Here is a 60,460-nt window from a genome sequence, read left to right on the forward strand (position 1 = left end):
TCATACTCAAAATAATTACTAAATAGGCTCAAAATTAAGAAAATACGTCAATTTTTTTAAGATTTTCAAACTTTTCTACTTTTTTAAAAAGGCTTGCATATTTCAAGGATGTGTTATTCTACGCAAACATTAGTCTATATAAGAGCTTTCTTTTCTTCTAATACACCATCTTGATTGGACCATGATTTCTCATTGTTACGACTTTGTCCGGTATTGGGTGCTGTCCGGCACTGGGGGATCTCCCCCTATACACGCTTCAAGGAAATTAACGAAAATATTAAGGTAGGTTTTTCCTCATTTGCAAGCCTTCGTCCAAGGCAATGCAAGCTTCTATCCAATTCAGGAACACATAATGTTTGTGTGTGCACAACACACGAAAATATTAACCTAATCTTACATAGTTTGAAAAGAATCAATTTATCAAAGGATATTAAAATGTTAACTGGTAGTCTTTTGTGTGAAAATACAACATCAAATTGCTATCTACGATCTTGTTCGGATTGTCCAGATTCTTCATCATTGGAAAATACTTTATTCGCTGAGTTTGAAGAAAATTATATTGATCAGTTATCATTTGAGCAATGGGTGACCACGGATAGGTGTGACCTAGAAACTATTGTAAAACCTGTAGATGAGTTTGTGTCATTGTTTTGCTTGAAATTAGAAAGTTTAATTCCTCACGACTTTATTAAAACAGAGCAATCCCGTTTTTTAAAAAAATACGAAAGATGGTGAATTTTTAGTCATTAGTGATTTTTCTGAAAACTATAGCTTTGTATTGCAAGATGAAGTGCAGTCCCATCACTGGAACGTACAACAAGCTACAATTCATCCATTCGTTATTTATTTCAATGGAAGTACGCAAATTGAACATTTTAGTTTTATTGTAATTTCCGAAGATTTAAGACACGACTAAGTATCTGTAAATTTGTTCATTGCCAAAATGATTAACTTTTTACGCGTTGATAAGGATAAAGAAATCAGAAAGATATATTTCATGTCTGATGGAGCAGCATCGCAGTACAAAAACCGTAAGAATTTTTCGAGCCTATGTCAATTTAAATCAAAGTACGGAATTGATGCAGAATGGCATTTCTTTGCTACGTCACATGGCAAAGGTCCTTGTGATGCTATTGGAGGAACCATAAAGCGCATGGCCACAAGAGCAAGTTTAGCCAAAGAACGTGAGCATCCAATTAAAATTGCAAAAGAACTATTTGATTGGGCGAATAGCAGAAAAGAAGAAGATTTAACAAAATTATCATTTTGTTTTACTACTACTGAAGAGTACGAATTAACGGCATCAGAGCTCAGCGAGCAATATAATAACGCGAAAACGATCCAAGGAACCCAAAAATTTCACTGTTTCATTCCATTGTCAGAAAATAAAATTAAAGCAAAACTATACTCGAACTGTACTGATAATGATGCAAAAGTGTTCAATATTGTAAAAAAATTGAATAACAATAAATAAATAAATAAGTATTAATAAAATGTTTTCATGATCTCATAACGCATACCCAAATCCAAAACTTTTAAAGTTTATATATAACATTTAGAAACTCATCGATCATACTCTAAAAAAAAATATCCTGGCAAAAAAAAAAATTATTTTCGTGTAATCTGTTAATTCATTTTAATTTATACATATATACATATACATATATTATTTATACATATACATAATATTTATACATATAATATACATAATACTAATGAATACATGAAAACTACTTGTTTAATTCACGCAAGGCCCTTAACAATAAAATCAGCAACAAACTGCGGTTCCCGTAATAATTTACACCGAAAAAAAATTTTTTTTTCTACTAAATGTGAAAATTGTGACATGTTTGAAATGTCATAACTTTTTTGTTTATTGGTTTACCATCACCAAATTTTTATGGCAGATAGCTAATATAATGGACCGTTTTCCCTCAAAAAATTAAGTTGGTATTCCGATAGGGTTTAGAGATATTTGAGTTTTTGTGTCAAAAATTATGTTTTTTATTGCAAAAAAAAGTTTTTTCACTGTGTGTATTTTTTTGGAATCTTCATTTAGTTGTCTAACTTTGTTTCTTTAGTTGTCTAACAATCGAACGAACCGTTTTTGCTGTGCAGCTTTTTAAATATTTTTGAACCATTTTCACATACACCCTTTTGAAAAGTTAGTCGTGACTCAACTTGAAGATTTGATATCGGAAAATAACGATTTAGATGGAACTGGAAAACTGTGCAAAGTTTCAGTTCAATAGAAAAAAATTAATTAAAAAAATTACCAAATTTTGGTGCTGTTGCTTGGAATCACTCTACACTCGATAACGCAGATTTCTTCGTCACATTCAGTGGCGATTCCCTAACCTCAAATCTACCTAATTCTTGAATTTCAGCAACAAATTTGCATGTAATGAATAGAGATTTGTTAGAAAGGACGATTTCAAAAATGAACTGTTTAATTTATAATCTAATTTTGACGAAATAGTCATTTTTAAGGTTGTAAAACAGGTAGAAAGTGAGGTTACGAGTCGCCACTGGTCACATTATTAATTACCTGTACGAAATCGTACTCATTACCAACTTGCGTTGACAACAATCAAATAGAAGGAATTAAAAATTATCGAGGTTCTATTTTGAAACAAAAATCACAACACACTTCGACAGCTAATTTAAGTGTTTTTGCATCACGCTGTTATCACTTCTCCAGCCTCAATGCAACCTTTAACACAGCTTTTATTCAGACAAGTCAATAAGTTATTCCTTTGCTGTTATTCCCACGATGTGGGGAATTTACCCAGTGAACCACGTATCGTTGGTCAATAGAGGATGACGTTCTAAAAGTAACCAGACAATTATCACGTGGTTCATTAGCGATATCCGTTACATCCATCCAAGTTTTATCAAAGCTTTTTTTTTTGAAGCTATCACAGTCATTCTCAATGTCACGGAATTCTTCCAGACATATTGTTTAGTTACGGATCGCATTGTTTTTCAGAGTATACACACTAATCTTCAGGTTTCTTTCATGCCCCGATCAAGGTTCTCTGTTTGCTAATTCAATTAAAAGAATTCGGATACCTATTAGTAAAATAAAAACAAAACAAACAAGCATTTTGATCGAATCATCTGTATATATTTTCCCAATTTCAATTTGCAATATTTGTGAAATGAATGTTTTGTTCTTCAACGCTACGCTCGAGCTTTGAGAGTTTCGACAAAATCCATCGTTTGGAATCATGCCTTTCTTTTGTTTGATTCACTGGTAAAAGTAACTCCCCGTTTGAGCATAGCCTTGTCGCACTTAATACTAGGATCATACTCTCCTTTGAAAGTTGAATGGCTTCATTTTTGTGTAGGTATATTGCTATTGATATCATGAGTATCGATTTCGACTAGATAAAAGGACAACTCGATCTCACCCACTGTGATCAGGTCGTGCTTTTGATTGTCGCGTTCAATAAGTAGTTCACAAACTGCATTTCGAATTGGGATCGATTTAAAATGAGAACAAGTAGTTAAAAGTTGCCTAAAGTCCACAGTCGCTTACGTAAGTCGTTTTTCTCATCAAACTAATTTGTCTGCGTAATTTGGTTTTTAATGACTAGAATGCCTCAATCTAGCTATTACGACGTTTAAAGTTCGTTCTTACACCTAAAACGTTTTTATTGCATGTGTCGACGATCTTGCACCGATCTGTGTGTGTGTACAAAACTTAAAATCAAAATCGCAGAAGTAACATAAATCTAATAAAATATGTAAAATAATCGTCTTGAGCTGGTGATCCACCGCCAGGGCAGATGCGTGCCATTTTAGTTGGACTTTTTGGCGTCCTTGGACTCCTCCTTGGCCTGTCCGCGGCCGAGGATCTTGGCCAAGCTGTCCCAGATACCGCCGAAGAACAGCGCACAGCTCAGGTTTTCGAATGGCACGAATGGATCGTGAATGCCGAGAAGGATCGACGACAGCTTGAAGTACACCAAGAAGATCACGATGCCGAAGTAGACGAGGGCGTGCGGGGCCGAGATCAGGTCAGTCTTCTTGTCCAACACGAAGATGATGGATGCAATCAGCGAGGCCTTGGTGTAGCTGTAAACAAGGGCAAAGGAGTTACGACCACGTGTCTAGTTAGAAACACTAAACGGACACTTACAAGCTTGGCTGCAAGAATTCCATGGCAGTTGGAGTCCAGACACCACGGATCAATCGCTCCAGCAACTTGGTGAATCCAGCTCCGTTGCCCTTCAGGGTACCGATGATGATCATGATGATGAAGGCGTTAGGGTACAACTTGGCAGCATGGGTCACACCATCGTGGATCTGAAGAAGGAACATGTCTTCGAATCAATAGATCGTATGGGATAACATCACCAGCTTCACAAACCTTCTTTGCGCGGTAGATTTCTTTCATGGCGCTGGCCACCAGCTTCACAGGCAAGAACTTGGCAACCTTGTAACCAATGTCGAACGGAGTGTAGAAAACAATGTACCAGCAAGCAGTGGCCACGAGCAACTGTGGGGTGTTCTTCAACGGGGCGAGGATCGGTTCTCCCAGCAGTCCGTTGGCGACCATTCCACCGGCGAAAACGACCAACATCGTTGACAGCCAGCAGGCAAGCGGGTGCTTCCGGGAGAAGGCTTGCGCTCCGGCTCCGAGATCTTCCTTAACCGACAGGGCACACAACAGGCTGTGTGCGATGTCAAAGTACGGGAACATCTTGAGCTTTATCACCTGGTTGGCGATATCGAGGAATGCTTCCGGATCCATGGTTGCTGTCGCGGTGGTTGCCAATCGAGTTCGAGTTCACAAGCACTAGTCTGGAAGGAGAAGAATGGGATCATTACTTCAAGGGAAGTTGAACACCAGCCACAAGCTTTGCAGATTTCCGAAACCCACTCAACACTGAAAAAGGCTTAATATCTATAGCTAATCAAGTGTGAAAGCGTCATATAGTGATAGAGAACTGCAAGATCGCCCACTTCATGTAGGAGTATGTTTTTATTTCAGTTGATTGAAAGCTTCGTGTTGCACAGAATTATAATCCCAAATTCTATTTAATATTTTTTCTTAAATTTTCTAATATTTCCAAATCGTATGCTTTCAAAATTTACTCAAAGCATTAAGTCGAAAAATTCTTCAAGCAATTCATGCCGAATTTTTTTTCATAGATGTTATAATTTCCAGTTGACGCAGAAAATTTTACATAAACTCCACTTCTCGAAGGTTTTCTCAAAGAATTTCTTGTATTTTTTTGTAAAACTAAAGCAATTACTCTTTTTGTTTTTCTTCCGGCTTACTGTTAAACAGAATTTCTGTAGAAAATAGCCAAGGCATTCTTAACGGTCCCTGGGGAATTAGACCCTAAACTCTGCTGATATCACCAGAAAATTTTTCGGCGGATACTCTCAACTTTTTCAAGATTTCTAGAAGGTTATCCAGGACTTATCTGCAAAAACTATATCGAAACATTTTTTCAGGAATCTTTCAAACTATTGGCAATATTTCAAACTATTGGCAATATTAAATTCTGGGAATTCTGGAACAAATTAAAAAAACGGTAGGAATTTCTTTAACCCATTGTTTTCCATGATGCTCCAGAGCTCCATGAAAATTCGAGAAACATGAGACAAATCGAGTCAGATAAATACTATACAGTAGTTACTACTTAGAATATGATTACATACTCATCATATTAATCCAAAATTCAACTACAGTGATGAATTTTCAACACCTTTTCTGAGACATTCGCACTCAGTGACGAGTCTGCTTAAGTCTACCCGTAGTTAAACAACTAATAGAAACCATTGCTTTACTGATGTTGTACATTTTGCTTGCAGGAAACTTACATTCAAATCTCGCGTGTGCAGTGATCGATTTCTCTTCATCTATTTTCTCTTTAGCTATTTAATTGGCATTGAGAATGTTTTCGACTAATATTTTTGGTTCAATGGAAAATCATCGTCTTCGTCATACTGTATCGTAAAATGTTCCATAAATCGATTGAATTCACAGTACTAATCCAAAGAGAAAATCAATGAAGTGAAATCGATCACTTCAGATACGCCTGTATGATACTAAGCGTGAGAAATGCTTTTCAGTCCAAGTGGCCACCAAAGTGCGGCCCGCGGGCCGCATGCGGGCCTCAAGAAGGTTTTGTGCGGCCCGCAAACGAATTTTGAATTTTATTATAATGTGGCCCGCATGATTTTAATAGAAAGTTGGTTGTTAAAATCATAGCTGATTTGTTTGAATATTTTCGATGTTGAACATTTGAATAACTATCAAAAAATACTGAAAAATAGATTGTTTCAATCAACTATGGAAAGAACAGAACATCCTCTAAAAATCTCAATTGTATTGTAAATTCAAGACTGATCCAACGCGTGAATAGGTTTCTGTAGTTCTGTGTTCTGTTTTTTTATATGAACCTCGTAAAAATAGTTTTCTGTACTATTTGGACCATGATATTATCCTGGAGAGAGCTTTGCTAAGGATAGATTTTTTTCAATTTAATGTGGAGTCATTAATATTAATCATTAGGCTGATACAAATACTAACTTTCTTTGATGTCAACCACCCCCTTTCCTTTTGAAAAATCGAGAATTTCGAAGGGAATAAAAAAACAGATCCATATTTTCTTGAACACTCTATTTCAAGATTTTGAAGTAAAATACAGCTTAAATGATGATTCAGAAGACGATTAAAAAAGGGCAAAGATAAATTTTTAAAATAAAAACTTAAGAAATTCCTTATTTTTTGGCTTAATATTTTCTTATTTATATTTATCCCTCTTTTTGTACCCTGTCCTTTGGTTCAGAAAGGGGTATGGGCGCGTTCTGCCAACTCGGTCGAGGCAGATTTCTTGTGTGAACAAGTTACAACATGGACGTTCTAAAGTGCCAGAATGAAGTGTTGTGCTTGTGGGGAGCACTTGAAGATGGGATGAAAGGTCATTACCAGAGCCGTAGCGTAGCCTTACGGCGCCCTTGGCAAACCTCGCTTTGGGCGCCCCTAGGTCAATTATGTTTTCATCATAAAGTATGTATGTGACTAAAGTTTTCGAAAAACGTCCCAAGTAACCATATGCTGTTCAAGCTATAATTTATGTATATAAGCGGTGTACAAAAAGCTAACATTACTGTATAACAACAGTTCAGCTTTAGCAGCATAGTTACTTGGGATACTAGCAGAAACTGGCTGGAAGATATTTTTTTAAATACTAGAAAAAATCAAAACTATCATGTTGAGACTTAAATATCCATTAATTAAAGTACAATTAAAAATTTGTAAAATCGAATAAAAGGTGCAAGAGATAGTTTTTCTCGAAAAAGTCGGAAAAAAATGTTATAAAATTTGTGTTTTGGATTTGAGTCTAGAGGTTCAATTCCCAAATAGAAACATGAAAAAAAACCTTACAGAAGAGGTTAATACAGTTCAGTTCTTGATTAAAAAGAAAGTAGCTGACGGAGCCTCTCAATGTTAGATAGGTCCTTTTGAAAAATTAGAATTGTTTCATTATTTAACAAAAAGCGCTTGAAAAAAATCAGAATTTGCTACGAATGTTTAAGCACTGCTTACTCAATAGCTTTTTTCAGTAATACTAGTGTGAGTAATTTACTAAAAGGAGATTGCAATTGTTCTAGAAGCCCCAGAAGAACACTTTCTTTTCTTGGAGTTAGAAATGATATTGTAAAGTGGTCTTAAATTGAATTGTGCTAAATCATGTCCACTAAGTCGAACATTTGAATAAAAAAAATACACAAACTATTGTCAATCAGAGTAGAATATGTTTCTTCTTCTTCTTTTCTGGCGTTACGTCCCCACTGGGACAGAGCCTGCTTCTCAGCTTAGTGTTCTTATGAGCACTTACACAGTTATTAACTGAGAGCTTACTATGCCAATGACCATTTTTGCATGCGTATATCGTGTGGCAGGTACGAAGATACTCTATACCCTGGGAAGTCGAGAAAATTTCCAACCCGAAAAGATCCTCGACCGGTGGGATTCGAACCCACGACCCTCAGCTTGGTCTTGCTGAATAGCTGCGCGTTTACCGCTACGGCTATTTGGGCCCCCAGTAGAATATGTTTATACTAGGTAAAAAATAATTTTGTTCGTTCTATGTCATGATTGCTCTTCACTGACATGACACTATTTGAAAACGTTGTTCAGGATTCTGGTAGAATTTTTCCCTGGTTGAGATCTTTTGAATATTCTGCCCAGTTGTGAAGAAGTTTACAGAAAAAAATCACCTTGCATCGTATGAAACGTGTGTGTTCAGAATTTTGAATTCTGTGAGTCTCTTTTAGGATTTTGTGGAAATTCAACCAATGATTTAGTGTGATTGTGTTCGAAAGAAAATGTGATATGCAATAACTCTCGTTCACGCTCAATAGAACTTTTGTTTCGTGTTTTCAAAATGTCTTCATAAGGATTAGAAGCTCATAAGAATATTTCCTCATTACTTCTCAATACGCACCTCCAATTGAACACTACAAACTTGATTTATGCTCAAACCAATTTTATTGGCTATTAAAATACGACGAAAATCACTTAAACTCCAATGTTAAATTTTAAAATTATTGTGTGGGAATCACCCAAAACATCAAATAATCTTCGAAACCAATTCAGGAATTCTCGAAGACTTATTCAAACAGACTCAAGTCAGAAAAGTCAACAAACTTACTTTATCAATCCTACGTGCTTCGCAGACAAAATTCTACGCGTTCCGCTCTAAACCAACTCGATTTTTCACTTCTAGAACGTTTAATATCCGAATTTACAAAACAACGAAAGTAAGATTCTCCACTTTCGTAACCTAACCGCTACTTTCGCCGCTCCGTTGTATGGGAGACGAAGTGACTTAACTACGAATCAAAACAAAACACTACATGAATCGATTTTACACTGGTACAAAAACGTCGTAAGTAACCAATTGAAACGGCTTATCATTTTGTCATACAATTTTTGTGGGAAGTGATAGAAACTACCTTGAGTTTTAACGCGAGCTGATTGCATGCAAAATTTAAGCGATGTACATGGTAAAAAATGTTAAAAGGGGATTCATGTTAAAACAGTTTTAGAAGAGAGGTTGTGATTCATCTTAATTAATTTTCTCAAAACCGTATGGAAGTTACTTACGTCGATTTGAATAAGTAATCAAGAATTATTGAAATTTTCCATTATCACTTTGAGAAATTCATTATGAAATTGTGACTAAACAAGTGCTCTTATTTTACAAATTCTTTTTCAAAATTGACCAAATGTGTGATGCATTTTGGCGCCCCCCAAAGGCTGGCGCCCTTGGCGGGTGCCAACCTGGCCAACCGCACGCTACGGCACTGGTCATTACTTCGCGTTCGTGCTTTACTCCTGCTTATCTTAAAAGTTATATACAATACCTGACCCTAAGTTTAACTATCGAAATTAACAGTTGCAAATACAATAATCGTTCTGAGTTCATTAACATATCGTCGCGTTAATTTTATCATAATGATCTTCTATCTACATCCGTCGAACCATTCTGAATGGCCGTTGTGAGAATATCACCAAGAACTTCTCACATGCATTAAAGCTGAATTGTCCTACATTGGAACATTGAGGTTTTCGCTCTTTTGGATTCATTTTTTGTTGTTCGTCCTCAGTATTGTTGAGATGTCCTGAATGCCGCACATGGCGTGCAGTGATCATTGCCATGGAGTTTCTCGTAAGCTGCATGGGGATTGTTATCATGGGAATCCAAAGAGCGAATTTTCTATGATTTCATTGCAGGCCAATACAGCAATAAAGCATGTAATAATCACTAACATTTCTTCTCTCTTTATTCTTGTTTTCATATCTAACCCGCCATTACAACGAGGAAAAATCCATTGGAGAGGAAAGACATGGCAGCGTATTGGCCGAGAAAAGTTAAGTATCATGTTTTTGTAAATATTCTTATTACTGATTGCAAGGTGAATCAGATTAACTAATTTTTAACTAATAACAAACTTGTTCCACAGAGCTATTTACAAAACACCACCCAAAATCCCTCCTTTCCCATATCCTTAGGCAAAACACTTCACTACCGCTATACAGTGCCCGAAATTCCTATAAGCGCATGACCATTTTTCACCGGCACATGTAGTATGAAAGTCCAATACTTCAATAAATCATCTCTGCTTTTAGGTATTCGGATAATATGATATTTCTACCAACTACTAAGACTTTTCTTTCAAACAGTTTGGAATGAAGAGGAAAAAACGGGATTTGAGTATGGAAATTCTTATAAGCGCACCTTTATTTTCAGATCATAAAAAATCATATCACAAGAACACAACAACTTTAGTACTTGGTTTGTTTACCATTTTTCAGAATTGTTTCATAAATTCGTTTCGGCATTGAATCGACGAGGTTCTGCAGCATTGTCAAAGGAATTTTACGCCACTCTTCTCTAACAGCTGCTTCCAGCTCTCGAACTGATCCGAACTGCCGTCCTCCACTGTAAACCCGTCTTGCGAGGATTCCCCAAAGATTTTCGATTGGGTTTAGGTCCGGACTCCGCGCTGGCCAATCCATAACTGGGATGTCCCGCTCCAAAAACCATTGTTTGGAGGCCTTGCTGACATGGATCGCAGCGTTATCTTGTTGAAAAACAAATTCGTTTTCCATCACATCCTCCTTAAATGGGATCAAAGCACTGTCCAGAAGCTCAACATAGTTTTCGGACTTCATTCTGGTAGTAATTGTTGCAATCGGGGTTTTACCTCTACGTGAAAATGCAGCCCAGACCATCAAACTTCCTCCACCGAAATTTCTGCTCAGCTTCACTTGCGGATCCTTCCGAAGATCGTGCCAATAATACGCGCAGCAGTCAGGACCATCAAGATTAAACTTCTTCTCGTCGGAAAAAATCACGTTGTTCCATTCCCGCTTCCAAGACATATGGTTTCTGGCAAAATCCAGTCTTGCCTGAACATGCCTCGGAGTAAGGTTGGGTTTTTTGGCCTTTTTCGTGTACACCATGTGTCCAGATCCACGTAGTATTTGAGATACTCGCCTTGTTGTGATGGAAAGACCCAATTCCTTCTTAATACCGGATGAATCCAGCTCCCCGGCTTCACCAAGCTGGATAATTCGGTTCCTCTCACGGTTGGTGATCTTGGAGTTGCCCTTGTTTTTCTTCCGGATGCCGTAATTCTCACCTTTCTTCAGGAAATTTCGCACGACCGTCTCTCCTCTACCGATCCTCTTGGCGATTGCACGGTTACTTTGGCCAACATCCTTCAATTCAAGGATTAATCTTCGCTCCGTTTCGTCCAAGAACTTTCCTTTCGGCATCTTGAAAACTGTCAACAAACAACACTGTGCACGAATCGCAAAACTTTCCGCACGCATCCGTTTACATCGGCAGCAAAAGAAAATGACAAGTTTTTGTAGTGTGAGTGAAGCAAACACAAATGGCGTTAGCTTGGACACTGTGCGCTTATAGGAATTTCCTGGCCAAAAAATGATATTTTTATTTCACAAAATCGAAAAATTATTAATTTTGACTGTCTTTCATACAACCAAGTGGAAATATAGTAAATATCATTTTAGTAACAGATCGTCAATGTTTTATGTAATAACTAGTCGCAAATGTTGAAAAATGCTTGTGCGCTTATAGGAATTTCGGCCACTGTATGTATGACTGATTCATGTTCTTTTGACCTTGCATCATTCATACGTGTATTGGAAGTCAAGAGTAGAAGCAAAACTTAAAGAACCTTCTGGTCAAAGATGTTGCGTTGCCTACTTCCCAAACTCCAAAACCCCCCGGTGTATTATGGACGGTGTGAGTTTTCAAACTTATGCTGGAGACTTGGCCCCTGACCCCCTTGTACATCAATAAAATAAAATAAAATATATTTATCCCTCTTTTCGTACCTTCCAAGTGGTTTCGGACATTTACCCCTCTACCAGCAGCTTCATTTTTTACCGAAAAAACCATTCATCAAAATCGACACACATTCTCAGACTAGAAGAGTTTTTTGAGAACTTGTCAAAATATGGTGCAAAAATATCGAGAAACAAGAAAGTTATCGCGATATGAATATCTATTTTGCGGTAAAAAATGAGCTGCTAGTGAAGGAGTTAAAATAATAATATTTTTTATCGACCTAACTTATCTTGCGGCCCGCGCTATGATTTGAAAGCATTGAGTTGGCCCGAATAGTCCGTTAGGCTGAGGACCACTGAAGTAGATTGTTTATAGTTGTTATGGATCTCGGAATGACCTTTCCAGAACATATTGCCCGAGGGTCTATGATTGACTAAAAGCGCCTATTAGGACAACATTAGCAATATGGGTATCGAACATCAAATTATATTAGAAGTTTATTTATGGACTAAAGTTCCAAAAATGGCCTTATCGTCATGTGGTCGGACCAGGCTTTGGAAAATTTTAACGATCATTGACACACGAGCGAAAATTTCAACCCATTTATCCGCCAGCATTCACACAACACGCATGACATTTATCGTTCGTGGAATATAACAAGCCACGAAAGGAAAAAGACAGACACACACCACCCACTGCTTGGCGCCGATCACTATGTGTCACCACGTGATACATTCGTTTACATACTCTCATTCTGATTATGAAACAGAGATGTATATTTTCCATTTTCTGTGCTATGTTTGCAATCAAAGTGGTGTTCGATGATCCAATAGATTATAATTGTGTTGGTAAGGTTCCATTACCAGAAAATATGAAAGTTATAACTAATTTTATGCAAAACATAAATCACTCGAATGGCTCGATACCGTTGAAGTCTGTGAGTGTAACTGCTATTGCACGCTCTCTCGCCACGTACCAACGAGAGAGTGAATATCAACATTCATTGGGCTTTCCGATTGCAATGTGCCACGAACTGTTATGGTTCATGAACTGAACTCTCTGAATATGATTCGATCGGCTTATTCGGAGTATTCAGAATATGATTTCAATTATTCCTCGAGAGATACCTGTTCTATGAGAAACCAAATTGTTGTTTTTTTTTTAATAAATCGTTCAAGAAATTACCTAGTATTTTTTTTTATTTCTCTTTAGATATTTCCAGGAACTTCTCCATGGAATTTTACATGCACACTTTCAGCGATCCTTCTTGGAAATTCTTCATAACTATTCCTGGAAATCAATCATAGATTTATCCATTTCATAGAGGGAAATGGTCGCTGTGGCATTCTGACAGAACTTCATCTGTCTAATGTTTGAAATCAACCAGGTATTGCTCCCAAGTGCCATGTGCTCCATATATTGCAGATGGTATGACAAAAATCTCCCAATTGGCGGGGAACGTGCCTCTGGAGTGGGCCTTCTGATACACTCAGTGGTCCTCTCGAAAATTTCCTATTATTTTCAATGTTTTTCTTACTCGTATGCGAATCATGAACTAATCGTTTCAAATATTTCAAAAATCTCATAATGAAATCTTTCTCTGATTCTTGCAAGGACTATTCTACGAACTCTCATGAAATGTTCTTCAATGATGCTTTAAATATTATTAAAGAAAAAATCGTCTGAATTCCATAACTAATTTCTGCACAAAAATTAAATTATTTTTCGTAATTCTAGCAGTTTAATAATTCTCTCTGTATTTCTTCCTGAAAGATACCTAGTAAAATTCTTTGATTATGAGCATTTCATTTTCACATAATCCTAAATGGGGTTTTGATAGCCTACTTTTGTCCTGACATCCTGGACGATCTTTTGACGGAATTCTAGGCACAATCTTCACGGACTTCGTGGCATAATTATCAATCTCTGAACAGTAAAGTTAGAACATTCTATTCTATTCTATTCTAAGTGCTTGCACAGCCAATATTGAAAAACATTCTGGAAATACCGGAATTTATTCGATTATTTTCTTGTCAGCATTAATAATTGCAGCATATCGAAGATTTGCCATTAATATTAAAATGGCCAGGCCCACTGTGCAGACTTGGGTTGGAAGATAACTCAAAATGTTACGGCGATCAAATTATCCACGTATGAATAACATGGTAAAAGCAAAAATCTGAATTTTTAATAGTAGAAACAGGGACAACCGTAATAACCGTTGGGATTGGTATTGCTAAAAATGTCAATGCACACTCCATTTGTTGCTTCTCCTTCTCTTGGAATAGGACAGAGGGGTTTCTCCCTTGTGCCCTGGCTCAAGAGCCTTGGCTTAAGCGCCTTTCCTCGCTTTCTGAAAAGAGATGAAACCCCTCCAGCTACGCAATAATTGTAGATAAGTAATGAAAATTGATTAACTCCTGTCCTCGATTACAAAACAAACAAACAGACAAGTAAATATATTGGAACAAACTCACCGAATTCTTCAAGTTAACTTTGCTATCCAATAATATAGAAATGATTTCCATTTTCATTTTGGAAACTGTTTAAGTTTCACTACTTCTTCCAGGAATATTATATCATTGATGTTCACGTTCAAAACGATTATGATTTGAATTTTGTTTTTCACTTTCATCATCCGAATTGATATTCCACGATTCCACCGTGCAATTCAAAAAATTGTTTTCATCAATCACTTTTCGACCATATTATCCCTCTAATACCCAACCCCGCCTTTAGACGGGGTACACTTTGGAATTTTATGCATTTTTTCGTAGCTCGTATATCAAAATGATTTTGTTTTTGGCTTAAACCTTAACTCATAACACGCATATAAGAAAAGTTTTTTATGACTTTTGAAACTTGTTTGTATTTTTGAAAATTGTTCGAAAAATTGTATTCTTATATGATCTACAAATGCACGGGGGTTCATTTAACGTGTAATATGAAAAAATGTACCTTTTATATTTTTCTACTATCAACTTATCACAGAAGAAGAGCCTGGTGGTATTAAAATAATTTCAATCCTGTGTTTCCGTTAATTACACGGAAAACAAAAATATTTCCAGAAAAATATTAAAAATTTAATATTTTTTGAATACTGTTAAAACTTGAATTTTTATAATTGCCAAAAATCAGTAACAAGAAGAGGCTTCAAGAAAAAATGAAAAATGATAGGGATGTTCAAAAATAAAAATTATAAAAATCAAAAACCAAAATTCATAGATTTGCGAATAAAAACAAACCATTGCCCAAAACGTGTTTAGAACGATTTTATATAACGAAAAATGATATTTAGATCGAAAATAAAAATTTGGGTATTAGAGGGTTAATAAAATCGGAACTGCAGTGTTAGGTATAATTGTAAAAAAATAGTTATCTCCGTTAAAACGTTGTTCTTGCATCAGCCAATTTACAAATTCACAAGCCGAATTGAAATTATACGCAGAGATGAGAAAAATCGTGAGAGCTGGATTGAAACACTTCCGCTCGCCTCAACAGTGAAGTTAGAACATTTCAAAAGCAATATTTTTTTCAGAAATCGTTCATTTTTTTCATTTTTTCTGTTTCTGAGATTTGGCCTGCTGTTTTTTTATGTCGTTAATTTTTTTTAAGAACTGTTGATGTTTTGGATTTGATTAGACATTCATGATCATTGGTGGTTATGAATATTTGTAATTGAGATCAACAACAGTGTTAAAAAAAATAATTTTGCTGTATAGCATGGAAATTTAAAATGTTGTTTATATCTGTGAAAATAATCAGTACGTTATTTGTTTGCAAATTCAGCTAAACTGACTTCTATAAATTATCTTTATGATATATCGCCCATTGGATTATCTAACCTCAAATCTATCTGTTCTACGTATAGAAATTCATGAATTGTCATAACTAATGCTCATCGGCTCAGTAGGGAATGGTTTGAATAGTTGATTTCTATCATTTATTATTTACATTGCATTGGATTGTGTCGTAGAATAGGTAAAAAATGAGGTTACGAGTCGCCCCTGATTACACCATACCTATAATGAGAATTAATCATTATTTCGTAAAATCAACATCATTTGACATGAAATCATCAAGAATTTCACAGTGTTCTGGCTACAATGAGATCTATTGTTGTTTTTACAATCCAGGATTGGGGATCCTGGGGCCTGGTGTAGTGGTTAGAACTCATACCTCTCACGTCGAGTTTCGGGGGGGCCGGGTCAGATCTCATAAACATCAGCAAGTTGTGGAATTCCACAAATTGAATTAGAGTTTTGACATTTAAGTGACATTTTCAATTGTTAACAGAACTGCCCATAACTGAATATTTGTAATATTCGACAAGGCATTGAGTAAATGGAGTATCAAGTATGCATTTTTCGCTACTATGGGAACAAACATTAATTTTTGAAAGTTACGAAAGCTCAAAAACACTTATTTCAAGTTGAAAATAGATAGAATATAAACCTGATAGAAATTTCCTTATTATTAAACTATGAAGGCCCAAAAGTATACATGATTTGATAACGTTTCACGGTATTAACTCGAAATCGTCAAAAATGTCAAATATATAAACATTGAAAAATTCAACTGTTTTGAAGCTTTTCAATCATATTTTTAGGTGAATCCGTTCAATAGGAAAAATAAAACAATTCGTAGGAAATTGGCTCGTTTTTTGGTTTCCATATAATTTGTATGGAGTGAAAAATTGCCGAAAATCTTCAAAACAGTTTTCTCCAAAACTCCTTTTGGTTCTCTTTACTACAAGTTTCCAGTTTGTCTCTGGTTGAAAAAAAGCATTTAAAGTAATGGCAAGAATAAAGTACACAAAGGCTGATTTTCATACAAAATGGTCAAGTTTGGAGACCTGCATCTCTGCTTCTAGCTAACCGATTGACCTGAAATTTGAACTGTATGTTGTAAATAACTTCAATTTAGACCTGTGAATAAATCATTAAATTCTATGCAAAAGTGTCTAGGTTCTTAAAATTCGCCCATTTTGACAAAAATGTCCAAATTTTGTTACTAAGATTTGTTGAAAACATACAGTTTACGATAAGTATAATCTTCTACAAAATTTTGCATTTCATCTATGTGAACAAATTTTCCGAAGCATGCCTACTTCTAAACATTCACAAAAAAATATTGCAATTTAAAATTTTTAGCATTTTTCTCGAAATAGTTTGTTTATATGTATCTTCCAAACACGAATATAATTTTATTGGTTTTGCATCAATTTCAAGTTATTGATGAGATGTTATTCCAATTTCGAGTAAATCTTTTCGTTAGAAGCTGCTATACAATTCCCTTTGAATATTTTGTATGAAAACCGACCTTAATGTACTTTTTTCTAACCAATACTGTATATACTATGGATTATATTCAAAGCTTAGCCTTTACTGAAGCAAAGCTTAGGCTTTACTGAATTCAAAAAAAACTTCATCAACTATGGCATACAAAATAGAAGAGTATTTAGAAATACTGACTACTGCGTCACAAAAGAATTTCCCTTTCACTTCAAGTTTCTGATAGAATTGCAAATATAATTAAATTTTTAAGTTCTGGTGGGAATCCAATAAACTCTTACAATTATATTTTCTTGTAATACATTGTAGAATAAGCTTTGACCAAACCATACTGTGAGATTCAGATATAGAGTGAAGAGAAACAATTAATCAAATTTTGGAAACTTGACTCAAACGTTTGAATTATATGTACGTCTTAAGAAAAATTATTGGAAGGTATTTCAAAATGTTTTTTGTTCTTAATTTTGGTTCCTCAGGGGGCCCCTTAATTGGGGAGCCCGGGGCATTTGCCCCCTTGGCACCCCCCCAAATCCGGGCCTGGCCGAGGACCTAGGATCGAATTTGAAGTAACTGCGACGATCTACAGGCATTTTTGGAGGTTTCAAGATCGCCGTCGCGAGAATTTATCGCGCAATGCTAAGTATTTTTTAGAAATAACAAGACCATTCGCGACGCTGTCAAAAGAAACTATATTCTATTCTATTAACTATATTTTTGTTGTTTCATTTTCTTTGGGTTTGTCTTTTTTTTTATTCATTTATATAAACAAATCAAGTAATGATTATTAGACAATTTAAGATTGGATAAAAATTTAATATAAACCATTTGAGAATTGTTGTCGTGGCCAATTATTTTTCTTCTTCTTCGTTCTCACTAGGACAGAGCCTGCTTCTCAGCACTTCCACAGTTATTAACTGAGAGCTTTCTTTGTCAAAGTTGTCATTTTCGCATTCGTCTGTCGTGTGGCAGGGGCACGATGAAACTCTGTGCCGCGTGAAGTTAATGAAATTTCCACAATGAAAAGATCCTGGATCCATCGGAAATCTGACCCAAACACATCAAGCATGGCGTTGCTTTGTAGCCGCGGACTTTACCACTAGGCTAAGGAAAGCCCATCTAGCTATGGTTATTAAATTGAATAAAATATACGATCCCGTTGCCGATGCGTTCCTACAAGTAAAAAAATCAGAAAAAAAGCACTTTTGTGGAAAAATCGTTCAGAGGAAATGAAATGACCTTCCTTAATCGACTGATTATAGTCCACGGTTACAAAACAAAAGCCATGCTGAAGGTGTCTGAGTTCGGTTCCCTGTCGGTTCAGGATCTTTTCGTAATGAAAATATCCTAAAATTCCATTTGCAAAAGAGTCATAAGAGTATCAACGAACCTGCCGCATGATATACGAATGCGAAAATGGCAACTTTTGCGAAGAAAGCTCTCATTAATTAATACATTTCATTTCAGCCATTTTGCAAAGAGTTTTAAAAGACAAAAGTAATAAGAGAGTCGAAGACACAAGTAGTAACCGGAAGATTTTTTATTTAATTTATGAACAGTAAGATGTAGGTGGTTGATTTTTCGGGAAAAGTTATTCACCTTCAGAAGCTAGGCAAATTTGCAGAACACACCAACTACTCACAACTGAATGTTTCCGAATTAAAAAAAATCGTCGTTTACTTACTTTTGTCTTTGGAAAACCTTCTGAAACTCTTTGAAAAATAAATGCAGAGTAATGAATTCACTGCAAACAACATTTCAGGTCATCTGTAGTTTGTCTTTTAAACTAGAACCAATCCAAGTCACTTAAAGCTGAGATAGAGAGCCCCATATTTTACTAACCCCTGTTTACTAACTTTTGTCACTGATTGTAGGTACCTATAATTTATTTGTTATGAAGTCCTTTTGAAACGTAATCTCATTCTCAGAGTATGGTTCAAGAAACCAGTATTATCAGAAACAAAAACATTATTTTTTAATTTATATTTATATTTATCATTGTTATTTTAAAAATATTCGTTCCTACTTTCTTCTAAGGGATGTTATACGAATTATGTCACGCTAAATTTCAACTGTTTTGCCCCCCCCCCCTTTGTCACACATTTTGTATGAAGCCTTCGAATTTTTTGTAAGACTTGTCACGCTTGGCTCGACCCCCTCCCCCACCCCCTTGGAGCGTGACATAATTTGTGCATGACCCCTAATATTTGGTTTGTAGTATCAAAAAGAATATCTGTGTAGTTGTAACCTAAACATATTATGAATATTTCAAATAATTTCAAACAAAAATCGACAATTGAAAACAATAGTTCTTATTCTTGTTTGCTAACAGTTTGCTGTAACTCAATTTGATAATGTTGTGCAAGATTTGACAAAAAAGTTGTATCAGAAATTTCTAATTGTTAATCTATATTGGTAACTCCTGATAATAAATTGCAAGTTATTAAGTGATTGATTGCCAAATAATCAGTATAAGTAATTGATTCATTGGCTGTATCATACTTCACCAAAATATGACTAAGATTTTTACTTGAATTTGAATGATAGTATCACATTGATATCAATTTGCGAAACTCTAACCAATACATGTTTGCGTATCAATACGTTTTGATAGCATTGTTATCATCCAACAGGTATTTTCACTACTGATTATGCTAGAGTATACAAAATATTGCAAAGTCAGGCAAAATTTTTGGTTGGGAAAAGGCAGCGTATTAAATTTTAAAACTGTAACAGAACATTGACTGAATAACGTGTTGCAACCACACTCCACGGTTCAGCATAACATACTGGATGGTCCTGATAGATATTTAAATAATCATCAAGATCTAAAATAACACCGTCTCAATCCACATTGTAATGTCGGCTTATCAAGAACATTCTTAAGTATATTACATTTGCAGAACGCCACAACAACTGTGTCACTCAAATCGATGAAAGTACATGTCCCACGACTATACGTAACACGAGCAAACACATTATTTCTTCATTAGCATTCTATTTTTCACTTCACCATCGGGGGAAAAGAGCGATCGACCAGTAGCACTTTTCACAAACCCACGCTTGCTTGAGCGGGTTATGATGATCCTCTAAGTACACACAGACAGAGACCTGGCCGTGAAAATTGTTCACCTCACACTTGACTTTCCGCGAGGACGATGTGACAGGGAAATTCTTCTTCCCTCCCAACACCACGCTTTTCTTTTCTAGGGGGGTCCCAGGCAAATCGATCACGCTTGATTCGGATTCCGATAGTGTTCTCTATAGGTGGTCAATACTTGTCCAGATCTTCACCGGTTTCACCATAGCACATACACACACACTAATAGCAATTTCGTTTTCCCCAGTAGATCTAAACTTATCCTGCTGATGAAGCCCAGCAGATCGCAGAATTCAGTGGCACATTACCGTAGCACACGTCCACACAGGCCGAGCTCCAGGGGCGAAAAGAGTCAGAACTCGTCACGAGTTCACGCACGATCCCCTGCCAGACGCAGACCACCACCAGATAGATTGCACGCGTTTGGCCTGCCTTGCGCCCGATGCAACTTTCTAATACTTTGAGAAAATGTGCATTCGATGTGCAGAATAAAGTAATGCAAAAAGAAAGGAAACCTTACTTCTCTGGATTTGAAGGAGGAAACCGCTCGAGAAGGAGAAGAATGTTCCTGCTGCCGCTTGCTAGACGAATTTTTCGAACACTGCCCGCAGCATACAGACGCACTCGCGGTACGCACTCCGCGGTGAGCGCAATCCGGGCGCGGCGGCTGCGGCGCTTTTCAGAAGATTCTATATTTAGCAATCGCCAAGAGGTACCTCACATACCTACTATCCAATCCATCTCCCATTTCAGAGCGAGAGATTCGTTCGGCAAGAAAATCGCTGTTAGTGCACGCGCACTGTCTTTCGTTTGAGAGAACATCGCGCGTCGTGACGCCATTATCTGTAGGTTTTTACTTAAGTTTGGCATCTACTCACTCTCACGGATCAAGTGTTTTCGTTTAGAGAAATTAGAGATACTTAAGATGTTTAGGGTTCAGTTGGCAATATTTGATGCCTCTAAATGACAAAGATAAAATGAACATTGAAAAATCTAAACGCGAAAAGTTCCAGAGAAATGGGGTTTTTAAAATTTTGCATTCAATAAATGTTCTAAGACCCTCTTGGGATAAAGATCATAAAATCCCCCAAGCATAATTGTATCATCTTTTCAACAATTAGGGGCTCATATTGTCGTATCGGTAATCGTGCAGCAATTCACCAAGATCCAAGGTATCCTTGTAACTCTGCCTTACGCACGCAATAATGGTCAATTGGCAATCACGAAATCTCCCCAGTTAGTAACTGTGGAAGTGCTCATAAGAAAAATAGACTGAGAAGCAGACTAAGTCCTAGCAAGGACATAATTCCAGAAATAATAAGAAGAAAAATAATTTAACATTTATGAATACCGTGCAATCACCATCCTAAACGCCGCCTATAAAGTGCTATCCCAGATTCTCTTTCGTCGTCTATCACCTATAGCAAACGAGTTCGTGGGAAGTTATCAAGCAGGTTTCATCGACGGCCGCTCGACAACGGACCAGATCTTTTCCGTGCGGCAAATCCTCCAGAAATGCCGTGAGTACCAGGTCCCTACGCACCATTTGTTCATCGATTTCAAGGCGGCATACGATAGTATCGACCGCATAGAACTATGGAAAATCATGGACGAGAACAGCTTTCCCGGGAAGCTCACAAGATTGATCAGAGCAACGATGGACGGTGTGCAAAACTGCGTGAAGATCTCGGGCGAACACTCCAGTTCGTTCGAGTCTCGGCGGGGACTACGACAGGGCGACGGACTTTCTTGCCTGTTGTTCAATATTGCGCTTGAAGGTGTCATGCGGAGAGCCGGACTTAACAGTCGAGGCACGATTTTTACGAGATCCGGACAATTTGTTTGCTTCGCGGACGACATGGATATTATTGGGAGAAAATTTGAAACGGTGGCAGATTTGTTCACCCGCCTGAAACGCGAAGCAACAAGAGTCGGGCTAATGGTGAATGCGTCGAAAACAAAGTACATGCTGGTTGGCGGAACTGAGCGCGACAGGGCCCGCCTAGGAAGCAGTGCTACGATAGACGGGGATACCTTCGAGGTGGTGGACGAGTTCGTCTACCTTGGATCCTTGCTGACGGCTGACAACAATGTTAGTCGGGAAATACGAAGGCGCATCATCAGCGGAAGTCGTGCCTACTATGGGCTCCAGAAGAAACTGCGGTCAAGAAAGATTCACCCCCGCACCAAATGCACGATGTACAAAACGCTCATAAGACCGGTAGTCCTCTATGGGCATGAGGCGTGGACTATGCTCGAGGAGGACTTGCAAGCTCTTGGGGTTTTCGAACGCCGAGTGCTAAGGACGATCTTCGGCGGCGTGCAGGAGAACGGCGTGTGGCGGCGAAGGATGAACCACGAGCTCGCTCAACTCTACGGCGAACCCAGTATCGTGAAGGTAGCTAAAGCTGGAAGGATACGCTGGGCAGGGCATGTTGCAAGAATGCCGGACAACAACCCTGTAAAGATGGTGTTCGCCACGAATCCGGTCGGAACAAGAAGGCGTGGGGCGCAGCGAGCTAGGTGGATGGACCAGGTACACCAGGACCTGGAGAGCGTGGGTCACAGTCGAGGATGGAGAGAAGCGGCCATGAACCGAGGGAATTGGCGAAATATTGTTGGCGAGGCTTTATCAAGATAATTGATGTAAAGCCAAATAACGAACGAACGAATACCGTACAGCCGCGAGCCGAAATGTGTAGGGATAAGGACGGAAGCATCTTGACGGACGGACGTGACGGTGATTGAAAGGTGGAAGCAGCACTACGATGAACACCTGAATGGCACGGAGAACACAGGTGACGAGGGTCACGACAGCGGAGGAAGTGTCTACGTCAGCACGGCGGATGAAGGAAACCAACCTGCCCCCACATTGAGGGAAGTTAAAGATGCCATCAGCCAGCTCAAGAATAATAAGGCCGCTGGTAAAGATGGTATTGGAGCTGAACTCATCAAAATGGGCCCGGAGAGGTTGGCCGCCTGTCTGCACCGGCTAATTGTCAGAATCTGGGAAATGGAACAGCTGCCGGAGGAGTGGAAGCAAGGGGTCATATGCCCCATCTACAAGAAGGGCGACAAACTGGAATGTGAAAACTATCGTGCGATCACTATCCTGAATGCCGCCTACAAAGTGCTATCCCAGATTATCTTCCGTCGTCTATCACTAATAACAAATGAGTTTGTGGGAAGTTATCAAGCTGGTTTCATCAACGGCCGCTCGACAACGGACCAAATCTTCACTGTACGGCAAATCCTCCAGAAATGCCGTGAATACCAAGTCCCAACGCATCACCTGTTCATGGATTTCAAAGCGGCTTATGATAGCATCGACCGCGAAGAGCTATGGAAAATCATGGACGAGTACAGCTTTCCCGGGAAGCTCACAAGACTAATAAGAGCAACGATGGACGGTGTGCAGAATAGTGTGAAGATTTCGGGCGAACATTCCAGTTCGTTCGAATCCCGCCGGGGACTTCGACAGGGTGATGGACTTTCGTGCCTGCTGTTCAACATCGCGCTAGAAGGTGTCATGCGGAGAGCCGGGTTCAATAACCGAGGTACGATTTTCACAAGATCCAGCCAATTTGTTTGCTTCGCGGATGATATGGATATTGTCGGCAGAACATTTGGAACGGTGGCAGACCTCTACACCCGCCTGAAACGTGAAGCAACAAAAGTCGGCCTGGTGGTGAACAGTGTTGATAGACTCACACTCAAAATCTCAATCAATACGCTCTCCCGTGAGAGCAAACTCATTAGAGATCTGCTTCGTAAATCTCACGCTTGAGATTTTGATGCAAAATCAACTCAATCAACTCAAACCGTAAAAAATGATTCAGTCGCAAAACTCGGCAAAAACTCGTGAAATCTGAATGTTGTTGTTTACGTTAGAAAGGATTACTATATTTTTACCAGACTAACCAGAAATTATTGCCGTGTGTGAGTAAACTGTGGAAATACGAGACAATGAGTCGAAAAGGTGAGCCAACTCATCCATGATTTTTTGACTGCTGAGTTGCATGATTGACAACTCACGCATGAAAAATCTCAAGCGTGAGTTGTGAGAAATTGAGTTTTTCACAACACTGGTGGTGAATGCGTCAAAAACAAAGTACATGCTGATAGGCGGAACCGAGCGCGACAGAGCCCGCCTGGGAAGCAGTGTTACGATAGACGGGGATACTTTTGAGGTGGTTGATGAGTTCGTCTACCTCGGATCCTTGTTAACGGCTGATAACAACGTTAGTCGTGAAATACGGAGACGCATCATCAGTGGAAGTCGCGCCTACTATGGGCTCCAGAAGAAGCTGCGGTCGAGAAAGATTCACCCCCGCACCAAATGTACCATGTACAAAACGCTTATAAGACCGGTAGTCCTCTATGGACATGAAGCATGGACCATGCTGGAAGAGGACCTGCAAGCACTTGGAGTGTTCGAACGAAGGGTGCTTAGGACGATCTTTGGCGGAGTGCAGGAGAACGGTGTGTGGCGGCGGAGAATGAACCACGAGCTCGCTAGGCTCTACGGCGAACCAAGTATCCAGAAGATTGCGAAAGCCGGAAGGGTGCGCTAGGCAGGGCATGTTGCAAGACTACCGGACAACAATCCTGCAAAGATGGTGTTCGCGTCGAATCCGGTTGGCACAAGAAGGCGGGGAGCACAGCGAGCGAGGTGCAACAAGATCTGGAGAACGTGGGCCAAAATCGAGGTTGGAGAGACACAGCCTTGGACCGAGTAAATTGGCGTAACATCGTTAACGAGGTTTTATCAAATTAATTGATGTAACACCAACTAAATAAATAAATAGAATACCGTACATGCAAAGACATGTTCAAAGAAATAAACTGTTTAATGAAACAGAAGTTCTAGTTTATCTAAAAACTTCTGGAAAGATAGGTCTTGATCTACAAGCGTTAGCAATGACTGTTAGTTGTTTTTTTTTAAAGTAGCATAGAGTTGTACTGGATACTGGATAGGTAGTAGAGTTTCGTACGCTTTTTGAATAGTGCCCAAACCGTTGATCTTAGCGATATAGTTTGTTCGGAGAAGTTTCATGGTATCCAATCCAATTGTCTGCGTAGTAGTGCATTGTTGAGAATTTTTTTTTTTGAATGCTGTGAGAAATGTTACACCATTGCTTTTGTTTGCTGTGATAAACACGCTAACTTTAAAGTACCCATTTAATGGGTTTCTAGTACCCATTTTTTTTGTTAGTACTGAGGTGTCAGAAAAAGGATATTATTTTTTGACATTAAAAAGGGTACAATTTACTCTTCTTGAGGAATGTGCTCCGTCAACAATAATGGGTAAAAAAGCCACTTGTCGTTACTTGGAGCAAAACATTGAAATTTTTTGAAGTGAATTTATCAATTGAAAAAGATAATGGTAAGTAGCTATTTTTTGCACATATCATGTATATCTTAGACTAACTTAACTTTTATTTACAGCGCAATCCTCGAAAAATCATGAAACGCGGCAATTTAGAAGCGATTATTCATCCGACGCTGGAGCAGGAAGATACGGAGCAAGTTACGAATACAGGTCTGCATCTAAAGAGAAATTCAACGTTTCCATTGGTATGATTCAATAAAATTATTTCTTATTAGACCGTATGTGTTGTGTCCTTGATTTATTTTAAAACTCCATTTTAAACCGTTTTTCGTAAGTGCTGGCAAGAGGGGGGTACTTTTTACCCATTTTTGCGAAATCCATGAGGGGTAAATTTTACCCATCTTTTGAAGTTTGGTGCAAATACTCTTTAATGAGTAAACGGCTAATACCCATTAAATGAGTTAAACCACTTTTCTTTGAAATGGGTACGAAAGTACCCATTAATGGGTACTTCAAAGTTAGCGTGAAGTAAACATAAACCGAATTGCTGACGAGCATTCACTTTCTTGTTAGACTGACGTTGACCGAAAGCTCAAATGACGTCTAACAAACATCGAAACGGCACTTTGCTTGTAGACCTCCATTGAAACGCATCTTTTGATGAAAAAGGTTTTCTGATCAAGCCATCTAGCAGTAAGATAGAAAACCTATTTTTCCATACCAAAGTTATAGAAGTGGCAATTTGATATAACTTTGTCGAAGACGCAATTTTCTACCCTGTCACTCTATGCCGTTGTATGTGAAACACCCATATAAAAAAAAAACTTTTTTTTCAAGATTTTTCACATTTTTTGTATTTTTAACAAAATTTTTATGTCAAAACTTGTGAACATATCACGCTATCTTTTAAAATAATGAATTCATCCATTTTTTTAATTTTTTATTAGTATAATTACAAACATATTAATTTATTATATCTAGGTGTTCTGTGTTAGAAAACACTCCCATCCTAATTTGGTAAAACTAAATTCGATGTTATTCATAACTCACTCTTTTCCAAGGGATAATTTAGGCCCCAAAACTTGCTTCCGGCGCAAAATGGCGCAGACAACCATTACATATTATATAAGTAACTTCATCTTCCCTTTCGGCAGGTGATAAAAACTTTTGTCTATCAAAGTCTGCAATGCATTTTTACTATCAAACAAAAAAGCCTTCTGAAACCGAAATCGATCGATAACTTTGTTACTTTAAGAGATAGAGAGTTACGATGTTTAGTGTAGAACTAGCCCTCGTGTGTTAAAATACACTCTAATAAAGATTTAAAAAAAAAAAAAAAAAAAAAGTTACGATGTTCAGCAAAAACACGAATTTTAAGATATCTAACAACTTTGTCGAAGACATGGAACGTGTTAAAAATCTTAGTAAAAAGATATGAACAAAAATGATTTCAAACGAGTTTTTTCATCAAATTTTGTGCACATTTTGATAAAAATTCCATATTCTTTTACAAGATTTAAAACATTTTTCATTTTTTCTACAAAGTTGTTAGATATCTTAAAAGGCGATCAAAAGATATTTGGGACATTTTTGACTATCCGAAAGTTCCTAGCAGATTCCTGAAAAATCGTTTTAACAATTCCTGAAGTCAATATCGGATAATTTATGAGAAAATCAATTACAGTAGTATTTTTCTCGGATTTCTTCTAAAATCTAGGACCATTTGCAAAAATCTACCGGATTGCCGGTTCAAAAATTTTATCGTCATTTTTGTCGGAGTCATCGGTTTATCCTTCATGGATTTCTGGGATGACTACCGCTAATCAAAATGTTTTGAGCCCATAACAAGTTCTTTTTTTTAATAAGCTTCTAGAGCAGTGATTCCCAAAGTGGGCAAATTCCCCTGGGGGCGATTTTCAGGCTCAAGGGGGCGAAAATTTGTAAAATAGAATTTGGGGGGCGAAATATTCAGATAGTGGGCGAAAAGGCTAACACGGGAATATTTGAAAATAATTACTCAAACCCTTTGGAGGACACACAAATCAATTCAAATTTAACTAATTCCAGGAACATTTTACCATATATCGTTATTTCACTAGTCATGGTCATTTTAAAATTATGATAGGCAACACGTGATAATTTTCAAACACAAAATGCTTGTGTTATGTATTCCGGATCTGAGAATTTTTAGTTCTTTTTTTTTTGCAAATGCCCAATATTTTATCTAAGTTTATTTTTGTGGGAACTTTGAGGTGAGGAAGCGAATATTGCTTTTATTGGCATCCTGCCTTTTACAGAACAAAATCTACAGCACCCATTTTGATGTTTCGGTTGCACTCATTATTATCATTTCTTATGGCAAAAATAATTTTTAGAGAAAAAATTTTAAAAATTTAGCAGACAGAAATCGAGTTCCATTGATCAAATCGATTGATGCCGGTGACGAATAACACTCTATTCAAAAATAAATTTGAAGAAATATCAGAGATGCGTCGGATTTGAACCTTCAAGACGTCAGAGAAAATCTGAGTTTTTCTTGGTGTTAGAAAAAATACGTCAAATCATTTTCTATACTCAATTTCTGAAAATAATTGCAGTAATTTAAGAATTAAAATCACAATTTTAGTATGAAATCACAATTAAAGAATCATATTTCATATAAGCGCCAACTGGTGATGTATTGGGAAGGTCATTCGAGACTATTTAAAAACGTACAATTGCGAACAAAATCAATGTAGTTCCCTTTGAGTTTGCTCGAAAAACATTGCATTTGATTCAATCTTGGAGGGTTTCGCCCCCAATTTTGTCACAAGTTGGCACCTAGGCATACATTACATTCAAATAGTTTAAACTGGGCCGAACTTGTATCGAATACTGATTCTGTAGCATGCAATACACGCAGAATATTGTCAAAGTTTCTATTTCAAATTGCAGTCCAGTTGATCATTCCTAATAATTGTGGGTTATCGATATTTAAGAAAATATTTTTAAATATACATAATAGTTATTATATTATGGTTCTATGGATATGTGAGTCGAAGACATTTTTTTTTTTGAAAATCAATTCATGCACACAATGCAAGTAATGTCACGTTAGCACGTTTCAACTGATTGAATATAAAGCATTGAAAAACGCATGAAAATTAATATTTAGCGCATAGAAAACTGTGGCCCTTTTTCCATGTTTGTCAGGAAAGATCGAAAGTACACAACAAAAGAAAACTTGCGGTTTTCTCCAAGCCTGCCTTGATTGTTGTTGGCAAGCTGGAGTTATCTTGCAGTTCAAACAAACTTTGTTCTTTATTTCGTGTGTAGTATCGGTGCCTCCCTCCCAGGTAAATTCCATTGATATTTTCCTGGGTTGCTCGGGGTTCAGTAACGAATTGTCAATGAAATGATTAGCAAACGAAATTTCTTATTAGGTTTCACGCAAAATCCTCATGTTTGGACAAGATATCTACTCGTTTTCCTGGTAAATATTTGGTGAATTGATTTTAGAATTTTTTGGCAGATATCTTGTGGGACTCTTGTAGGGATGTGCGGCATCTGTCCCCATATCTAATGTACGGCAATCTCACGAGAAGCAAACAATATCACTGTAAATCAAGCGTGTGCTAGAATAAGGGCGTAAGTCGCATGATCGATTTCTCTTCATCGATCCTCTCTTCTGTGAATAAAGGTGACAAGATGCTGGTTTGTTAGCATTTTTTCACTTTAGGACGCTAGGCAGCGATGCAATCTTGCGTCCTGAGGTGAAAAAATGCTGTCAAACCCGCGTCATGTCACCTTTATTCACAGAAGAGAGGATCAACGAAGAGAAATCGATCATGCGACTTACGCCCTTATTCTAGCACACGCTTGAAATGTCCGCGTAATAAAGAAGATCAAACGTATGTTCGTAGTTTACCACTGTTTAACGCGACTATCGAAGGTTACCCGGATTAATTCTCTGTTTTTCGCCGGTAGTGTTTGTTTTATATCTACGTGCGTTATGATTGACACTTTGAAATTTTTGTATGCAGTACATGTTCAATAGCGTAAGCCACAATTATATGAAAAACTTAAGGTGAAACTCCGTTGAATCCACAAATATTTATGTAAATGTAGTGGTAGGCACAACCTTATTCTCTTATTTCCGGGTAGTAGTGAAATATGAAGCAAATGTACATCGTTGCCAGTGATCGTTGTTTATATTATGTTTGTAGACAGCATTTTTTTTCAATTCGTGCATAACATTCAACGATACTGACAACACTGCAACAGCAAAAGTGGACAAAAAATAGAAAAATAAAAAAAGTGAAATATTGTGATAGCGTGATCGTTTTGACCACGGTTTTGCGAAGTTTTGTGAAATTTCTACCAGAAACTTACTGTTACGTGTTCTAAAATCTACTATAAGTGGAAGTAAATCGTGTTGGACGTCCTACGTTTATCAAGAACTGGAAAATCAAGTGATAAGTGTCCTGTATTTGCCGGTGGATTAATGAAAACAAGAACCAAAATACTCATCATACGTGTTGAAAATGACCACGAATCGTCAGATTTCGGGCATTTTCAGTAGAGAAAACTATTAAGATGGAAAAGTAATCCTATTTTTATGGCATGTTAGCAATTTGGCTGTAATTTATTGCAGGTAAGTAGCATAACCCAAGGAACAATTGGTAGCTTTTAAGATACTTACGTGTTTAATACAAGCTGCATAGCAGCAACCATTGCTGAACAAATTTTTAGTTGAATCATTAATTGAATAAAATTAATTACCGCTTATAAAAAAGCTGTTATTCCACTTGCAGTTTGTGTTTTGAATAAGAGCTGAATAAACCTCCGAAAATGCAAATATAGTAGCTTTTGTTCTACAACACATAAGAAGTTTAACAATTGACTGATTAAAAGCTTTTATAGGTTGTAGCCATCATTTTAGTAGAATATTGAACATTTGATTAACAACAAATCGTACAAAAGTTTCAGTGTCTAATACTTAAAATGTTGACCAGCATGATTAGTAACACTTATAAACAATGTGAATAACAGTACATGAGTATGCTCTTATTCAAGCAAAACATATTATGTCTTTTTATGTTATTTTCAAATGTTTCAAATGTTTTTCAAACCAAATCCAAGACGTGTATGCGATGGATGGATTAACGTAATGGACGTAATGGCGACGTAATGAATCAACGATTTAAATTTTCTTAATGTAGTGATCATTCATCATCTGCGACGTAATTGATATCGGAAAAAGTTACTAATCATAACATTTTTAATGATAATCGAAGTATAAATAATAATTTAACAATAGTTACATGAAAGTGGTTACCCAACTTACAGTCAAGTGTCACAAATAAACATACATAGTTAATTATTGTTGAATAATGGTGACAGCTGAAAAAATGCCCTACAACGAGCTGAGAAGATGGTATTTAGATCCAAATTTAAGTCAATGTTCAACATTTTTCATTGGAATGAATAATAGTAGAATCAACACTTATTAAACTTCTCCAAGGAATCTCTGCCGACTTGTCAAGATTGTTTTACTAATGAGTTGAACAAGTCATTTTTCCTTCTATTAAAGAGCCAATATTCCACCAAACAAATATAATTGTGTAAACAGATGTACAGGAGACGAACTAACGTTTTGGTTGCTTCAGCTGTTTCCATGTTTAACATGAACATGATTAAAAGCTGAATAGGTATTTTATAAAATCCTAATACAACATAGATATATCATCCTGTTGGATACAATAATAACTGATGCTTTCTCAATACAATATTCAATTATGTTTAGAAAATATTTTGAATCAGTCTTCTGACATAGGATTATTGATTGAAATATATTTTATATTTGTATACTGTTTAATAGATGGAAAAAGTACGACAAATAATCAAAATATTAACCTAGTAGAAATTTTATACATTTAATAAATGAATTTTAGTAGTAATTGAACAATTCAATTAAAGTTTTAATAAGTTAAAACTTATTATGAAATTCGATTAATCATTTCAGACTGTTTTTACTTTGTGAATAAACTTTATTTTTGACCTGCATTGCAATAAATTTTCTCACTGTGCGCTATAAATAGCCGACTGAGTTCAGCTCGCATCAGTACTGAACAGCAGCAAAAGTAATGCGCTTATTCAGTTGTTGATCAGCATAGCACATGTTGATTAGTTATTGTTGAATAGAAGCTCTAGCATGATCAATAATCAGCTACAAGAGGTTTATATTGGGCACTGGAAAGATGATTTATGAATTCAAGGATGGCGCAGATGGCAAGGTATACCGCTGACGATGGGAAGGTCTCGAGTTTGAATCCAATATCCAGGTAATTATTGAAAGTGGATATTAATTCATGGGAAAAGTATACACTGCATTTGATGTATATACAGTGTTAGTTATTTTTAGTCATTTATTTGTTTTCAATCAATTTTGTGGCAGTTGAATAAAAGCTGAGATGAATGCTTATAAAGCGATTTTGAAGTTGTAGAATAAAGTCAATATACAACGACACGCTTTATAACTTCTCCAAATTTGTGTGAACAACGCCTGAACAAAGGCTTCACTTGCAAATAATTAAAATGTTGTTAAACATGATGCTGAATTAAACTGCAATAATGTAGTTTGTTAAACTAGCGTTGTTAAATCATCAATCCTTATTAAGCTAAGTGAAACCTGAATAAACATCATTACAATATATGATTACAGTCACTAAATGATAAGAAGCTTAATAATTTCGCCAGATTTGCTTGAACAATGTGTGCGTAGCAGCTGCAAAGTAATATAATAAAGCAACTATTCAGTATGTAGTTGTGAAAAATTGCTTAATAAATGATTATAAAATAAGCAAATGTTTCTTGGGAATTTGAGAAAAAGTGTGCACCGCTGGCTGAATTTCTCGGTATGCGTGAGGAAGCCATATCCCCTGCCATGACAGGGATTCTTTCCTATATGTCCTTAAGTTCTCACCCAGGGCACTTTTCGGGTCTCATTTGGGTCTCAAAACAACTGTTTAATGTGAAACAGCTTGGAACCAAAATTCAAGAATGTACCGAAACTTTGAAGGCACAAATCTCGCGAAAGAAGTATCAGTGTAAAATTTCTATGTTAGCTTTGTGCACTAGCAGAAAGCATAAAGTAAGAAGATTGACTTTGTACGTTAATTATTTTAGCGGATTAGTGCCTTTGAAATCGTGAGTAGGGGCGCAAGCCGGCCATTGTGTCTGTCATGCTTGGATTCCGTGTTGTGTCACCTTAACCCGTATAGGTTTGAGTGAAAGAAAAACAATTGAAACTCTCACCGCTCAGCGAATACCATGACCCCACAGTTATGGATCAAATAGTGTGGAGTCCAACCTATAAAATTCAATGAAACGACATGGAAAACGAAACATTGTAATTTAAAAGCACGAATTGAATCGTTCCAAATTGGAACTTTGGTTAGTAAACTGTTTTGAGTGTAACACAATAGTATACAAACTTACTTTATCGATTATCGATTTATCGTGTTTCGCAGACGAAATTCTACACATTTTGCTCTTAACCAACTCGTTTTTTCACTTTTAGAACGTTTGATTTCCGGATTTACAAAACGACGAAAGTAAGATTTTCAACTTTCGCAACCTAACCACTACTTTCGCCGCTCCGCTGTATAGAGCTTAGTGACATTCCAGACTCGTATCTCGTCATTTCCGAGTTGGCAACAAATTGTTTGGAATTATCTTATATTTAGGGACAAAGTCATAAATAAAACTGGTTTGCTTACCTAGAAATCAAAACTTCTTTCAGAGAACTTGTGGATTGTTTGTTCTACCGCATCACTTCGACATCAAAATAGTAACCCTTATATGACAGTTAAAGTTATATGCAATCCTTGTATCTCCGCTTATACTGTACATTAGGAGTGCATATATACATTCATCGATAACGGATCTTTGTGATATATGTATATAAGCTAGCAGTTGCACGCACTTAACCTGTTTAGCATGTTGAGCGTATGGGATACAACTTGAAACGAACATGTTATCGGAAAGATTATTATTATAAGAAATTTCCGATACAATAGCCTAACTGATTTTTTTCAGTGTACCATCAGTGCACCAGTATCCGCTCATGCCCCTATTTCCGTAAAAATTGATTTTCCGTGTCAAAAACCAAAATTTTTCTCACGGATATATTCTAGCAATATTAACAACTTTCAAATTAAATCGTATGACATTATTTTCATTTGATAAAATAATTCTTTATATTGAAACCACAAGACCTCGTGAGCGGTTATTGGATCACTAGGTATATTTGTGTGTTCCAATAACCGCTCATGCAAAAAATTAAACAAAATTTCGAAGAAATGTCGATTTTAGTATACAGCTTTCTTTATTGCAGTAGTAGCTATGGTTTGACCATAAAAAATATCAGGATAAATAACGAAATTCGAAATAATGCATTTTTTAGTAAGTTCGTCACGAAATCTGTTAACCATGAGCGGAAATAGGAACACTTAGATGCAGTAACAAATGCAATTTAATATATTTTTCATGAAAGTTTTTCAAATTCTTTTTATTTTGCCGCTGATTACCTATAGTTGGAGCTACATTGTGACATAAAAATAGTATTGATGGAATTATTGATGGAAACCATATTAGCCATGATTTGTATGTGTGCTATCTTTCTCGCCAGATACAGCAATGTTGCCTGTTCAGAAAACAAATGTTGAAGAATTTCCAATTTGATAAAAATCAATTACTAATTACTGACTTGTCCGATTTGAATACGGTCTTCGGTAAAGTTGTAGCTGATTATTGTATCTCACAGTATCAACACAGTTCTAATCCCCAAGAGCACATGGGCAAACACTATGACCGATTGAATGAATTGCTTGCTTTTCCCATAGTAATTCCCATATAAACTTTAAAGGGCTTGTGCAGTTTCAGTTTTCATCCAAATGAGCTCAAATTTTGGGAGGACACTCAGAATTTGATCTAGAATCGCATGAGCGGTGTGGAGCAAAAACGATTTTTTGAACCACTCAAATCAGCATAGCTCTATCCAACAAAAGCACATGGGCAAACACTATGACCGATTGAATGAAATGCTTGTATTTCCCATTCTAATTCCCATACAAACTTTGAAGGGCTTGTGCAGTCTCAGTTTTCATCCAAATGAGCTCAAATTTTGATCTAGATTCGCATGAGCGGTGTGGAGTAAAACGATTTTTTGAACCACCCTACTAAATATGCCTAACATGCTGCATTTTATTTATTATCAAAAATATATTCATTGCACGAAACCGCGGGCTGAAAGTCTCGTGAATAAAGCTAATAATAATAATCCTTTGCACGAAACATTGTTTTTTAACAGAAAATTCAATAAAAACAAACTACCGCAATTATTTTTTGCTCACTTTGGGAATGCATACTGCAAAAAAAAGAAAAGAAATCTAAAAAAGTTGTAGTTTTCTCATTTTTTTAAACAAATTGCGTTATTTAAGTAAGTTTTAGAAGATTCAACATATAATCCAAGATTATTACAGTGGCTGTACGTAGCTACAGTGGCTCAATTTCATTTTCGTACGGGGCACTGTTTTCATATCAAGTTGGTATAAAACTATTAAATGGTGCATGGACTTCGATATACTTTATCAATAATGAAGGTTATAGGTGTCATCTATTGTTTGGCAATGGCAAACTGTATTCATTTGCTTAAATCTTTGGAATAATGGAAAAGTATTGAGATTGTGTCTATAATTGACCCAATTCCATATTCGTACACCTAACAAAAAAGAAATATACAGCATTCAAAACTAATTTTTAATGAACTAGATGACTACTTAAGCTCTTCGTTGTGTTGTTCAGATGCAGTAGAATACATTTGGAAAATTTATAAACGGATATATTTGAAACTTAAGTAAATTTAAGAAAAATACCAGTTTTCCCATGTTTTTTGCTAAAATTTTCGGTAAGTCGAACAATAAATTGCATTTTTTTCATCATCACTTCCTTAAGAATGATAATTGCGAATATTGCACAAGTTTCAAAAAATTATAATCAGTTTTAGAGTAGCTAAGAGTGGATATCGACAACTTATACTTTTGAATCTTAGGTGATATAATATTTATAACAAATCCAAAACCAAAAATTTTAGTCAATTTCTTTATGTTTGTCTCCTAAATGTATATACATAATCCATAGTTAATGTTCCTATCAAAACATTGCGTAATTATCATTTTTAATTTACATTTTACTACCAAACATGATTATAGAGATTTATAGAATAAATATTATTGCCATAACCGCAACACAAACGTGTTTTTAAAATGATGAAAACAACAGGATATATTCTATTAAATAGTGTATCAATGCTTTCTGCTCATTCAAGTTATTTTGTATTTTTCTTATAAAATCAATAAATTGCAAAATAGGGTGCTATTTTGAATATAATTTGAATATTATTTCAAAGATAATTGAATATTACGATGACATCAATTATGTGGAGGTATGTACAGCGTAGTTTAGGGTACTTTATTGTAAAACGAAGTTCGTAGTTCAAATTATTTTTACAGACAAATTCGAAATTAACATTTACCTGTTGTTTGGAATGAAAATTTGGTTTACATTGATTAAAAATATCATTTTAGAAGAGTTTTGAACTTATGGCACAACAATTTTCTGAACTCAAAAGGGATAAAATCTGTTTATGATTTCTGTAAAGAGTATATATTTCAACTTAATTTCTATCAGAGCTTACGAGTATAATCTATAGATTGGATCCAATGACAAAAATAAACGTAATTGTTCGAATTATTGGATTTTATAGCAAAAATCATTGGAAAACTGGCCTTTGTCATAATCTTACCTAAATTTTATATATGTCCACTAATAAATTGTCCAAATGTATTTCACTACATCTGAACATCATAATAAAGCACTTCAGTAATCAAATAGAGCTTCTAAATTTAGTTTTGAACGTTGTGCGTTTGAATTTTGGTAGGTGTACGAATATGGAATTGGGTGAATTTTAGACATCAATTCAATACTTTTCTATTAATCCAAAGATGAATGTAAATGGAAACATTTTGTGATTGGCAAACAATAGATGACACCTATTACCTTCAATGTGGATAAAGTATTTGTAGCTCAATACTTCATTTAATAGTTTTTTACTAACTTGATGTGGAATCAGTATCCTGTACGAATATGAAATTGAGCCACTGTATCTCGAATTTTATACTCTACCACAATATTAAGATTACCGCAATAATGGGACGGTTTACCCTACTTACATATTAGATTAAATCCATGAGAAAACTAACGATATAAACATGGATTACTGAAAAAATGCTTTGAAACTTACCAGTACGTATTAAGTTTCTTAGGAACAATTTTACAGGATTTTATCCGATCAAAGTAGGCCGAAGTACACCCCCTTCCACCTGTTTGTTCAACCGCCAAGTTTTGACCGGTCTCGTCTGCAAAGATTAGATAAGGGTAGTAATGGTGACTTTTAAATAATTGCATAACATACCACATACCCTCTGAAGTATTATCAACCCTTGCTTACGACAGCAAACACTTATTCAATGCATAGTTCCGAAATAACTATATTAAAACAATTTTAATTTTAATATCACATAATAATCACTGAACCGCAGAAGCAGTGTTTACAAACACATCAACGGGCTGACCTCCAGGTTCCGTCAATTGACAGTGGCGTAAAATAGGGTGCACCTCATTCACTCCAAAGTTAAACAAGTAAGAAATTTCATAAAACTTTTAGTTTCCTATTCCATACTCTTTTTGGTTCTCAAATGCCATTAAGTTTTGATTTCTATTTATTTACCGTTTCTCAAATAATCTCACCCATATGAGATTTAAATAAGCGCTCTTAAAAATTATTGCCTGTAAATTCATAATTACGAATGAATTTCATAAAAGAACGCTTGTGATTTGATTTCTTGACTGGTTCGACTGATATTCATATGTAATTCTGGTCATCATCATTAACTATCTTATGAATGTTAATACTTTTTCTTTCTCAATTTTGAAGAATGTTTATTGAATAATGGTCATAAACCTATGGATTTCATAATTGATATCAATGCTTTTTCATAAGAGTATCTTATGATATTTTATCAATTCATATTATTATGATCGATGGAAGTTCATAAATTTGTATTGTGAGTCTAAAATAATGAGTATTGTTTCATAAGTCTGTTATGGAAATATTTTAGATTCTCGAACTAAAAAGCAATATACTTTTTATGTCGTTATTCCATAAGAAAATCGTGTGTCCCTCATACGTCCCTTCTTCTCAGTGAAGAATCAAGAAATTGCAGCAAGCATTCATTTGCGCCCTTATAGTTTAAACATTTTATGATGTTCGAACGTTGTTTTGTTCTAGTGTAGCTGTCATTTGACGCTTGTGTTAAAAATCAAGCAAATTTTATCAAAGCGTCGTATGCAGAAGCAACACTAATCTTGTAATGCATCATTTCTCGAATATTCACGATACGTTGTTAGTTTTGTTTTCTCTAACTTTTGGCTGAAATCCAAAAAAATAATTATTAATAATAAGTACAATAAGAAAATAATTATTAATAATAAAGCTAATAAGAATGTGTAGAACGTTGGACAAACGACCTTTTGAAAACCTCTGCTTGATTTGTTGTTTGCATCTTGCCATATTCGTGTGATGTCACAAAGCTGTCAAGAATCGAAATTACTTGTTGGCGATTTGAGGAAAACTGGGATAGATTTCATTAAAAATAGTGTATTCTGCGACATAGATAGTGAATTATTCTAGCGTAGCAATTAGCCAACTCAATTGATAATCCCATTAGTCGTAATTATTCGGAAGTGCTACAAATCGACGAAGCAGCTGGCTGGAGCGATTTTCTTAGTAGGGGTAAGAGCTTGTAAATCAATATTTCCCTAAAATGCAGTGTTTTTTTTTTTCGCAGGTTTCATCGCGTAATAACTTTGATTAGTTATTAGCATCATCGCCATCCGGATCGCATAAATCGATAAACCGGCTAGACAATGGTAAAGCTGTACGCCGTCAGTGTCTTCTACAAGGCCCCGAACGAAGCCCGACTGTTGAAGTCAGCCTATGACCTGCAGAGTTTTTCCTTTTTCCAAAGGGGTTCGGTCCAGGAATTCATAAGGTAAGAGTCTCTAACTAATAATAATAACTAATAATTCGGTTTTTAGCTTAAATTCCTATGAATTTCTTCATGACCTTGTTTATAGTTACACAAAAGACAACGCTCCGCTAATCAATTACATTAACAAGCAAGTTTTAAAACTCGCTCCACATAAGCGACGAAATGGTTTCAAGTTTTAGAGACAATGAACATTTTCACGTTTCGCCATGCGCGGTGACATTGTCCCTATAGCGGGTGACATTGATCCTCAGCTCAGATCCATCACGTTGCTAGTTCGGATGATGCGATATCAAGCAGTTTTAAACAATTCTTCAAAATTGATTCAAGACTTTGCCAACTGCCAACTGAAATAGAGGCTCAATTTTACCCCCAAACGACTATTCAAGAACGTAGTTAGGTTTACTATCAGAAAAGGCTGATGACAGCGCATTTAAAACTAAAATGATTATATTTGACACCCTTTCAATCCTTCTAGGATTCGCCCAGGAATTTGTCTAATTTCTACACATTCTAATAGCTTTCAATATATTCAAAAATTACTTCAAGAGTTCCAAAAAGGATTCCTTTGGGATTTCCTCCAGATTCTTAGGAATTTACAGTGAAATTCTTCCAAGGATGGTTTTATAGATTTCTCCAGTAAATTCTTTACAGATGTTCTAATGAAATCCTCCACGGATGTTTTTGGCAGAATTTCAGAAGTAATCCTTAAATCTTTGGTGGTAGTTGGTCCCTAGTGATTTATCCAACCTCCGTTCTGGTCACGATCTTCAGATTATCGTGATTCGTCAACATTCGTATTGATAAAGTGGAGGGACATGGTTGAAATGGAGTTTAAAAGAAACGAATGTCAGAACAGGTATCCACCGGCGACGCCAAACGGACCAACGTAATGTGGTGTAATTTGGGATTTGTGGATTGAATACTGATATTTTTTGCCAAGCATCAATATGGGTGACTTTCGAGGATAGCGAAACGTAAGAGGGGTTAGGACAAGGTTGTGGATTTACTGGGTAAATCCATCACATTGGGGTTATGACTCTGTGTCTTGTCAGGAATAGGGTCTGATTGGTATGGTAGTATGCAATAGAGTTCGGAATTGATAGACAGACTTTGAGGAAAGAAGTTTTGAACGTAAGGCAGCAGCACCTTGGATCTTGGAGGGCGCAGGTCTGGAGAGTTGGGCAGCTGTTCATACTAGGTTACATTACGTAGAAAGTGGAATCTGTTTTGCCGTGCACAAATTATGGGAAGTATTTGAAAATGTTTTCTTGTTCAGATTGGGTAACGCAAGAGAGGATTTTTAGCTCTGCGTTATTGACTGTTTAACGATAAACTTGCGACGATCGACGCGCCATCATATTTCACATAACGGAGGGTATTAGAACTAACTTGGAGGTGATGATTTGGAGGTTATTTGGCAATTTGGAGGTTAAAATCCCCTCCAAACACTAGCGATTTTGCGGTGGGATGTTGACGTTTGATGACGGATATTAGGAGGATATTGTAGTGCATGGTCTACTGATGACTGTGTATTTTAAGGGTGATCGAATGAAAGCTTTGTTGAATAAAGTTACCGTTGAATTTTTGCAGTTCGTAATTGTTTTGAAATGTTTATCGGACAATAAGAAAATTTTCTAGGGTATTTGTTTGGATGCTAATGCATTATATTGATAAATCTAATTGTTCGTATCACACGCGAAGCATAGCATAACCCAATGTATAATGAAATTAGGTTCGAAGAAAGGATTAATATTTGATCACTTAAACTTTACGCTGCAAGATATTCTTAATCGTTTTTCTTTTCTTCTGATGTACAGGAATAACTGGTATATTTAGCTAAAATAATGAACAATCATACGCATAGAGCCTACGGGTCATGCAGTTAGGATTGAAATTAAAATAATATTGCGCATTTCTTTCACACCACAGGTTTATCGCAGAAGTTTTTACATGTGCGGAGGCGTTGGTAGAGGTGCGCGATTGCGTCGAGTCGGGTCGGTGTTTTCAGCGGACTCATTTTTCGCAAATCGAAGAATGAGTGCTCTGAGGGCATCAACATGATTCGATGAGGTCCCACACTTTTATTTGCGCTTTTGCACTTGTAAATGTCTTACTAAATAGGAATACTTTGTGTTAGGGAAAGTGCAGGAGAATAAAATATAATTCATTAGAATTTTCTGATAGAGGCAGAGTTCACATGTTACTTAGGTATTTAAAAGCAAATGAGAACCACATTAAATAATAGATAAACACTAATGGTCATATTTTTATATTTTCATTTCATCGCGGTCCTCATTGCTCGAGCGGAGACGACAAAACTCAAGGTGGATAGAACCGACGCAACTACGACACGGAAAAGAAACAGATGAGAAACTATCGATACATTTATTCAACTATAAAAACCACGTTTTAACGTAATGACTTTACTTCTTCTCGTTTCAGCAATCCAACAACCAAACCATCTCTACTATCTTTTCATTTCCTCTTCGTTACATTTATAGTCCCTCTGGCACTGAATCGAATGACGCATTCCGCTTTTTATTAGCGATGTCTTTGCTGTACGTTGAGCATGGTGTCGGAGGTGATGTGCTGTGTAGAACATCGGATGTTCTACACGGCACGCTACTTCCGGCATTTTGTTTGGCGTGCGGGATAGGCAGTGCTAGTGATGATATGAAGGCCGCTATTCGGTTTAGTGCCAGAGGGACTATATCTATTTAATGTATCTGAAGCTTGTGGGACCGCTTTAATTCCGGCGCCTGCTTGTGGAAGATCCCGGTGTGCTAAACGGTATAGGACATGTTAACGGGGGAGGCTTGGTAGGTCCTCACCCAGCCCGTGTCTAGATGGGCGGATAATTGTCTGCCAGGGTGTGGATTGAGCAATTACAATTACAATTACAATTTCAGAAGTAATCCTTAAATCTTGTCGAAACCCTTTAATAATTTCAAGTATCCTCAATACAATTCCGACTTACTGGCAAGCTTTCCGTTATTATTCAAACGAAATTTTAAGATATCTTAAGAGGCATGTAGCAGTAAACGCGCAGCTATTCAGCATAACCATACCGAGGGTCGTGGGTTCGAATGCCGTTGGTCGAGGATATTTTCATAATGGAAATTTTATCGATTCCCAGGGCATAGATTATCTTGTACCTGCCACATGACATATACACATGCAAAATTGGTCGATTGGTAAAGAAAGCTCTCGACTAAAAATTGGGGAAGTGGTCATAACAACACTAAGCTGAGAAACAGGCTCTGTCCCAGTTAAGACGCATTGCTAGAACGAAGCAATTTTATTCATAATTTCTAGTAAAAAAAATATCACGAATAAAGTTTTTTCTTCTATTTTACAAAAAAGGGTTCCAGTACTATGATTTTATTTGAACCAGTAGATTAGAATTTGGAATAAAACGTAAATTTTCGATATAAACCGACATCTGCTATTTTTGTCGGATAGAGTTAGTTGTTGATGAAAAAAAAATATTTGAAACAGTTTGCCGATTCCAATGGTTGTAATGTACCAGTAGGGACTATGGAATAATACGTATTCGATAAAAATGACATGTGCTATTTTTGCTGCATAGATCGCCTCTAGTTAAGTCGATTTGCCAAATTTCAGCTTTTAATTTTAACAAGCAAATACAGGGCTGTTACAACAGTCGCGAATTTCACGATTCTCGCGGATTTGTAGCGGATTTATGCCGCCAAACGCGAAAATCGCGGATTTGCTAAATCATGTCACGAAAATCACATACAATAGATTTGCCAGACACATTAAATTGTCATGTTTTGAATTACGCATTTTCAATTTTACACAAATTACAAAGTTTATATTTTTCAGAATCTTTGCAAGATATGAACAGTGTCGAAAAAGTGCGGCACATCGTTCCCTCAGGGGAACCTCGCGTGAAGTTTTGTGCAAATACCCCAATATATTAGAAGTGCAGAAAGTTAGGTCATATTGTAGTGCTGTCATCAAATATCTACTTTATATACAATTTTATACAGTTATTAGTAAGCTTGACACTGTAGAGCTATATATGTCTTATTCTTAAGATTTTAAAGACGTAGACTGGCTTGTTTAGGAACGTTACACGCTGAAAAATCATATTTAATTTCCTCAGGATTGGGTCGACCAAAATTTTAAATCAAAGTGTCATTAGAATCGTAAACTTATATTCTTTGAAGAGACGCCACGAAATTTTGGCGGGAAAATCTGAAAAGTATTCAAAATCAATGAAACAGTCAGTCAAGTCATCGTGCAAAAGTTTGGGTTCACCCCTCAGTATGGTGTATCGTGCAAAAGTTTGGGTTCACCTAAACTGACTTAAATCTGTAAAATATCAAACCAATCATGTACAGGCCATTATTTGCGCTCAAAAAAGCTTTAAACTATTAAAATCGGTTGAAAAATGGCAGAGATATTGACAAAAATGATGTGCGTGCGGCTCAGGTGAACCCAAACTTTTGCACGATTTGCATCATACTTAGGGGTGAACCCAAACTTTTGCACGATGACTTGACAGACTGTTTCATTGATTTTGAATACTTTCCAGATTTTTCCGCCAAAATTTCAAGGGTTCTCTTCAAAGAATGTAAGATTACGATTCTAATGACACTTTGATTTAAAATTTTGGTCGACCCAATGCTGAGGAAATTAAATATAATTTTTCAGTGTGTTTTTTGAAAAATGTCACAACTTTAAGTAAAAAATAAGTATACAAAATTCAAAAAATGTTTTTGGAAAAGTACATACGAAGTAAGAATAACTCTTTTCCATTCGAATGCGGCTTAAAGAGTTTCAATTGGACGTGTAATCACAGAGATATGGACAGAACACTTTTGTATGTTTTTGAGGGGGTGAACCCAAACTTTTGCACGGGAGTGTATGTTTGTACAAATTGTGTTTTAAACAAAATATTTGATTTAAATATAGATTTATTTTTTTTCCCTCGTAGCAGCAATTGAATTCTTTCAAATGGTGCATGCAGAACATCTCTAAGATATTTTATGATTTCAACACATTCATTTGAAACATTGTTTTCATTAATTGAACTTGACAGTAACTTCTGTGGCAAAAAATTTAAATCTTTGAGAAAACCTAATTTTTACTATAACATTTGGTCAGATAATAAGCTGAAATTTTGCAAATCGACTGGAAGCATTCTTTTGGATGGAAAATAGCATATGGCGTTTTCATCGAAAATATTCGTTGTGACCTACTGTTTGTGATTTGAAGTACTTGTACTTGGTACTGATACAACCATTGTTCCGGGTGTCCTAATTTAAAATTTTTGAAAATGTTATTCTTTGACGCGGATTGCTGCCTCCAGACGCGGATCGAGTTTTGGTAGTCGCGATTTTCGCGGATGAAATTTTGAAGTTTTTGTAACAGCCCTGCAAATATCTTCGGCACCGAAATTGTGAGTAAGCTGTATTCAGAAGCAATAGTTGTGAAAATAAACATTATTTTAGCTTCTTAGCTGATGAACGACAAAATCCTCGTTACGCACTTCTGTAAGCGTCGGTCCGGAAATGACATCCAACACCCCCGCAATACTAACTTATTCCACCAGTAGTTTCGACAGGTATCGTTCTTAAATTCCTCCAGAGATTCTTCCAGACTCCAAGAGATCTTTCAAAGATTCCCATTGGATTTCTTCCAGTTAAACTCACAAAGCTACAAGCATTCTTTCAGGAGTTCCTACTCCGAAAACAGCCAACCTCTCCGAGCCCATCCTGATTAGTCCGGATCCAATCCACCGCAGATAACACTTTGCGTCTGTGTTGTTTGCGCCAACGCAGCACTACGTTCACCTTTCGACAACCTCCGTCCGTGTGTCCATCAAGCAAGGCTGGTAGCGAGTCACTTTTTAGTGACTTGGTCACTTTTTTGAGGCCAGTCACTTTAAAGTCTCTTTTTTGAATCCAATTCAACTAAAGTCACTTTTTTCGTCAAAAAGTCACTTTTTTCAACTATTTTGAGCTACTTTTCGGGAGAAAATTTTGAATCGGCCTTCTTAATTTAGGCTAAGTTTTAAGTTAGCAGGGTGTCTACTACCTGAAAAATCCTGGAATACCTGGAATTATCAGGGAATTTTTATCAACCTGGAAAACACCTGGAATTATCAGAGGATCTCGGATATACGCAGGAAAAAAAACTGAACCAGTAATTATTATGACAGAATATGTCCTTTTTGTAACACAACATTTCTTCAATAAAAAAAATTTCGGCTGCGCCGCTGTTACAACTTGAGGTATTCAATCAATGCACTTTAAGTTATTTTTAATATTCCGAATAACTTGTTTAAATAAGGAAGTAGGACTTAGGATTGCTAAAATGGGAAAGGCAAATACGATTCCCAGTTGTTCAATGCATATCTCTAAAAAGTGTTTATTTTTAGTTAAGGTCTCTAAAAGGCATTATAATCAATATGGTATCTAAAGTCACTTTTTTGCCATAACCCTCTCTTTCCCATGGTAGCTCCAGAGCTCAATTATTTTTGACGAACTTGAGGCAAACCGAACCAGAGGAATACTATGCATTAATTTCTACAGTCAACTCTCCATAACTCGATATTGAAGGGGCCTTCGAGTAAGAGTGGTATCGAATTATGTGCAAATGCGATCCGAGGGACCATCGCAGTAGCCATGAAAACCAACTTTTGCTGTGGTTCTCTAACTCGATATCGAAATACGAAATATCGAGTAAGGGAGAGTTAAGTTATGATTCTATACTTATCAGATTAATCTAAAAGTCAATTAACTTTTTGAATAGTAAAACTATTGGTAAGCAATCAGTTTACTATTGTAAAACAACCAACAAATTTTAAACTGATTTTGAAAAAATAGATCCTTTGAAATATTGTTTTTTGAATTACGTTTTATTAAAACACTTTTTCATAAAACAACTTTCGATTAAAGTCGTCGGAAATAGATGATTAATCTGCTTGCAATGAATTCTGGTGCACCATTCTAAAGGCTCCGGAGAAACCTTCAGAGACTATTACGTAACTATTTATCGAGAGTTTCTTTCTGGAATACTTTCAAGAACTCCACCAGGAATGATTCCAGAAATTTTTCAATAGAAGTTCAGAGGAATTTCTTCTCAATTTTATAGTAAAAATTTTAGAGCATTCCTACGCTACTACCTCCAGTAATTTTCACAGAGATAACTCTGAAGAAAAAATCTCAGTATTTCCTCCAGATCACTGATTCTTTCACAGATTTCTTCAATCGCTACTTCTAGGATTCTTCCCACGTGCCCTACAGAAGTTTTTCCCCAAAGGTTTATAATAAAGTTTTCGAAAAAAATCGTCATTTTTATAAGAAACCCTACAATAATTCCTACGCTTTTTTCAATTAAATCCAGGCATTTTTATAAGGATTCACTCAAAAATTCATCCATAATTACTCTCCGGGATTTCTCAAAACTTAAGGTATTATTGGATGAAATCTTTTCCAAGAATTGCTCGATAAATTGCATCTGGGATTCCTCTAGAAATTTCTCCAGCATTTCTTCAAAATATTATGACTGCGGCTCAAACACTTCACTGATACTTTTTCAAATACAGTTTCCAGACCTGCATAGATACTTTAAAATTTCATTCAAGGTTCCTCACTAGTTAATACTACAGCAATTATTACAGTTACTGCTCCGACCTGGGAAGGAGGCACCGATACTACACACGAAATTAGATACAACTGTTTTCCTAATTGCAAGATAACTCCAGTTTGCCAACGACAATCAAGGCAGGCTTAGTGAAATTCGCTAGTTTTCATTTGTTGTGTACCTTCGATCTTTCTGGACAAACATAGAAAAAGGGCCACAGTTTTCTATGCGTTTAATATTCAGTTTTAATGAAAACAGTAAAAAGAGCCTCATTCCAATACGTTACATTCAATAAAAATGAACGGTGCTCTCGTGACGTTACTTTTGAATGTGCATGAATTGATTCTAATTCGATTTTTGCTACTTTTGATGAAATGCAAAATATGCTATGGCTAATTACGCGCTTTATCATATTTGCCCATTGATCAAGATCCGGGCTCACAGTGACAGTTCGTGACAGCAAAATCTCGGCTCACTGTGACGTAGAGAAATTTTGTATCGGTTTCTCCCTCCCAGGCTCCGACCATTGATGGATTAATATGCTTTAATTATCATAGCAATTTATCAAGAAATATATTCATCATGAATTCGAAAGATCCAGTGATCCTCGTAGGTATCCATCATTATAACTCACACAAGTTTCATCAGAAATTACACTAAGATTTGTTTTAGAAATTCCTCGTGGATTTTTCAAATTTTTTCACAAAAACATTGATTTTTTTTAAGTTTCATTTTTTTTCGTTCGTGGTTTTTCTTTAAAAGAAAAACAGATAGAATACATGAAGGTATATAAACGACTCTAAGAAAAATTACATAAAAAGTTCGTAAAAATCACAAAACAAACTCCTGAAGAGATCTTCGGAGTATTAAGAACTTTTCGGCAAAACGAAAAGTTACTTGTCGTAATTTCACGAGGAAGTCTTAGAATGTGAATACCTTCCATTAAACTTACTGATGGGAAATTTCTTCCTTAGTCGGCCTTTAAAGGACGCGGTTAATGCATAAAAATATTGACCTTATTAGGTAGAAGAGCTGGAGTTTAAATGGAAATGTGAAATGACAAAAATTTTAATTTTACAAATGTTCCAAATTCTTATTAAAACTTACAATATAAAATACTTTGGTAATATTAAAGACACAAAACTTTAGAAATATTGAAAATCTACTAAAAACGGATTATTTACGTATATGTAAACTACCCTGTTTGAAAAAAATCTAGGCGATATCTTGTAAATTTTGAAGCACAATAAAAATGTCTAAATATGGTACTCAACTAGACCTACTACCTGCAGAAGATCACATGGAATATTCCCTATCATAATTGATATTGATCGCTAAACAGTATACTAGAATTGAAACAAAATTGAGTGCTTTTCAAGTCACTTTTAGTCACTTTTTCGAGAATAGAAAGTCACTTTTTAGTCACTTATTTCTCAAATTTGGTCACTAAAATAACTTTTTTTGGTACCAATTCTTGCTACCAGCCCTGATCAAGACGCTTCCGTCTTTACCCCTACACATTTCAGCTCGCGACATGCAGCTTTAGCAGCCTTTACCTTCAGGTAGAGCTTCCTCGTTTCGCCCTTCTATAAAAGCAATAAAATATTTGAGCAAGAGAAAATAAAATTGAACAAAAGAGATGAAGTCGATTGTCTTTCGCCATAGATGGCGACGACGATTCTCTGCATTCTTGGTTTTGTTTTAAAACTTCTTAAATTTAAATTCGTAACTAATCAAGAATTTCAAAATTCAGTTTCTTCTTCTTCTTCTTTCTGGCGTTACGTCCCTACTGGGACAGAGCCTGCTTCTCAGCTTAGTGTTCTTATGAGCACTTCCACAGTTATTAATTGAGAGCTTACTATGCCGATGACCATTTTTGCATGCGTATATCGTGTGGCAGGTACGAAGATACTCTATGCCCTGGGAAGTCGAGAAAATTTCCAACCCGAAAAGATCCTCGACCGGTGGGATTCGAACCCACGACCCTCAGCTTGGTCTTGCTGAATAGCTGCGCGTTTACCGCTACGGCTATCTGGGCCCCTTTCAGTTTCTTGTTAAAGCTAAATATGCCGTTCAGTTCAAGAAAAGTATAAATTTCTTTTTCAGAGCTACTCAATAAATTTTCTACAGCAAGTTCCATTTGAAAACACATTAACTGCATACTGCGATCAAAGAAAAATGATATTCTTGATGATTTCTGGCAAGAAATTTTCCATGCAACGAGATAAGCGCTTACTTTTCTTTTCAGGTACATAGTGCCCATAAGAATAAAAAAACCCTACAGTGTTAGAAATTCCTCCATATTGTTCGTATTGTTACACGGTAAAAAATCAGCATGTTATATCAAATATATTGAACTGTTGACTGAATTCAAAACACCAATAATCATGATTTTAAAAGCTAAAACTTTGAATTAGCTCCACTGCCTTTAGCACTATATTAGAAAGTGATTTTAAACATCATGACTTTTGTTTGACAGCAATCTTTGACAACTCGTTATACAAAGTTATTGAGATTCATTAAATCTTTTCTAACAGATGCGAGTTGGTGGAAGTACAAGTCTGAGTCGGGCTGAAACGTTTATTTCAACTTTCTTTTATCGCAGATCAAAACATGCGACGTTGAATTCAAGAGAAAAACTATTGATATGGTTACAACCTGGAGTTTTGGGTGACCGAAACACATATTCGCGTATTAAAACTCACACGTGTAAACGGAAAAAAACAAATTAAAAGTAACTCTATTAACATATGAAATTACATGATAATACGGGACACGTAGACGGCACGCCGGTTATAATACTTATCTGTATCATCTGCTTTTGTACATATATCGAAAGCAGATACAAACGATGAGCGAGCAATGTGAAGAGAGAATGGGAGGATGTCCAGTGATTCTCAACAGATAGCATCGTGCTTATTGTTTACCGTGCATAATATCAATGTTGTGAATTTTAGTTCAATAAAGTCAGACGCATATGCATTTTCATCAAACACAAATTTCCTCTTACAGCTCTGAAGGAAGATTGTGATTTGGCCCGTAATGTGCTGCAACTTGAGTAGGGGAAAAGCACCATTTTTCGACCCGGCACTAATTGTCGACCCATCCATACGATTTTAAAACTAAAAATGATAAGCTACTTTCTGGAAGTTTCTTGATGAGGATGTAGAAAATTCCATCATCGCCAGGAGCTTTCATGTTTTTGAATTTTTTAATAATAGTTCTCACTTCTTCCAAATCAGTCTCCCAGGCATTTTCGAAAACGTTCTCTTGATTGAGAATATTTTCGAACTCCTGAGTAACTTCATTTTCAATTGGACTAGTAAGTCCTAAATTAAAATTGTGCGCACTTTCAAACTGCATAGCAAGTTTTTGAGCTTTTTCGCAATTAGTTAGTAATAATTTGTTTTCCTCTTTCAATGCCGGTATAGGCTTCTGAGGTTTTTTCAAGATTTTCGATAATTTCCAAAAGGGCTTAGAGCCGGGGTCCCGGCACTAATTGTCGACCCATCCATACGATTTTGGCCTACTTTGTATGAAAATCCGAAAATTGGCACAGAATTCTTGTAGGTCGAAAATTAGTGCTTTTCCCCTACCATTGATCTACAAACTAATCTTTCTTTGTTGTATTAAACTTTACATCTTGAACTTGATTAACTGTACGGCTTGTTTTGAGACACCGATACGTTAATGCTTCCATTGGACGATTTGCCCTTTGATGGATCCACCACACTTGACAACGGACTAACATGCAACGTTGCATTGGTAGATGAATAACAGCTAATTCAGCTACCACTGTTACTTGAGACGCCAAGTGGCACAATCGAAATATATTCCTGACGAAAAGTTATCCGGACTGAAACGGAAATCGAACCCATACTCCTTTGATAATTGTGGCTAAATGCTTGGTAACACTAAAGGCCGAACACCTTGGTACCAGGTCTCTTTTAAGAGACTTGGTCACTATATTAACCCCTCTACCGGCAGCTTCATTTTTTACCGCAATAAAAATATCCAAACCTTCATAAGTTTTTTTGTTTCTGAATATTTTTGCACCATTTTTTCACAAGTTCTCAAAAAACTCTTCTAGTTCAAGAATCCATGTCGATATCTGTCATTGGTGAACTTGTTTTAAAGATATTCCGATGTTCCTTGGGGGACTGACATTCTCCATATAAAATGTCATTGTCGGCCATTTTGTCTTACGTCAATTTGTCGAAAACATAAAATGTGGACTATATAATGACAGGTAATAAGGAGCTACTCTGAAACAATCATATAAATCGGTAAAGTATTCTAGGGGATATCTGAAAATTACGATTGATGTTTTTAAGATTTGACCAGCGTGGTATCAGGCACATTAATGCTCATTACTCAAAGACGGCTGCTCCAAATCGCTTCATTTTTTCACAACATACTCTCATTGATGTATTGTTCCAAAGAGTAAACATCAGAATAGGATAAAAATTCCGTAGCCTGAGATAGGTACGTGGGTTATGGCTACGCGTCGGTCCCCAAGGAATTTTGAAATATCTGAGGATCCAGGTGACCAAAGATCAATATCGACACAGATTCTAAAACTAGAAGAGTGTTTTGAGAACTTGTGAAATAATGGTGAAATTTAGAGAAACAAAAAAAAAAGTTATCGAGGTTTGAATATGTTTATTATGGTAAAAAATGAAGCTGCCGGTAGAGGGATTAATGCATGTCTCCAAGAAGTATATTTTCGAGGGAAGGTCTCTGTCTGTATTTTAGGCAAAATCAAGAAATCCTACACAAATTTCTCAAGAAGTTCCTATGTAGATTTTCTAGAACTTTTTAAAGAATCTTCTGGATAAAATTCTCTAGAAAATTCTGAAAGGTTTTTATCTGGAGAAATTGCTGATTGAAGTCTAGGAGAAACATCCTGTCATCAGAGATACTCTTGAAAAAAAATTGAACGAACATTATACTCGCAACCCTAAGTAAGTGTTTATTAAACCATTTTACAAAAATCGAAAAGTCTGGGATTCAACCAGCCATTCCCTAGTCCTAATTGCAATACTAAAACAAGCTACCAGGCAAATTTTCATCCAATTTGGAGAAGATTAGGAGGTGTCTCAAACCGAATATGTGTTTTCTAGCTATTTTTTACATTCAAGAAATTCTAACTAGAATTTGGAAAAACGAAAATCAAAATAAATACCACAAGTTGAATGTATTATTAGAACTTTACAACTTTTGAGAATACTGTATGCCGATTAGAGATGGTTTTGACCTCATAAAATTGATTTCTGTTAATTGAAGTACCTATAAAACATACATTTCTCTATAGTTTTTGTTCTACGAGATTCTTAACCTCATGCTAAATCATAAAAATTCAACCGTAGTATCATTTCTTTGCCTTTTCTGAACATTATTGTAGTACATCATTTTCGTATCCGAATTACAGATAAATTGTAAAAAATCGTCGGAAATACGACATTCTGCTGCTGCCAAATGGCGCAATTACTGACATGTTACAAACTTGAACATAGTAGCTTTGCTTTTTCAATGATGGGTGATGATTGAAGCAAACAACTAGCAAATGTCATCAACGCAATCGTGCTTCAAACAACATTCGCATTTGATGCCTAGCAATTACATATGTGATACAGCCCCGAGGTCAAGCCTCTCGACTACCGATCTTGAGGATCGGAGTTCAATTATGGTTCTTTTTTCGAGTCAAACTAATGTTTATTATGCAGCATAGAAAAAGGACTAAAGGCGCAAATCACTACTGGAGCATTTCTCTTCATTCACTTTGGAGTGGGAGATTTTTGTGAATCCTATTAATTAAGACTCAGCCACAAGATTCACTTTTGAATAAAGAATCGTGATGACATTTTTGGCCTCAAGTCCATGTCAAAAAACAACACTCTAAATGAACTCCCGTAATCGAACTCCGATCCTCAAGATCGGAAGTCGAGTAGCTTGACCTTGGGACTATATGACTTGGCATCAAATGCGAACGTTGTTTGAAGCACGACTGCATTGATAACATTTGCTAGATGTTTGCTTCAATCATCACCCATCATTGAAAAAGTAGCATGTCAGTAATTGCACCATTTTTGGCAGCAGCTCTAAATGCCGGGAAATGAGGAATGTCGTACAGTCACCCCACGCAGTTGAATCACCCACAATTTATGAATCAGCTGATTTCAAAAGACAAAATTATTAAACTTATCACAAAACATAACAGAATCATTTTTACTGATAAGTAACACATAGTGTTCAACCATTTCAAGGCTTTTTATCTCAGTAAAATAGCTCTTGATCGCGGTATGAACCAACAATATTACTGAATTCTTTTTGTAGCTATTTGGGCTGAATTTTTTGCCAACTTCGTAAGCCGTGTCCCTATTGACGCCTAACTAAAAACGACGTTTTAAAGATTGTTTCAAAGATTTGTTGTGACAGATTGAGCCCCAGATAACATTGACAGATTCAATAAACATAGCTATGAGAGATAAATGCGTATTGATTCGGATTTGGCTGAGATTTTTGAGTAAAATACTTGATCAATAAATTGTGGGAAATACACACACCAGTCACAATTTATGAATCAGCGTTCAAACTATGAGTACGTAGTATTTTGAAAAATTATTCTTTGTTTCAAATAATTTCCAATGTAAAATTTTGTTACGGGAAAGCAAAAGTGGTTTGGGATCGTTCACAAACTACGAAAATTTGTTTGTTTTGTAGAAAAGGAATCAGAACATTATTAAATTATTAAATTTTAGGGAGATTATAGTTTAATATGGCCATACAAATTGTGGGCGTTGTTAATGTAAGGCCTCAAAGATTATTATGTTGAATAAATTGAGGATAAATAAAAAATCCTAAATTTGTGAGGACAAAAAGAAACAGTATAGATGTAAAGATTTTTTTAGTTACACCCGATAGGTTGTTCCTAATTTTGCTATAAAACGTATTTTTTTTAGATTAACTCCCAGTCAAACTGTTGGCTCTTCTGTCAGACACATGGAGAAGTGCCACCATATAATAGCTATATAATATTGGAATCCTCACAGTAAGAAAAATGTACACGTTAAGGTCGTGTGTTTAACTTATAGATTTGCGCAATGAGGAAAACCACATGAGGAAAACCAGGGTTTCGTCATTGACTTCACGGTATAATAACATGTGTATCAACATTAAGTTGTCATGTGAAGCAAACATGAATGGCTAATTATTAAATCATGAAAACCTACTGATTTGCTTATTGGATTCGAAATGAAGTGGCTTTAGATAGCCATGTGTGACAGAACATGAAACTGAAAGAAGAAATATGGCGAAAAACTCTTGCTCCCCAGAATATGGATTCAAGGCTCCTCTGCTTGTCGCAAGCTCACTTGATCGTTTTTTTTTTCGTACAAGTGAGTCAGCAATAAGCGGGGCGCCGCAAATCCATAATTTGGGACGCCCAGGATTAGCATATTCCATTTTTTTCAAAAACCAGGAAAATCTGTTAGTGGAATCCGATTTTTCGTCTAAACCATACATTACATTCCATGTTTTTATAAAAAAGGTAGAATCCTCTTATATCGGACAACTTCTCTAGTGAAAGAAAAATCGAATTCACAAATTGTCATCTAACATTTCCAGCTTCAAAATTTGCTTCTTATCATTGGAAGCATGATGATGACTGTCGTTCGACACGAGGTCCAACCGCAGTTCAGTTCAATATGCGTTGATCACAAACAATTTAGAAGTTTTGAACATGGAAAGCGATAGCAAAACTCGACGATTTCATCACAACAAACGCATTTCGCAAATCGAATAATTGACCATCTGGAGCATGATGATCATGACACAAGCTAACCATAAACAAAACACACTGAATCCGTGTTGAGTGATGATCTATTCGTCCATAGGTTGACGCATACGAATCTGAAGGGAAAGCTTCAGGAACTTATGTGGAAAAAATATGGAATCCCTGTTATCAATCCATGAAGCAAAACAAAGGAATTTAATGTGTAACACACGAATTTTGCCAGAAAATCACTGCAAATCGATATGGACGTTCATGAATCGATTCATAATTTTAAGGTGAAGATGAATCGAAGCCAAAGTTCAAATTTTCAAGAGCACGGATCTGGAGAACCAAACATCCGTTTGAGCTGAAAACCTAATCGATTGGTCACCACCAGCTAGTGACCAATCGATTAGGTTTTCAGCTCAAACGGATGTTTGGTTCTCCAGATCCGTGCTTTTGAAAATTTGAACTTTGGCTTCGATTCATTTTCACCTTAAGCACACAGATCGAACGTGTGGATTTTCATCAGTGCAGTAAAGGCAGTCGAAGAGTCTAGCATTTACGAGTTCTGCCATCTAGATCTAACGATTGTCTGATTACACTACCTGCTATCATCTTCCAAATAAACATGCTCCAGAAGCATACAAATCCACAAATTCAATGTTCACTAGGCCCGCTCAGTACCAAAATTAAAAATCAAGCAATGTCGTGCAGATTCTTGAAATACTTGGTTCCGGTTCACCCCCGGATATAATTAACGTTGTCCGAGACAGTGTTCTAATAAACATATGAACTTTATAGCATTTAATTGCAAAATAATTGAAAGTAAACAACTGATTCATAAATTGTGTTCACATTAAAAATGATGTACTACAATAATGTTCAAAAATGTCAAAGGAATGATATTACGGTTGAATTTTTATGATTAGGCATGAGGTTAAGAATCTCGTAGAACAAAAACTGTAGAGAAATGTATGTTTTATAGGTACTTTAATGAACAGAAATCAATTTTATGAGGTCAAATCCATCTCTAATCAGCATACAGTGTTCTCAAAAGTTGTAAGGTACTAAATACGTTCAACTTGTGGTATTTATTTTGATTTTCATTTTTCCAAATTATAGTCAGACTTTTTTTGAATGTAAAAAAATAGCTAGAAAACACAAATTCGGTCTGAGGCACCTCCTAATCTTCTCCAAAATGGATGAAAATTTGCCTGGTAGCTTGTTTAAGTATTGCAATTAGGACTAGGGAGTGGCTGGTTGAATCCCAGACTTTTCGATTTTTGTGAAATGGTCTAGTGTTTATGGAATCCTAAGTAAAACTTTATGGGATTTTTTCCTGGAGAACTGAGAATTTGGTTTAGAGATTCAGGAAGAATCGTTGAATGAAACTCAAAATTAATTGCTAAACAAATCTCTAGAAATATAGGTACTAGATATATTCTTGTAGGTATTTTGAAAGAATAGGGAGCCGGATCCTATTCTTGGCACTTTTAATTCACTTCGGCAGCAGGGTTTTTTGAAAGATGTTGAACTCTTGTTTGGTCACAATATGCACCGTATTAAAGTGCTTCTTATTGCAAATTTTCAAACAATTCTGTCGAAAAAAATACCATGCCAAAGTGAATCATGGAAGTGCCCAAGTAGCTCTGCACCCTATCTAAATCCATTTGAAATCATAGAAATCATCACTGGAAGAGTTACTGAACGAATCTTAGCATTAATACTTGGCGTAAGTTTACGATGAATACCCAAAGAAATTTTAATAAGTGTCCTCTGAGGAAAGTATGCTCGTGTTCTCTGAAAAAATCTTTATAAAATTACTCTTGGAGTATTCGTAGATTTTTGTTTGGTCTTTTCATTTTGATTCCTAATTACCCTTTTTTAATTCCTTATTGGTCTCCATTTGGCCTATTTTAGATTTATGGTTTAACACTCAATCACTACCAGCCCTGTGTCTAAGGTGTATCATAAATGTACCCTTGAAATAGGGTTTCTTCTTGTATTTTCGGCAACCTTGTTTTTTTCATCATGGGTGTTTTCTAAAAGCTATTAGGCTCAAAATTTGCATTAATACTATTAGCATGTAAGCAAATCGTACTACCCCATAACGAAGAGAACAAAACGGCCGTAAATACGTAAGCTCCCTACTTTGGAACTTCTGAATTTGATTAATCTGGAGATCAAAAGTTTTGAATTAGCCACTGTAGATCATATATTGTAACCAGTTGTTCATCCTAATAGTCTAGTGTATTCATCTAAAAACTGTTGGAAATCATAATATTTTCGACACTTTTATCGACTTTTCCGTAAGGTGGCCAAACTGCCCCAGTTTCCCTTATAGGGCGCCTTCACATATCGTAAAGTTAAAACCTGACTTCTAATTATAAATGGCTTATTGTTTCAGCTTTGCCAGCAAAACCCTAATCGAGCGTACCCAAGCGGCGGCCCGACAGTCCGTCAAGCAGGACGTCTATATGTGTCACGTTTACGTGCGGGCGGATAATCTGGGCGCGGTGCTAATCTCAGACCACGAGTATCCCCATCGGGTGGCCCACACACTGTTGACCAAAGTGCTGGACGATTTCAACGCCAAGGTTGGCAAGGACCAGTGGCCTTCGGGAAGTGAATCTTCCATCGATTTCAGCACACTACCGGCCACGCTCAGTAAGTATCAGGATCCACGTGAAGCAGATGCGCTCACCAAAATGCAGGAAGATCTGGACGAGACGAAGATCATCCTCAGGAACACGATAGAAGCCGTGCTGGAACGGGGCGAGAAGCTCGACGACTTGGTGTTCAAATCCGAAGAGCTTTCGATACAGAGCAAAGCATTCTACAAAACGGCCAAGAAGACCAATTCGTGTTGTAACTTCGGGTAAGTTCGAATTTGGTAAAAGACACACGCAACCGTTCACAAACAATTCAACAACCCACCAAATTCGAATGCAAGGAACATGATTTGTTGAATGTTGTATGCTCTTTTTTGGTAAAAGAAGAGTTTCTCAAGGTTGCACTCTGTATTATTCACTAGGCTAAATTAAGCAAAACATATTTTACAATTAGTTTTATTCAACACGACGGACGCAATCATGCCACTTTATTTTTGAGCTGTAATGTGAAATATATAAACCAATGTTTTTTTTGTGAAATGCTGAAACTATGAATTGTTTCTGAAATACTCCATTGGATCGGTTATTGATGCATGCCAAAAATATATCCTTTTTATTTAAAATATTTGGGTTGTGTTACAGAAATAAACAAAATCGGAGGAAAAGTGTTCGATGGCTATTTTAATAGTTGTGAACACATTATGTGATTGCATGTTGCATACGTATATAATATACACATACAATGCATAACTACCAATGCAAACGCGAAATTATTACCATTCCGTCGGTCATGACAGAAAATGCTTGCAGTTTTTTGTTAGATTTAGATGCGTATGCCCCAAGAGTTGGTTATAACGTAACGCGAAGGAGGAGGCATATCGAGAGCGAACAAATAGGAACCTCAATCTTAACTGACACTAACGATCACATTGACTACACATACTATACATTACATCGTTGTTGTTCACAAATATGAGCATTTTAAAACATAAGGCATAAGGCTCGATGCTACCGTAGAGCAGTGCTGGCCGATACAATAAACTAAAAATAAATGCCTTCAGCCAAGATCACTTCACATTGTTTCCTTATGGCGTTTGGTGAGGATATCACAGCAAATTAACTCCTACATTTATTTTCGACGAACTTGAGACACCGAATTAGACGAAAACTATGTAATAATCACTAGAATATGATTCCACACTCCTCAGGTTAATCCAAACTGTTTCAATAGTAATTCATTCATTTAGTTAACATCTAAACAGATAACACTGAATGAACAATTTCACGCCACAATACTCGGTTCGTGGCCGCATCTCTCCATCCTCGGTTCTGCCCCACGATCGCCACGCCTTCTTGTACCAACCGGATCCGAAGCGAACACCTTCTTTGCAGGGTTGCTGTCCGGCATTCTTGCAACATGCCCTGCCCATCGTATACTTCTAGCTTTGGTCACCTTCTGGATACTGGGTTCGCCGTAGAGTTGGGCGAGCTCGTGATTCATCATTCGCCGCCACACACCGTTTTCCTGCACATCGCCAAAGATCGTCTTAAGCACCCGACGTTCGAAAACTCCAAGTACTTGCAATTGGCTTAAGCCCTCCTCGAGCATCGTCCACGTTTCATGCCCGTAGAGGACTGCGGGTGTGAATCTTTTTTGACCGCACCTTCTTGTGGAGGCCATAGAAGGCTCGACTTCCACTGATGAAGTGCCTCCGTGTTTCACGGCTAACGTTATTGTCAGCCGTCAGCAAGGATCCAAGGAAGACGAACTCGTCGACCACCTCGAAAGTATCCCGCGGGTGTACAGGTCTGCTACCTTTTCAAATGTTCGGCCGACAATGTCCATGTCATCCGCGAAGCAAACAAATTGACTAGATCTCGTAAAAATCGTACCCCGGCTGTTACGCCCGGTTCTCCGCATAACACCTTCTAGCGCAATCGATGGAAGGGTGATGCTCCGATACCATCTTTACCTGCAGCTTATTGTTCTTGAGCTGGATGAAGCCAACTTTCCTAAAAGTGAGGGCTAGTTGCTTTTCATCGCCCGCAGTACTGACGAAGGCATTTCCTCCGTTAACCCGTCCTTCATTGCCTGTGCTCTCAGCGCCATTCATGTGTTCGTCGAATGACTGCTTCCACCTTTTGTCCATCAATATGCTCCCATGCTTATCCCTGCACATCCCGGTTCGCGGCACGAAGCCGTTGCGGGATACGTTGAGCTTCTGATAGAACTTACGTGATCCTTGAGACCGGTACAACTGTTCCATTTCCTCCCACTCCGTCTCCTCCAGGCGGCGTTTTTTTTTCTCCCGAAAGAGGCGGGTTTTCTGTTGCAGTTTCCGTTTTATAACGTTCCACGTTCTGCCGGCTCCCTTGCTGCAGCACGACCGCCCGCGCTGCATTCTTCTCCTTCAGAATATGCCTACATTCCTCGTCGAACTGTATTTTTGATGGCTGCTTTCACTGTTCTTCAGCAGTCCTCCAGAGGGTCTTCATCCAGCTCACCCTCTTCCGGTAATGCAGCCTCGAGGTGCTGCGCGTATTCAGCAGTGACTTCCGGTTGCTTAAGCCACTCTAGGTCATACCGGAGCGGCCGTCGGTACCGTGCGTTGTTAACGACGGAACGTTTTGGGCGCAGTTTAACCATCACCAGATAGTGGTCAAAGTCGATGATAGCTCCACGATAGGCCCTGACGTCGATAATATCGGAGAAATACCGTCCATCAATCAGAACGTGGTTGATTTGTGATTCTATCTGCTGTGGAGATCTCTAGGTGTATCGGTATGGAAAGCTGTGCTGGAAGTAGGTAAGCCGTTTTTGTTCGTCAGCCGGTGGGCGCTGAACTTTCCAATCGTCGGTCTGAACTCCTCCTCCTCGGGAGCACACGTATACGTCGGCGAGTATACGTGTGCTCCCGTTGAAGTTGAGAGTTCCTCGTACCGAGCTTCCAATCGCTAGTCCCTTTACGACCTTTTACGTTGCTCTTCACCGATTGTCCTAGTTCGTATTTTCTCACTGATTATTCGTTGCTTGATTTTTTACGGCTGGCTTGCAGGGCCTGCCACTAACCCCTTAGATTTCCGGAGGACCATTTCCCCTAAATGTTCGAAGGGCCTTAGTGCACAGTATAGCTTAGAGTTCTTCTCTGGCACTCGGACGATGATCAGCCGCCCCTGACGTAGAAAACAGACGCTGTTGAGAAATCAAGAAACACGTCGTTGCTGGAAATTGTGCCACCTTTGGACTCCGCAGAACTCTTCGATCTAGCAAAGCTCGCCATCGCACGAAGTTAACCATCTACAAGACGCTGATTAGACCGGTACTGGTACTCCTCTATGGACATGAAACATGAACCCTAAGTGCAGACGATCAACGAGCCCTTGGTGTTTTCGGACGAAAGGTGTTGCGGATCATGTACGGCGAGTGCAGATGGAAAACGGAACGTGGAGAAGGTGAATGAACCATGAATTGCACCAGCTGCTGGGAAACCAACCATCGTCCACCTCGTAAAAATTGGAAAGTTGCGATGGGCCGGGCATGTCACCAGAATGTCGGATAACAAACCGGTGGAGATGGTTTTGATATATTTTCAGAAATAGTTTTGTTGAAATTTCTTCGAAAAGTACCTATATCTATAATCTTCTCCCCAAAAAATATTCTTTGAAATCTACCAGAAACTCCTTCTATTCTAGACAGTTTGATTTCCTATTACAAAAATGGCAACTTA

General features: G+C 36.8%; 2 protein-coding genes across 5 annotated transcripts; one reads left to right on the forward strand and one right to left on the reverse strand.

Moving 5' to 3' along the window:
• Positions 1–3,105: 3,105 nt before the first annotated feature.
• On the reverse strand, positions 3,106–37,245 carry LOC5580129 (trimeric intracellular cation channel type 1B.1). Of its 3 annotated transcripts, XM_001655215.2 has the most exons (5): positions 37,095–37,245; positions 36,917–37,031; positions 4,376–4,809; positions 4,145–4,311; positions 3,106–4,080 (listed from the first exon to the last, which is right to left on the reverse strand). In XM_001655215.2, exons 3-5 carry the CDS (start codon positions 4,757–4,759, stop codon positions 3,804–3,806), a joined length of 828 nt encoding a protein of 275 aa, XP_001655265.1. In that variant the 5' UTR covers positions 4,760–4,809; positions 36,917–37,031; positions 37,095–37,245; the 3' UTR covers positions 3,106–3,803. The 3 variants fall into 3 exon arrangements, with proteins under 3 accessions (XP_001655265.1, XP_001655266.1, XP_001655267.1); XM_001655216.2 differs by lacking the exons at positions 36,917–37,031; positions 37,095–37,245 and adding an exon at positions 20,761–20,898; XM_001655217.2 differs by lacking the exons at positions 36,917–37,031; positions 37,095–37,245 and adding an exon at positions 20,549–20,707.
• A 990-nt stretch (positions 37,246–38,235) lies between these two features.
• Positions 38,236–57,802, forward strand: LOC23687982 (synaptobrevin homolog YKT6). Of its 2 annotated transcripts, none has more exons than XM_011494870.2 (3): positions 38,236–38,467; positions 38,523–38,726; positions 56,528–57,802. In XM_011494870.2, the coding sequence occupies exons 2-3, from the start codon at positions 38,602–38,604 to the stop codon at positions 57,000–57,002; spliced, it is 600 nt and encodes a 199-aa protein (XP_011493172.2). In that variant the 5' UTR covers positions 38,236–38,467; positions 38,523–38,601; the 3' UTR covers positions 57,003–57,802. The 2 variants fall into 2 exon arrangements, with proteins under 2 accessions (XP_011493172.2, XP_021699239.1); XM_021843547.1 differs by having other exon boundaries at positions 38,236–38,461.
• Positions 57,803–60,460: the final 2,658 nt, after the last annotated feature.

Source organism: Aedes aegypti, chromosome 1 (genome assembly GCF_002204515.2).
Source record: "Aedes aegypti strain LVP_AGWG chromosome 1, AaegL5.0 Primary Assembly, whole genome shotgun sequence".
In the NCBI taxonomy this organism is placed as follows: Eukaryota; Metazoa; Arthropoda; class Insecta; order Diptera; family Culicidae; genus Aedes; species Aedes aegypti.

What these genes read in the sequence shown, in the direction of transcription:
- LOC5580129 (XM_001655215.2), bottom strand. Translation starts at nt 4,759, where the DNA reads ATGGATCCGGAAGCATTCCTCGATATCGCCAACCAGGTGATAAAGCTC. An exon ending in AAATCTACCGCGCAAAGAAG is followed by an intron (nt 4,312 to 4,375) that starts GTTTGTGAAGCT and finishes TTCCTTCTTCAG; the next exon opens with ATCCACGATGGTGTGACCCA. An exon ending in GAATTCTTGCAGCCAAGCTT is followed by an intron (nt 4,081 to 4,144) that starts GTAAGTGTCCGT and finishes CCTTGTTTACAG; the next exon opens with CTACACCAAGGCCTCGCTGA.
- LOC23687982 (XM_011494870.2), top strand. Translation starts at nt 38,602, where the DNA reads ATGGTAAAGCTGTACGCCGTCAGTGTCTTCTACAAGGCCCCGAACGAA. An exon ending in TCGGTCCAGGAATTCATAAG is followed by an intron (nt 38,727 to 56,527) that starts GTAAGAGTCTCT and finishes TTATTGTTTCAG; the next exon opens with CTTTGCCAGCAAAACCCTAA.